We start from the raw sequence: 72,089 nt of genomic DNA on the forward strand, positions 1-72,089 counted from the left end.
CTTGTCCAAACCTCTTCACTTAACTCTCACTAGTAACATGCCAAGCTGGTCCCACCTCAGGGCATTTATATTTGCTCTTTCCTCTGCCTAGGGCACTTTTATCCATGCTCAAATGCTGTTTTCATGTCCATCATTTATAAAAAAGGATATATTTTCATCAATTTCCATCTGTTTACCTTATTTTATTTTTCATAGTACTTACACTATCTTCTGACATTGTCCTGTTTACAATCTTTTCCCTCCAAATAAGCTCCTTGAGGGCAGGGACCTTGTCCGTCTTGTTTGTTGCTATATGCCAAGAACAAGGGCTAATTGTAAGCACACAGTTGGACATTCCCTATATCTTGAGCAAATGAATGAAAGATTAGATTAATGAATGAATGCCAGAGCAAAGGAGATCACTCAGTTAAATGATATACTCTCACTCACAACTAGCTACTCAGAAAATTTGAAATTATTATTCAAAAGTGTGCAAACTTGTTGCTTTTATTTACCTTCTTTTCCTTAATTCGGTCTTCAGAGTGAAACAGTTAATAGAGATATTTTTTAACAATCTTCCAGAAGAATCTGAGGGAGTAGCCAGGATTCTAGAAGGCAGGGCAAGGAATAGGTTCAAGGTGACACAAGATTAGCATTTAATAAAGTTTTCATCACTTCTTGTATCTGCAGTATGAAATAAGTGTGTCCTGGTAGGATTTGTGGTACTGATAATTCACTTTTTTTTTTTAACAATATTACTTCCATTTAGCCATAAGTTTCCAAAGAATAATTGACTGAAGAGAGAGGGTAGGAGAGAGAGAGAGAGGAAGAAGAAGGAGGAGGAGGAGAGGAAAAATAGTAGTAGTAGAAGGACAAGGAAGAGGAAGAGAAGAAGAAGAAAGAAAAGGAAAGGAGGAAGGAAGAAGAGAGAAAGAAGAAAGAAAAGAAGTCTCCATTTCAACAGCTGGATTAAATTAGAAACCAAATGAAATCCTCTGGGTTGGGTTCTTAGACTAGAAAGCGGCAGTTGTGGTGAGACACCACATTATTGTCAGCAAGCAAAATGAGGGGAAATCACATCTGATGTCCTGGGGTCTATAAATGTTGGTGAGTTAGACAGACAGATACCTTAGGGAACAGTCCTCAGGAATTCTGATCATTACTGAAGAAATGGAAAATTAGAGTTAATGAAGTTTAAAAACAGTCACCTAAAAGATTCCATTTTGCAAACTGAGCCAGGATTTGCTTGAGGTTGGCTTGTGTTTACACGAGGCATAATGTCTGAAAAGCTTCCTTTGGTCATCAGATGGTACATCTATTTAAAACAGCATTTTTTTTGAGGTGAGGAAATGCTGAGCACCCAGAGTAGTTTCTTCAAAATAAATATGGGCATGAAAATGAGAGAAGATGTTCTTGACAAAATGTATCATAACATTTTGATTATACGGTTCATAAATGTATCATAAATGTTATGATATTTATGATATTGTGATGTGAATAAAATGTGATGTGAAGAAATTCATAGCATTAAAAAATTCAAATTATTTGTTTTATCTTTTCTCAAATTTGAAATACCAAGTATAATTTCATTTTTAAAAACTACTATGATTGTCAAAGTATGAAAAATTAAATGAAAAGTTTGAAATTTTGGGGTCCCCAAGTGGTGCTAATGGTAAAGAATCCGCCTGCCAATGCAGGAGACACAGGTTTGATCCCTGGGTCAGGAAGATCCCCTGGAGAAGGAAAAGACAACCCTCTCCAGTATTCTTGCCTGGAAAATTCCACGGGCAGAGGAGCCTGGCGGGCTGCAATCTATGGAGCTGCAAAGAGCTGGACACAACTGAGTGACTGAGAACACACACAAGGCTTTATCCAAAATGCCCACATAACTTTAACAGGCAAACTCTTCATTTTATTTCTGGTTGGAATAAAAAAACACAAATAAGATAGAGAATTAGATCATAATTACAAAAAGGACCCATAGAATAATGGATTCTGTATCTGTATTTAGGAATTTGCCATTATTAAGAATTTTCTTAGATGATTATTTTGATATTAGGTTATGTAAAATTATGTGACTAGAGATAAACAAATTTTTAGTTCAAGGAGATGATTGTGTCAGTGACTTCACTTTAACACTTCGTCATTAGGTATGTATTCTGATGCAGTTATATCACTGCAAAGAGAAATTATGAATTTGTATAGTGCACTTTTACTGATTTATTTAAATAAAAATGCTTCCTCTTTTTTCTTTTTAAAAAAATTATTTATTTTTAATTTTTTAAATTAACACTGAAAACATTTTGTATTAGGGTATGGATATAATTTTAGCAATATATTATATTTCATTATATGAGGTTACTTACCATAGTCACTTAAACATGCTTTTTTTCCTTTAAATTAGAATTTCTTCTAATTTTCTTTTATTTTTTTTATGGAACAAATTTTCAATTTTTAGTTTTGCTCACAAACATTTAAAGATATTCTTCCTTTGAATTGGCTCACACACTCTTCCTACCTACACTTTCTACTACCATAAAATAATATATAATGTTTAAAAAATTATATACTGTATAAAAATTTATTGTCCTGATTATAAAACACTTCATATTTTGATATCTAGATATGGAGAACACTGGATCAAAGGCTTTGAACATTCCACTACATTTTGCCGAAGAAAAGATTTTTCTTAATGTTATTTCATAGGTCTAAAATGGTAACTTCTTTTTCTGCTTATTTATTAAACAACATTCTTATTATTTATTAAACAACTATTATTTTTGTTGTTTTTTTCTTTTTTTTTAACCTAGTTATACTTTACTGACTTCATTATAATGATAAAGATTATAAAGTTCAAAGAAGTTTTTAAAAAAAAAAAGCTACTAGAGGAGAGGAAAAAACCAGTAAATTAATGAAGGAACTAATCCTGCCACCAGTCCTCAAGTCCTGTATTCTTTATCATTTACATGCAAATTTATGGTAATATCATGTTTTAAACTGGCAATGAGAAACTTAAATTTGTGAGATTCATAGTAAGAGTATTTTTGAAACACAAATTGGTTGAGAAGTAGAAGTTTAAAGATACTGCTGTGAGGCAAAAGAACCCAACTTAAATGCTTTCATGACAGAGCCTAAGAAGTATGGAGAAATTTGGATTATCACAGAGCCTTTTGGAAAACCTCACATAATCCCAGGACTAATTATGAAATGTTGTTGAATCACACGAATACACCAGGATTCTTGGCCCCCGGAAGAGAAGAATTCAATCTGGGCCCAGAGACAAGGCTTGATCACTCAGAGCTTTTGTGTAATAAAGTTTTATTAAAGTATAAAGGAGCTAGAGAAAGCTTCTGACATAGGCATCAGAAGGGGGCAGAAAGAGTACCCGCTTGCTAGTGTTAACAATGAGGTTATATAATCCAAAGAATGTCTGGAGGTTGTAAAGACTTCATCAGACCTACTCCCATAATTTACATTTTAAGATAACAGAATTAGCCAGAAGGTTTAATCCAAAGACTGTCCTCAGGCAGGATACATTATTGTTATATAATCCTAAGGAATGTAGAGAAAGAAAAAAAGTTTGTCCTTTCTTCCTCCTTGAGAATTCCAGACCCCTCTCTCCTTGGGGACCCCTAGACTCCCTATCAACCTGCCTAGGAAATGACTCTTTCAATTACTTCCACTATGGTTTAATTTTTAAAAGATATTCATCAGACTCAGAATCAAATTCAGAATCCTTTGGCACATATAATGTTTTAGCTGTGAGTGGGTTAAAGCATGATGTTCATGTACTTGTTCATTCATTCAACAAATATTTAAACTCCTACTCTGTGCAGAACATTGTGATAGACACTGGAGGTATTACAGTGAAAATGACAACATAAAAAGCAAGTAGGATCACACTCCAAATACACACACACACGCACACACTCACACACTAGGTAAGCGGCTGCTGCTGCTGCTAAGTCGCTTCAGTCGTGTCCGACTCTGTGTGACCCCATAGAAGGCAGTCCACCAGGCTCCTCCGTCCCTGGGACTCTCCAGGCAAGAATACTGGAGTGGCTTGCCATTTCCTTCTCCCAGAGTAAGCAGAGAAATAAATAAAAGGCAAATTGTAATAGGTGCTATTGAAACGGAGCAGCACGCTTTAGTCAGTCCCTCCATGTCCTCCGCCTGCCTTTTGTCTGTAGAAAAACTTTAATATGTTTAATCAGAGAAGTGACAAAATGCAGAGGCAAAGGAAAGCAGTCAAATAAGACCAAATAATAATAGCTTTGTCACTAAGCAGTCAAGAACCCTTAGTGCCTCCGCAAGGGCTATAGATAATATTCTGAGTTATATCCCTTGAGATGTTTTACAAATTCTGAAACCCCATCAGGTAGAAGACGTTAACTACATGATGACCAGACTGTAGCTATAACATAAGTTGCCACAATTCCAAGAGCTGGCCTCTAAGAAAGGGGAACAAATCAACCCTGGAACTAAAGATTAACTGCACTTAACAGTCAAGATGACGCTGATCTGATCACTACATGACCGATTTCAAGATGACTGTCAGAGCTGACTGTGCTGTTTCTACATGTAGACCCTCCCTCTGCCTATAAAAACTCTTGCCCACTGATTGTTAGGGGGTGGGCTTAGCGGGTTGGGGAGAGTTGGCCTTTGGATGGGAGTCTGCCCCTGCCCCATCATTGCTGGCCTCTGAAATAATCAACCTTTTCTTTCCACTAACCTTGCCTGTTCATTGGCTTTAGAGCAGCAAGCAGCCAGACCCCACTTCTGATAACATTATGACAAAAGCTAAAGAGTAACTGAGACACACAGCCTGCAGAGAGTAGAGCCCCAGGGCTTACATGTACTGTGAGGCAAAAGGACCCAACTTAAATGCTTTCCTTACACAGCCTAAGAGGTGTGGGGAACTTTGGATTAACACAGTCTTTTGGAAAACTTCACATAATCCCAGGACTAACTACCTCCATTATGGTTTAATTCTTAAAAGATATTCATCAGACTCTGATTCAAATTCAGACTTTTTCAGCATATATAATATTTTAGTTGTGAGTAGATTAAACCATTATCCTCATCTACTTGTTCACTCACTCAACAAATATTTAAATTCCTACTCTGTGCAGACCATTGTGATAGATGCTGGAGGTATTACAGTGAAAATAACAGCATAAAAAGCATGCACATTGGAAGACTTGAGTTGGGAGTGGTGGCAAGAGTTGGTGAGAGAACGAGTATCCAATGGGAAATGGAAAACATGAGACAGTATCTCCTCTCTCGGGGATGAGAAGTCAAGGAATTTGGACCCAGATATCTTGTATATGAGGTCTGATTTTCTTCATCCTTGACATAGACTTAGTAATTTGTATTTCACTGAGTTTTAATAAGGATCCGTTCAAATAACATACATGAAAGGGCTCTCTAAATTGTAAATCACTAAGACATTAGTGGTCTTGATTAGCTTTGTCAAGAACGGTAAACTGGTGAATTTCTCTAGATATCACCACCACAAAAGACTCTTAAGAAAGAAGGCATTAAAATAAACTGCTTAAGGAGCTCTGCATATGCAGTGAGACGTGTTTACAGAGACCTGTGCTTTAAGGTGCCCATCTGCAAACATGTAATAATGTCTTGAACATATTTCACCACTTCAATTGGTAAGACTCCTGTGTTAGAGGAAGAGGGAAACCTTGGAATTTCATTTAGGAAGAAAGTGACATTTGGAATTGAGGAAGGGAGACAGAGGGCTTAAATTTTACCACGGGTTTACTATATCTGAAAAATACTGTATCTTTTTTACTTTTTCTAAGGAATGCACCCCGAATGTATACTACAACAGTATTCCTTAAGTAAGAGCCATATATAAAAGCTAATAAAATTGAAGTAGTGAATCTAAAAGTAGTGATATACCCCTTCCTTTGTTTACTTTTCTGTTCTACTTAGTTTTCTTCTGTGCGGAAAATATATGTACTAAATATATATATAAAACATATATATACATAATGTATATATATATTTATATACACACTAAATGTATATATATGTGTGTATATACTAAATGTATATATATGTTTTATATACACATTTACATTATAATATATATTTACATTTTATACATATATATGTAAAATTATAAAATATGTTCAGTTCAGTTCAGTCACTCAGTCGTGTCCAACTCTTTGCGACCCCATGAATCGCAGCACGCCAGGCCTCCCTGTCCATCACCAACTCCCGGAGTTCACCCAGACCAGGTCCAATGAGTCGGTGATGCCATCCAGCCATCTCATCCTCTGTCGTCCCCTTCTCCTCCTGCCCCCAATCCCTCCCAGCATCAGAGTCTTTTCCAATGAGTCAACTCTTCACACGAGGTGGCCAAAGCACTGGAGTTTCAGCTTTAGCATCATTAAAATATGTAACTATGTATTAATATATTCACATTATGTGTATTCACATTATATATAAAATAATAATAGGTGTTGCATTTATCACAAAGTAATCATAAGAGCAGTACAGGGAAATATAATTGGAAAGCAAGAAGGAAAAGGGGGAAGAAGGGAGTCAGTGTTAAGAAGGATCTTAATAATATTTATGGACAAAATGATTAGCATTTTGAGATTTAGAAATTTGGGATTTGTATTTTCAGTGCTTGTGAGCCATGATCCCGCACAACCACCTAACCTTTTTTCTCTTAGATACCCATCCTCTTCTTTTTTCCCCAAGCAGCCAAGTGAGATATGACTCATTTAGGGATTCCACTCTGAGTCATGGCCATGGTGGTCAGAGAAATAAACGCAGACTTGGGAGCACTCGCGCCCTCCTTCCTGGGACGGGTCGTCAAGTCTAGTGTACAACATCACTTCTGGGAAGAGCAACCCACATGCCCACAAGCAAATGTCTCAGTGTACTTCCTAAGTTACTCCCAAGTCTATTCCCAGAATGGACATTAACCAGACCAGGAACAAATTTATTATGACTTTATTTTTCCTTGATCCCAAAGGAATATTAAATACACAGACCTGGCAATGTGTAACAGCTGAATAATGCTACTAAAGGTCATAGCTCAGCTCACCTTCCTAAGTGGATGGGGTGGAATGTGTGTGCTCAGTCGTGTCCGACACTTTGCAACCCCGTGGACTGTAGCCAGAACAATCCATGGGATTTTCCAGTCAAGAACACGGGAGTGGGTTGCAATTCCTCCTCCAGCAGATCTTCCTGACTTAGGAATCAAACCTGTGTCTCTTGCACCTCCTGCCCTGGCAGGCAGGTTCTTTACCACTGTGCCACCTGGGAGGCCCTAATTATCCTCACTGGATAATAAAAGCTAAAAATAGAAAGCCTAGTTCTCTAATGTTCTCTAATGTTAAAGGATAAATTAAAAGATAGTATATGATGTGGCTATAATTGATTTTTTAAAAACTCTATCAAACATATCGGAAGCCATAGATCTGCAGAGAAGAGTATCTTCTAATCAAACATCTTTGGAGATTTTATTTAAATGAACTCATGGGTTTGTAAAATGTTTTGAAACTGTTTCAAGCACAATAGTGGCTTCTTAGATGCACATCTTCATCCCCAGAAGTTGTGAACAGGTTATATTATGTGGCAGTAAGGAATTAAAATAGCTGACAGAATTAAGAACTCAGTTATCCTTACAATGGGCTTCCCAGGGGCTCAGTGATAAAGAATCTGCCTGTCAAGGCAGGAGACTCAGGTTCGATCCCTGCACTGGGAAGATCCTCTGGAGGAAGAAGTGGCAACCCACTCCAGTATTCTTGTCTTGGAAATTCCATGGACAGAGGAGCCTGGGGGGCTGCAGTCTGTGGGGTCACAGGGAGTCAGACACCCTGAGTGACTGAGCACAGGTCCTTAAAATAGATGATTACCCTGTGTTATCTGTGTGGGCCTCATGGAATCACAGGGTCATTACAAATAGAAAAAGGAGTCAGAAGAGGTAATGTCACGGTGATGTGATGTGATGTGATATGATGTAAGACTCAAGTGACCATTGTCAACTCTGAAGATGTGGACTTGAGACAAAAAACAAACAAACAAACAAAAACAAAAAACATGGATATCTCTAAAAGTTGGAAAAGGCAAGAAAATGAATTGTCTCTTGGACTTTCCCCTCAAACCCAGTGAAACTCATTTTGGATTTCTGAGTTTCAGAACTGAAACATAATAAATGTATGCTATTTTAAGCCATTAAGCTTATGATCATTTATTATAGGAGCAATGGGAAAACTAATCCTGGAGCTCATCTAAATCCATCCTTCTCCCCCCTCTGTCTACTCTGGCCTTGGTTCTGTTACTTTAGTGACTGCAGAGTCAACCACCCAAGTAGGGATTCGTTTGGGAGTCATAGCCAACCATCAGAAAGTTATTCAAAGCCAGCTGGAGATGCTGTGAGATAGTCTTCATGGAGAATTGATGGGTACAGGATCCAACCCAGAGATAAAGAGAACACAGTCTCAGGAGCACAGTCCCCAGTGCAGAGGTTCATCAATGAAGATAGGGAGGAACAGAAGAACCATTATATACTAATCCTTGTAGCTGCTCCTTCCCTACCTAAGCCTCTGGCACCAGGAACGTATATTAAGCTCCACACCCAGATTCCATTCTGGAGTTAAACTCTGCAAGGCTAAAGTGAAGTTGCTTAGTTGAGTCTGACTCTTTGTAACCCCATGGACTGTAGCCTACCAGGTTCCACCATCCATGGGATTTTCCAGGCAAGGATACTAGAATGGGTTGCCATTTCCTTCTCCAGGAGATCTTCCCCACCCAGGGATTGAACCCCAGTCTCCCACATTGTAGGCAGACGCTTTACCTACCGTCTGAGCCACCAGGGGAATCCCTCTGGAAGGCTAAAAGGACAATCAAATTGAGAGAGGCCTTTTAAATAGAGATTAACAAAATGATAATTATTAAATTCAGATTTCCTACCATCCAGTGTTGGTGGAAGAGAGATTAAACAAAACAAACAAACAAAAAACCCTTCAATTTTCTTTATTCAACTGAATACAGTGCATTAATTTTCAATCAACATAAAATGAATAAATAATCCATGATTAACTAGCTTGTAGGTTAGCCAGAGTCCATGTCTGGACCAATAGGAATATCCCGGAAGACCCTGAGTCTTTTAACATCCTCTTTCCTCAAATTTGCATTATTTAATAGACTGAATAGATAAGGAAAGCTATGATAAGACCTTCCCCTTGGGGGTCTTCCTGATTCACTAATCCTGAATTTTCTCCATTAATCACACATTTTTTACCTAAAAAAAAAAAGTCAGAGGCACTCTCTGCATAAGACAACTGAGAATGCAAAGAATTATGAAGGGACCGTTAATGCACAACAGACCAGAAGAAATAAGGCTTTTGGCTAAAGTCCTGAGGAGAAGATCATTTCAATAGTACAAAGTTAGGTGTTCTCCATGCCTGAAATTAGCCTAAGACCTCTAAACTTACAATGATGATATCTTCCACTTTACCAAGAAGCAAACATACAGAAATGAGTAGAATCCGAGTCTTGGATCATCTACTACATAGAAAAGCAAAAAAATAGAGAAATGAATAGAACATAACTTTCATCTGCTTATCGTAATCACTTTCAGTGCTTGCTAAAAATGTAGATGTCATAGTCACACACATTCAGTTAGGATCTCCAAGGGAAATCTCTTGGGAATTTGTATTTTTTAAAGTTCCTTGAATGATGTCGATCAACAAACAGCTTTGGAGATCATTAACTTATTTCGAAATATGAAATTGTGTCCAAAACTAACGACAGTAGCCAAAACCATGGTTTCTTTTTAATACAGAAATATTTAAATCAACAAATCATTGCCAAGATTACTATAATGGACCTGCCCCATTTTCTCGTTGGAAACTTTAGAAGAACTTTTATTGACATGGTAATTGTATTGTTGTGCAAAGGAAGAAATTGAGTATGGGTTAGAATATAATAGGTCTGGGTGAGTATCCAAAAATATATATTCTGCAGAGGGGAACTCTAGAACACTCGAGTCTTCAATATTGAAATAATTATCATAAAAAAAAACCTTTGTGGTTTATGAATAAGTTAACTACAACGTGTATTTTAAAACCCCAGAGCTATTTTCTAAAATTCTCTTCTGAAACTTAGGGGAAACCATATAGCCCTGGAAAATGTGTATCATTAGAAAGTGTACTAACTATTTAATCTTACAGGTCAATCATTTTCTTGCACATGTAATAGAGGGGGGATATTTGGAAGGAAGGGTAGACATTAAATTTCAGGACCAAAGTTTTAAACACTAAAATAATAAGTACTTAGACCACTTGCTGTTAGGAGTTTATTTGTTTTTAGTGGAACTTGTCTTATAATGAGTCTATATTATGTCATTTTCAAAATATTAATATGACTTTGGTACTAACTAAACACTTCAGGATTATTTCAGTTTTTATAAACTTTATTTAGTTTCATGATATGGCTGTTGGACTCCTAGTTGAAACCAAAATATTTTTAATTATTTTTTTTCTATTTGTGCATAAAGCCTTGATTAATTTAGTTCCTTTGAAAACAAAATGTCTGAACCATCATAGAGTTAATCAGAAGAAAAAGGGATTTATTTTTTAACTTTTAATGTGTATACGGACCTTCTATTCATGAACTAATTGTTCCTAAAGAAATAGATTTCTCCATCCTTGGCCTCTTTCAAAATCTTTCCCTCTGCCTCAAATGGTGTGAACTATTCTGCCCTTGTACTCAGTTGCTTCAGTTGTGTTCGAGTCTTTGCAACTCTGTAGACTGTAGCCCACCCAGACTCCTCTGCCATGGGATTCTTCAGGAAGAATTCTGCCCTTCCGTTCAGTTCAGTTGCTCAGTCATGTCCGACTCTTTGTGACCCCATGGACTGCAGCACGCCAGGCTTCCTTGTCCATCACCAACTCCTGGAGCTTGCTCAAACTCATGTCCATTGAGTCGGTGATGCCATCCAACTATCTCATCCTCTGTCGTCCCCTTTTCCTCCTGCCCTCAATCTTTCCTAGCAACAGGGTCTTTTCCAGTGAGTCAATTCTTCACATCAGGTGACCAAAGTATTGGAGCTTCAGCTTCAGCATCAGCCTTTCCAATGATTATTCAAGACTGATTTCCTTTAGGATTGACTAGTTTGATCTGGCAGTCCAAAGGACTCTCATGAGTCTTCAACGCCACAGTTTGAAAGCATCAGTTCTTTGGTGCTCAGCTTTCTGTATGGTCCAAATCTCACATCCGTACAAGACTACTGGAAAAACTATAGCTTTGACTACATAGACCTTTGTTGGCACAGTAATGTCTCTGCTTTTTAATATGCTGTCTAGGTTGGTATAGCCATTCCTCCCTGAAGAATCCCAGTTCAACCTTCACTGCAAAACTTCATTTTGATTTTCAATCCTAAGGTAAAATCTTCTTCCATCAATCAGGCCTGCTTCTGCTGCTGTCACTCTCTCTTATTCTTCTGTCTGTAGAAGAATTTGCCATATAGCATCACAACTGTGTGCTTATTTGCAAATTGTCCACCTCACTGACTGTGCTTCTTGAGGACATGGGGCTGCTCTCTAGTCCAATATGGTGCCTAAGTCTCTATAGGCATTTATGTGTGGACTGATAAATAAAAAAAATTTTGGTTTTCTTTCAAGGGGCAAATCAGAATTTAATTGTTGCACACTTATTTTATTGCTATGTATTTTATTTTAAAAAATATTTTTGGACCATTTTTAAAGTCTATTGAATTTGTTACAATATTGCTTCTGTTTTGGTTTTGATTTTTTGGCAAGGCATATGGGATCTTTCAGGTGGTGCTAGTGGTAAAGAACCCACCAGCCAATGCAGGAGACATTTGATCCTTGGGTTTGATCCCTGGGTCAGGAAGATCCCCTGGAGAAGGGCATGACAATCCACTCCAGTATTCTTGCCTGGAGAATACCAAGGATAGAGGAGCCTGGCCAGCTATAGTTCATAGGGTCGCAAAGAGTTGGACATGACTGAAGCAACTTAGCATGCACGGATGTATGTGGGATCTTAGTGCCCTGACCAGGGATTGAAACCTTACCCCCTGCACTGGAAGACAAGTCTAAACCACTGGGCAGCCAAGGAAGTTCCATGCTTTGTACTTACTTCAATTTGAATTGCGTATTTGAGAGTAGCTCCATAATATTTTTTTTCAGGGCTTATAGTCTTTAAGGTTCTTAATTAAGCTCCAGCTACAGACATCAGAAGGAAATACTTTTATGCTGTTAACTCATTCTTTGATTATACTGACATGATATGTACCATGTTCTATCCATGTCCATTGCCACCTCTCTAGTTCAAGTCACCATCTTTAATTCTTGCCTGGACTAATACTGCTGTGCTCCATTTTGCCTTTCTGCTTCCTCTTGTCATTCAGTTACCTACAGTCATTAGTATTCCAAAGCACTTGAATGAAAATTTAAAGTGTATCCCATGCACTGTGATGACCTGTGTAACCTGGTCATCCTTACATGTTCAACTGCAATTTCCATACTACTTAACCATCCAGCTTTTATCATCAACCCCTCACTCAAAAATTCTGAAACCTCTGCACTGAATACTCTTTGCTCCATCTTTACCTTTTCCTACCCTGTTTAAATATTTGTTTACTCAACAAGCAGCCTTTCTCTGCTTTCAATGCTTATATTCTCTTTCATTACATCTTACCAATTTATCTTATAATACTAAGATAAGTTGTATTTTTAATTTGTTTTTCCATGTTGTTTAATGTCAATATTAGTATATTAGTCATTTATGCCTTTTATATGTCAGCTTATAGAAATGAATCACTGTATGCTTACAGTGTTCTAAGTAATGTGCTCACTCAGTTAATCATCAAAGTTTTCCAAAGTGTTCCAACAATACTGTGTTCCTGTTATCTTTGTTTATACCTACATTTATACCTATATCTTCTCTATGTTATTTAATAAATAATTATTTTTAAATCCTAAAATTGCCTGTGCCTATAAAAGTGAACAAAAAGAAAATAATTATACTTCGTTGTAACTTTTTTTTTAAAAATGCTTCTAAATTTTAAAATTTTGTCAAAAATTATTAGAATTTTGAAATGTTTTATTCTATAATGAAATAAAAAAATCAATATATTCTTGTATTTCAGGACTTCATTGTCATTAACAAGGGAGATTAAGACTTTCTCAAACTCTAGCTGCACTGCACAAAATTAACATATCAAAGAGCTCTTTTAAATCAAAAGAATAAGGAATCCACTCTAAAGACCTCTAAAAATGGTTAGTGAAAATGGGAATGAGCATCAGAAATATGATGAAAATCATATTATCTCTTGGCCTTGTAGACATTAATAACTTATTTTGTCTTATGCTACAGAATATTTTAGATAGTTTTATGATGTCAGTTGTGTTGTGAGATCATTTTAAGACCAATCATTCAAAGTTGAAAGAAAATGAACTAAGTATTTAACTTAGACGTGAGAGACTCTAAATGTCAAAAATTGTTTGTTATGTCTTTTCAAACCAGAAATAAAAAGCCACTGAGCATTTTACTGGGAAAAATATACCGCGTAGGCTGAAAAGTATGCACAAAAGCTAAGAGACCAACATGACATTGGTGAATGCTTGCTGGATGAAATGTCAGTGAAGGAAATCACAGTAAATCACCCAGATAAAGATTTAGCCAAAACATGAAGACTGAGTCATCACATCTGTATAATCGTACTTTTGCCTTAAAAATGGACAAATCTATAAATGACTCTGGCTGAACCAGCTACCTTTTTATGGAGTACTATTCTCTTTAATTTTTTTTTTAACACCAAAACCATTTTGTATAGGGGTATAGCCAATTAACAGTGTGGTGGTAGTTTCAGGTAAACAGTGAGGGACTCAGCCATACGTACACATGTACCCATTCTCCCCCAAACCCCTCTCCCTTCCAGACTGGCACATAACATTGAGCAGAGTTTATGGAGTACTATTTTTAATTAAAAAATGTGACTGATAGATGAACTATAGCTTATCAGATTAGAGTATTTCGCAAATATATTCTCAAAAAGCAAAACACATCCTTCATGTTAAGGAAAAAAAAATAATTGAGAAAATTCAGACTGTCAAGCAAAAAAATTGAATTGTATTTATTTATTTTTAATTTATATTTTATATTGGAGTGGAGTTGACTAACAATGTGTTAGTTTCATGTGTGCAGCAAAGTGATTCAATTATACATACACGTGTACCTATTCTTTTTCAAGATTTTTTCTCACTGAGGTTATTAGAGTATCGAGCAGAATTCCCTGTGCTATACAGTTGGTCTTTTGTTGGTTATCTATTTTAAATACAGCAGTGTGTACATGTCAATCCCAAACTCCCAATCTGTCTCTTCCCCCTCCTCCCCATTCCCTGGAACCATAAATTTGTTCTCTAAATCTGTGAGTCTGTTTGTATTTTGTAAACAAGTTTGTTTGTATCATCTTTTTTAGATTTTTGAATATAAGTGATATTATATAATATTTGTCTTTCTCTGTCTGACTTACTTCACTTAGTGTGATATCTCCAGGTCCATCTATGTTGCTGGAAATGGCATTATTTTATTCTTTTTAACATGCTCAGTCGCTCAGTCATGGCCAACTCTTTGCCATTCCAAAGACTGTAGCCCACCAGGCTCCTCTATCCATGGAATTTTCCAGGGAAGAATACTGGAGTGGGTTGCCATTTCCTTCACCAATTCTTTTCAATGGCTGAGTAATATTTCATTGTAAGTATATATATACATGCTGCTGCTGCTAAATCGCTTCAGTCGTGTCCGACTCTGTGCGACCCCATAGACGGCAGCCCACCAGGCTCCCCCGTCCCTGGGATTCTCCAGGCAAGAACACTGGAGTGGGTTGCCATTTCCTTCTCCAATGCATGAAAATGAAAAGTGAAAGTGAAGTCGCTCAGTCGTGTCCGACTCTTAGTGACCCCATGGACTGAAGCCTACCAGGCTCCTCCGTCCATGGGATTTTCCAGGCAAGAGTACTGGAGTGGGGTGCCATTGCCTTCTCCAATATGTGTGTGTATATATATATATGTGTATATATATATACACACACATATCACATCTTCCTTGTCTATTCCTATGTAAATGGACATTTAAGTTGCTTCCATGTCTTGGTTACTGTAAACTGCATTGCAATGAACACTGGGGTGAATTGTCCTTTTGAACCATATTTTTCTCTGAATATATGTCCACGAATGGGATTGCTCTATTTTTAGTTTCTTAAGGAACCTCCAATGAGAAGACAATGGCACCCCACTCCAGTACTCTTGCCTGGAAAATCCCATGGACTGAGGAGCCTGGCAGGCTGCAGTCCATGGGGTCGTGAAGAGTCAGACACGACTGAGCGACTTCACTTTCACTTTTCACTTTCATGCGTTGGAGAAGGAAATGGCAACCCACTCCAGTGTTCTTGCCTGGAGAATCCCAGGGACGGGGGAGCCTGGTGGGCTGCCGTCTATGGGCTCGCACAGAGTCAGACATGACTGAAGCGACTTAGCAGTAGCAGCAGCAAGGGACCTCCATACAGTTCTCCATAGTGGCTGTATCAATTTACATTCCAACCAACAGTGTAGGAGGGTTTCCTTTTCTCTATACTCTTTCTAGCATTTATTGTTTGTAGACTTTTTGATGATGGCCATTCTCTGGTGTTAAGTATTATCTCATTGTAGTTTTAATTTGCATTTCTCTAATGATTAGTGCAGACATGCAGATGACACCACCCTTACGGCAGAAAGTGAAGAGGAACTAAAAAGCTTCTTGATGAAAGTGAAAGAGGAGAGTGAAAAAGTTGGCTTAAAGCTCAACATTCAGAAAATGAAGGTCATGGCATCTGGTCCCATCACTTCATGGGAAATAGATGGGGAAACAGTGGAAACAGTTTCAGACTTTATTTTTCTGGGCTCCAAAATCACTGCAGATGGTGACCACAGACATGAAATTAAAAGACGCTTACTCCTTGGAAGGAAAGTTATGACCAAGCTAGATAGCATATTGAAAAGCAGAGACATTACTTTGCCAACAAAGGTTCGTCTAGTCAAGGCTATGGTTTTTCCAGTGGTCGTGTATGGATGTGAGAGTTGGACTGTGAAGAAAGCTGAGCACCGAAGAATTGATGCTTTTGAACTGTGGTGTTGGAGAAGACTCTTGAGAGTCCCTTGGACTGCATGGAGATCCACCCAGTCCATTCTGAAGAAGATCGGCCCTGGGATTTCTTTGGATGGAATGATGCTAAAGCTGAAACTCCAGTACTTTGGCCACCTCATGCGAAGAATTGACTCATTGGAAAAGACTCTGATGCTGGGAGGGATTGGGGGCAGGAGAAGGGGACTACAGAGGATGAGATGGCTGGATGGCATCACTGACTCGATGGGCGTGAGTCTGAGTGAATTCTAGGAGTTGGTGATGGACAGGGAGGCCTGGCGTGCTGCGATTCATGGGGTCGCAAAGATTTGGACACAACTGAGTGACTGAACTGAACTGAATGATTAGTGATGCTGACCATCTTTCAGGTGCCTGTTGGACATCTGTGTGTCTTCTTTGAAGAAATGTCTATTTAAATCTACTGCCCATTTTTTGATTGGGTTGTTTGCTTTGATGCTGTTAAGCATCATCAGCTATTTCTAAATTTGGTGACTAAAGCCTTGAATTTTAGAAACCAATGTAAAAAAATGTTCTTTGATATGATTTTAGGTTTTACATTACAACTAACCTTTTTAAAAGGGTAAAAGTTTTAAGGCTTTAAAGGTTTTAAAAACCTTTCAAACATTTTTGAGGTTTTAAATCCTGAAAGATGATGCTGTGAAAGTGCTGCACTCAATATGCCAGCAAATTTGGAAAACTCAGCAGTGGCCACAGGACTGGAAAAGGTCAATTTTAATTCCAATCCCAAGGAAAGGCAATGCCAAAGAATGCTCAAACTACCGCACAGTTGCACTCATCTCACATGCTAGTAAAGTAATGCTCAAAATTCTCCAAGCCAGGCTTCAGCAATACGTGAACCGTGAACTTCCTGATGTTCAAGCTGGTTTTAGAAAAGGCAGAGGAACCAGAGATCAAATTGCCAACTTCCACTGGATCATGGAAAAAGCAAGAGAGTTCCAGAAAAACATCTATTTCTGCTTTATTGACTATGCCAAAGCCTTTGACTGTGTGGATCACAATAAACTGTGGAAAATTCTGAAAGAGATGGGAATACCAGACCACCTGACCTGCCTCTTGAGAAACCTATATGCAGGTCAGGAAGCAACAGTTAGAACTGGACATGGAACAACAGACTGGTTCCAAATAGGAAAAGGAGTACGTCAAGGCTGTATATTATCACCCTGCTTATTTAAATTATATGCAGAGTACATCATGAGAAACGCTGGGCTGGAAGAAACACAAGCTGGAATCAAGATTGCCGGGAGAAATATCAATAACCTCAGATATGCAGATGACACCACCCTTATGGCAGAAAGTGAAGAGGAACTCAAAAGCCTCTTGATGAAAGTGAAAGTGGAGAGTGAAAAAGTTGGCTTAAAGCTCAACATTCAGAAAACTAAGATCATGGCATCTGGTCCCATCACTTCATGGCAAATAGATGGGGAAACAGTGGAAACAGTGTCAGACTTTATTTTTGGGGGCTCCAAAATCACTGCAGATGGTGACTGCAGCCATAAAATTAAAAGACGCTTACTCCTTGGAAGGAAAGTTATGACCAACCTAGATAGCATATTGAAAAGCAGAGACATTACTTTGCCAACAAAGGTTCGTTTCGTCAAGGCTATGGTTTTTCCTGTGGTCATGTATGGATGTGAGAGTTGGACTGTGAAGAAGGCTGAGCGCTGAAGAATTGATGCTTTTGAACTGTGGTGTTGGAGAGGACTCTTGAGAGTCCCTTGGACTGCAAGGAGATCCAACCAGTCCATTCTGAAGGAGATCAGCCCTGGGATTTCTCTGGAGGGAATGATGCTGAAGCTGAAACTCCAGTACTTTGGCCACCTCATGCGAAGAGTTGACTCATTGGAAAAGACTCTGATGCTGGGAGGGACTGGGGGTGGGAGGAGAAGGGGATGACAGAGGATGAGATGGCTGGATGGCATTACTGACTCGATGGACGTGAGACTGAGTGAACCCCGGGAGTTGGTGATGGACAGGGAGGCCTGGCGTGCTGCGATACATGGGGTTGCGAAGAGTCAGACACGACTGAGCGACTGAACTGAACTGAAAGATGAATATTTGAAATTATTTTTAAAAAACTATTAAACTAGTAATATACTTATTTTCTCAGGTTAAAATCTGAGAAAAAATTTTCTTCATATGCATTAAGCATAGCAACATATCACAACAGATTGAATAAAGAAGTAGCTATAAGAGTCCAGCTCTTGCCTACCAACCCATTTATTAAACATTTCACAAAAATAAAATTCCTCTCCTTTCACTATGTATATTTTGGAAAATATGGGGTTTTAATTAAAATATTATTTATGTTACATAATGATTTCACTATTATCTTAAGGAATAAAGAGAGGAGACTATAACTACCAAATATTATTTAATAAATAATGCTTGAACAATGAGATTACAGAAATGTTACACTTGATTATATGCAAACTTCACGAATGATTGGTGAAAGTACATTCTCATATACTGTTGATGGCAGTGATAATCAGACCAATAGCCAGATGATAGCTGTAAAGTGTTAAAATGTGCACACACTTCTCATCATAGATTTCCCTTTTGGAATTTTCCTAAAGCTAAATTCACTAATGTACAAAATTTGATCCACATATTGTGTCATAATGATTAAACTGTGCAAACAACCAACAGCAAACATTGAAAGCACTGAAACACTCACCATTGAGCAAAAATACAAGTAATATTTGATACAGTCATACAATCGTGTGTTCTGTAACTATATAAAACATGATGCAGATATATATATATATATATGTTAGATAAAATAAGTAATCCAGATGAAAAGTGCAAAGCACAAGGGATAAAAGGGAGAGAGAAAGAAATAGAGAAATGAAATTCTGTTGTGTATATAGAACATGTCTGAAATACCTGAAGTAATAAAAATCGAAAACAATCATTACTTCTGGGGAGTGCAATTGGAAAGTGAGTTGGGTAAGAGGTTATTTTACATTTAACCTTATATTATATCCTGGTACGTTATTAAATGTTTCAGCATGTTATACCGTTCATGTATATTATTTTTACAATGCAAACTAATGCAAAAATACAATAACCCTTATTATTGATAATTCTAAAAATATTTTTCATGTAAGATGCAAGAGAAATGGAAGTAATTGTAGAATGAGTTTAAAAATACACATCCATGTGTAAGGACTCTGAAGATGAAGACAGTTCCATGGCTCGTGTGTGTGTTAGTTGCTCAGTCGTTTCTGACTCTTTGCGACCTCATGGACCGTAGTCCATCAGGCTTCTCTGTCCACAGGACTCTCCAGGCAAGATTCCTGAAGTGGGTTGCCATTTCCTTTTCCAACCATGGCTCATAAGAAATGCTAAAGTTAAGAACAGTAAAAAGATTGACCTGAGGGGAGAAAAAAGCTGAAATCCATTCCTTTATTTTCTGATTTGAAAACATAAACTACCTACTAAAATGTCATTTTCATTTAAAATGAAATAAGATAAGCAGAATAGACAGATTCAGTTCAGTTCAGTTCAGTCGCTCAGTAGTATCCGACTCTTTGCGACCCCATGAATCGCAGCACACCACGCCTCCCTGTCCATCACCAATTCCCGGAGTTCACTCAGACTCAAGTCCATTGAGTCAGTGATACCATCCAGCCATCTCATCCTCTGTCGTCCCGTTCTCCTCCTGGCTAGGTACAATCAATTTGGTGAAAGAAATTTCAATGCAGGAGACAGTGCTTTACAAAATATAAGAGAAAGCCAGTGTTCATTGTAATATTAAAAAATAACAACTGCATTATGATACATTTATATAATAAAATTTAATGCAGTTAATTAAATTAAAATGACATTAGATAATAATATTTAATAATATACAAAAATACCCACAACTTACTGTCATGTGGAAAACATTGCAAAACTATAAGTGTAATGTTGGAATATTTTTGTGAAAATCAATGTCTGTTGGTTTGTGTGTGTACACACTCACACCTTAAGAAAAAACACCAAAATAATATAGTAATCTCTGGGCTAGAATATATATTTTTACTTTTTCCCTTAAAACTATTCTCTAACCTAAAATTCTTATTTTCCTCTGCATTTTCTAAATATGCTAAAACAAACAACTTTTATGAGAGATAAGAGAGTTGAGTTTGAAATCTCAGTGTGTAAAATGGTAAAAATAGAACTTTCTCCTCTATTAGCAGGGAATTGTCATTATATTTCTTCCTGTTCTATGCTCTGAGATGACCTCCTATCATTGATGCACAGTCATGTCTTACTGCCTAGACAGAGCACTGGGAAACATAAGATGCCATTCATCCTGTGCTGTGCTTAGTCGCTCAGTCCTGTGCAATTCTTTGCGACCCCATGGACTGTAGTCCACCAGGTTCCTCTGTCTGTGGGATTCTTCAGGCAGGAATACTGGAGTGGGTAGCCATTCCCTTCTCCAGGAGATCTTTTCAACCCAGGGATCGAACCCAAGTCTCCCTCATTGTAGGCAGATTCTTTACCAACTGAGCTACCAAGGAAGTCAGGCCATCCATCCTGCACAAAGGGAAAACAATGTTGCAGTTCTTTGGGCGGAGTACTGGTAACATGTTAGTTTAGCTCTTCACGTGAGAAGAAAAAGATCCAGCTGCAGAATTTGGGAAACTGGTTTCATAGAACTCATCTTTTAAAGGATATCTGAGATTCATTCCAAATCTGTGGTTCTATGACTCTATGAATAGCGATGTGTTAGTCGCTCAGTAGTGTCTGACTCTTTGCAACCCCATGGAATGTAGCCTGCCAGGCTCCTCCATCCATGGAATTTTCCAGGCAAGAGTACTGGAGTGGGTCTCCATTTCCTTCTCCAGGGAATCTTCCCAGCCCAGGGATCTAACCTGGGTCTTCCGCATTGCAGGCAGACGCTTTACCATCTGGGCCACCAGGGGAGCCCATTTGGAACCAGGTGAGTGAAACAATAACGATGTTCTTCATCACCCTTGCTGGTCTCAAGTAACAGAAAGAGTCCAGCTGATAGGGTGACTGGGCAACTCAATCGTTTTAACATAGATTCTGATGAAATCTCCCACATCCATTACCACAAAGGACCTCATCTCCATTCACCTAGTTGGAAAGCTCAAACCTCACCCAGGAGGTCTAATGTGTGCATATGGGAGAGTGTGAGTATGTCAAGTACAAAGAAAAAAACTATTTCTTAGCTAACCCTGTGCCTTTTAAAAACTTTAGCCTGGCTAATATGTATGCATTTTCTCAACTGTTAATAATGTTGCCTAGAAAATATTTTAAACTGATTAAATACCTTTTCCTAGCTCCATCCTGTCCACCCTCTTTCCAGAGGGTGAAGGTGCTTATGATTTTGTTTTTTCACGTACTCCTTAGGTGACTTTCAGTGAATTATTTAGACTTTCTGAGTCTCCATTTTTACTTCTCTGAAAACTTGATAATAATATTTATATGGATTTTAAAGCATGAAATTTAAACTTTAGAAATATGTGAACATTTTGAGAATAAAGCATGGAATAAATTAGATACACCACAAATATTAATTTCATTTCTTTCTAATAAGCCCAAGAAATATGCTTTAAAATGGGCAATAGTATCCAATTATTGGCCTCACAGAACTAATTTTATAGAAAAAGGTATATGGACAATATCAGCTTCACAATAAGCTAAATTCAACTTAATGCACTTGAACTCTGTTACAGACAACACATTATTGCTCAAAAGAAAAATCCTTGGCATATATAGCTGGAATTTTTCAAGCAAAATTGCAGGTTATAGAAGTTGACACACTTAAAATTAATGCTTAGAATTGTTTTAGCTATCTTCTTACAATGAGACATTTAATGTATATGACTGATCAATTTACCCTTTTTTTTTTCTTGAGTTCTTCTAAGTTTATGCATGTCCTCTCTTGTAAAACTGTATTTGTTGTTGTTTTTTAGTGGCTCAGTCCTGTCTGACTCCATGGACAGACCCAAGCCCACCAAGAGCTCCCCAGTCCATGGAATTTCCGAGTCAAGAATACTGGAGTGGTTGCCATTTCTTTCTCCAGGGGATCTTTCTGACCCTGGGATCAACCCGCATTTCCTGCATTGCAGACAGATTCTTTACCGCTAAACTACTGGTGAAGACCAGTGTAAAACAAAGGTCTTTCTAAAATTTTCTTAAAACATTATGCTACGACTTACCTTACAATTGTATTAGTTAACTTCGAAGAAGATTGTTTTGTTTTTAAACTGTTCTCTGACAAAAATGAGGCATTTACACTAATGTTATCATGGAGATTAAATTAATTTTCAAAAGTCTCATAGCTAAAAAGTCACATATTTATCTTAAAAGGGAAAATCTTAGAATGTGGCAACTTAAAGTATCTGATTCTAAGAATTCCTATAAACATGAGAAAATGAAAAATTTGGATGGAAAAAATCATAAAAAAGCTACAAAGCTGATACAATCACAAAATGAAATAGACAAGGAATTGAGTAGATCCTCATTTTCTAGAAGCCTGCATCAGGAAATGATAAGGAAACATATGTCAAACCAGGCCTTTGGGAGAATGCAACTTAGCATAACTTTCAGTTTTGAAAAAAAAATATTGCTAGCATGCAATGACAGTGAAAAATGATTACTTTGTGATATTTTTAGTATACATTTATTTTTTTCATGTTCTTTTATGTTTTTTTGGCAATAAGCTATAGAATACTATTCCCAAGTAAGGTTTTGGATGAATTCCTAAATTAAATCCACAAAATAAGAAACAGGCAGAATATTACTGATTGGTTCCAGACCTGAAGAGCATAAAATGAGTCTGCTTAACATAAGCAAACTGGAAATGTTGATACTTATCACTTGTATCAAAGTATAAATGAAGCATTTTAATATTTTAGAAACTAATGTAAGTTTCTCTTTTGGCCAAAAATTAAGTTGGTCCAAGTAAGTATACATTTCAAGAGTAATGAGCAAAACGGATTAAATTCTCCTGAGTCTGCTCATTTACATTTTCCTGAAATGGTTTATTCAGTTGATGATTTACGTGACCTTTAGAGGAACATGATAGTTGGCTGAGAGAACTGCATTTAATTGTTGTCACAGCTATAGAAATAAAGGGCTTTGTAAGAGAAACATTCTCACTGTAGATGCCTCATTTGCAGCAGGACTCCATTTGGGGTTAAAAGCTAGGTTATTTGGGCTGGTTTAGAACGTATCTCTCTCTTACTCCATAGGGAGTGAGCTGGGCTGTCCTTGCTCACCAAGTCCACCTGCACCTCGTTAGAGAGTGTTTGCATGCCACACCACAAGATCCCCACAATGACATAACTCCATTCAGAGACTGGCGTGACTGGGCTGGGTTTCCCCCCCCACTCAGCTCTTGTATCACTAAGAATCTGGCAGCCAGTTCCGTCTGACAGAGTTTACAGCATATATTGGTGGATTCTTGTCCATAGTGCATCTGCTTTAAGAATTAACGAAAGCAGAGTCGAGACAGCAAGGTAAGTGCTGTTTTAACTATAGCACTGGGGATGCTGACGGTTTGGGACAGTGTTTATTGTAATAAGAACAGAAAAAAATTCCAGAGCAACTTTGCCAATTGCTATTCAACAGCAAATCCAGTTTTGAGCATTTACTTTCACATCTTGCATAATATATTTTCCATGATTTATGAATTTGAGATACATTTTATAAAGTCTATAATGCCTTACTTAGCAAAAGATGTTATAAAAAGTTTCAAGATTTCACTAGAAAGTAGACACAGTGAAACAGTATGGCATTTAAAATGTTTGCTATTTTATGCTAAGTAGTTCTGTATGTTAGTTTTGTTAGAACTTAATTTGGAACAAAGAAAGCCATTTCAATCAATATTCAAAATATTTTGCAACTGGTATGTCGTTATAATTTGTTATGATTTGCTGTGAACAGTTTATGCTGTCATAAAACCTGAACAAAAGGATTACTTAATTCTATTTTGTTAATTTTAAAGATTTGGGTTGTGGATGTATGTCTTAAGAAACAGGAACATGTTTTAAAGAAATTCTGGGAAACATGATTTACTCTTTGGAAAAACGCCTTTTCTTCATAGCCACAGGTATTTGAAAAAACTAGGGGAAAGTAAAGTGTGTTTTTGCTTCATAATGGAGTCATTATATGGTTACAAACTCTCTTTGAATTCAAAGCCCTTGTTTTGACTCTGCCAAAAAATATGGAAGCATTTTTCATTGCTATTCAATACTCACATTATAGTTCCCATGTCTGTTTTAGTGTATACTGAATTAAAATAAGGTGGACTTATTAATAAAGGAAGACAAACCTTTACAGCATTAATATACTGTAATTTATAAAGAATCCTACAATTACATTAGCACTATGTAATTGTTCTCATGGCCAAGTCCTGTCAACTAAATTTAATGACTCCATCACAATCTTAGGGAATAATTTACTAAGAGTCTGGCTACATGTTACATTATGTCTGTTATGAGAGTGATCCTAACAATCTTTTTGAGTGTTTCATCTGCTAAAATTAAGTATTTTATAATTCCAAGTTAAAGCAAAGATGTTTAAAATTCCTGATAGCAGAAAATCCTGCTTGTCCTAAACTGCCTAGATCCAAAAGCTTGTACCTTGTTTCTCACAGGAAGAGATTTTATTTTATGGGATCCATTGGAATGTGGATGTTGCTTCACAGTAACAGTTTCCCTCCCAGCGTGACCTATTGCTCAGCTATAACTCTTCATGCTACAAAAGCCCAACTCTTATATCCTATTTCCCTTTACCTACATTGCTGACCCTTTGCTTCCCAAGCAATTGAAATGTGCTTCACTGATCCTTAGCAACAGGTACATGTGAAGATCACTGATACAAATTGTTTTCAATGTATATTCCCAAATTGATCCTTTCCTACATGGCTCTTAATGCTCACTGTTTAATGCAGACCTTCCTCAGTTCCCACTCTTTCCCATCTTCATTCAGTGCGAGTGCTAAAACCCAGATAAACAAACCCTACCTTCTCAAATTTTAACATGAAGAAGGTAGACAAATTGTGAGTGACTGAGAGAAAGAAAAGCTTTCAATCAAAACTTTGAAAAGAATATCATTCTCTACCAGTTAGATCTCTTTCTAGGTTTAAAGCTGTTTAGAGTTCGTGACATTTTCTTGATTAACGAACAATAATTTTACTAAAACTAATGTACTAAATACTAATTTTCAAAGAGTTTTGTAATGTGCTTAAAAGTATAGAATGTTAAACAAAGGTTGACATAATATGCACACACCCCCACTTAAGAAGTCTGTTTCCTTTCTTCAGAGTCAACAATAAAGATAGTTCTAAAAGAATTTTCCACCCTCCCCAGCACTCTACCACTACCACCACCATCACCGCCCCCCAACCACCCCCAGCAGACACACATAAGAACAATGTTGTTCCAGACAAAATCACAGATTGCCCATGTTCTCAGGAAGGATCTTTTTAATGAGGTATTTTAATGATGTTGAATGGTGGGGTAGAGGGTCCAGTTTACAACTGTCTTCTTGCTTTTGTTTCTTCTGGTTTTGAAGGTATTCTGAAGCTGCGTTCTCACATGGTGGTTAACGGGCACCTCCCAGAAACCTCTTGCAGGAATCCATGTAATTCAGGAAAGGACCTGGAGAGAGGTTGACTGGAACAATTAGGCCTAGCTCGCCCAGAAGGGGGCGCCAGTGTATGCAATCTGTCCCACACATTGTAAACTTACATCTTTATCCTAATTCTTAAAAGCAAATGAAACAGACATCATTAGTGCAGTAAAAAAGCTCTCTCAAATAATAAAATTTGCATTTGCAAATGCATTTTCTTTCTTCTTAGTATACTTTTCCTGAAAGAATACTATTTTATAATACATATTTTCACTTTATTTAGGATTCAAAGCAATTGCCAAAATGAATCTAGGTGTGTTTCCTCTCCTCTTGGCATTAATTGGCGGTGCCAGCAGCACCTATCTTGATTACTATGATTATTACGATTTCCCCCAATCAATATATGGGAGGTCATCACCAAACTGTGCACCAGAATGTAACTGCCCTGAAAGCTATCCATCAGCCATGTACTGCGATGAGCTGAAACTGAAGAGTGTGCCAATGGTGCCTCCTGGAATCAAGTACCTTTACCTTAGGAATAACCAGATTGACCATATTGATGACAAGGCCTTTGAAAACGTAACTGATCTGCAGTGGCTCATTCTCGACCACAACCTTCTAGAAAATTCCAAGATAAAAGGAAAAGTGTTCTCTAAACTGAAGCAGTTGAAGAAGCTGCACATAAATTACAACAATCTGACAGAATCTGTGGGCCCACTTCCCAAATCTTTGGTGGACCTGCAGCTCACTAACAACAAGATCTCTAAGCTTGGCTCCTTTGATGGACTGGTTAACCTGACCTTCATCCACCTTCAGCACAATCAGCTGAAAGAGGATGCCGTTTCAGCTGCTTTGAAAGGTCTGAAGTCACTCGAATACCTTGACTTGAGCTTCAATCAGATGACCAAACTACCTTCTGGTCTCCCAGTAACTCTTCTAACTCTTTACTTAGACAACAACAAGATTAGCAACATCCCTGACGAGTATTTCAAGCGTTTCAGTGCATTGCAGTATCTGCGTTTGTCTCATAATGAACTGGCTGATAGTGGAGTTCCTGGAAATTCTTTTAATGTATCATCTTTGTTGGAGCTGGATCTCTCCTATAATAAGCTGAAAAGCATACCGACAGTCAATGAAAACCTTGAAAACTATTACCTGGAGGTCAATGAACTTGAAAGTAAGTAGAAAACTGTGCCTATGATTGATTGATACTTCCTCAAGGTTTTACATGCCTAAGTTGTGTGACGCAAATATTAAATTGGCTCCAGTTAAAAAAAAAAAAACAAAACTAAAAATGCCAACAGAATATTTCTCTAGAATATAGAATTCTAGCTTAGCTGTTTATCCAGTATCTGGCTTTTCTTTGGAGTGTCCAGATAAGAAATCATTAAGGTCATATAGAATTTAAACACTTGTTTCTTCAAATTTAATATTCTGGGCTAATTAATTCTGCTGTGTTAACTCTTGATTTTCATCTGTTAGTATTTGCCTCCTTCATGACTTCAATTGGTGTCTACATTTGTTTCTTGACAATATGTAGCTAAGGGGGAAACCAAGTCCAGAGGAAACGCAGTCATCAGAGACTTTAGCATCTCTCTCCTGCTTGTCCCCAGAGCAGCCTGCATACACTCATAGTCTCCTCTGACATCTTTACTTGGGACTCAACATGTTACTCTACTTTCATGACCATCATCTATCTCTGTTTTCCCTGGTATGGTTGGTGTGAGTAGTCTTCACAGTGTTCTTATGAGGACTGTGAGAAATTTTAAGGAGGACTATAATAAGCGTTTGGAATATAGTTTACTGGAATTACAGAGCCCCTTTTTCTTACAATGCTTCACCTCATTTGATTTTCCCATCATTTCTCCTTCCTTTCTCTTACTTCTGTAGTTTATTTTTCATTTATCTGCTGGGTACGAGTTTGACCTGATCCACTTGGGCTGTTTATGCAGTCTCCTGATCTCCTGGCACATTTTTCAATTTAAGCTATAAAGATTTGGATTGTAAACTGACTATTCACCAATATTCACCTTATTTTTTAATGGAAGTTGGCAGAAGAAAAAACCTGTAATTCACAGATGAAGTTTTTAAAATGAAAACTCAGGTGGGAAACACTGATTCACACAGTAAATAATTCTTTGTGCAAAATAATCTATTGAAATTGAACATGTGTATATTATAAAACTTGGTCCCCTTGTCATACTGGCTAAGGATATTGACACTCCTATCAGAAAAAATTGCATTGTGCCTTATTAATATGCTACTTTATAATTCTGCAACAGTTTCATGTAACTCCTAGTAGAGTTGGGGTGTTCTCATGAAGGAAATCATGACTGCCAGCTCTGCAATGCCACGTCTTCTTTCTTGCATCTGGAAAGCTTGCCTGTCATGCAATACAGTCAAGCTATCAGAGCTAAACCCTTAGAGTTGTTTCCAGGGGAAAATTCACTATGTAGCAATATGTGGTCCCACATTATAAACTTTTGTGGTCAGGAAAAAGGATACTCACACAGGCCAAAATGCTAATGGAATTTAAGATGGTTGAGGGCTGAAGAAACCCATTAGATTTGGTGGGTGGAGGTTAGCAGGAGAAAGACTACCTCCTACTCAGAGACAAGATAGGAGAAAGATATAAATGCAGGGGCATTTGAAGGTGGAAAAATCAGTTTTCATTGTATGAGTTAAAAAGAAAGAGCCAGTGTAGGAGATGGGACAGATGGACCAAGAGAGAAATGCCAGCAGCCTCTCAGTGCCAAGCTGAGACTGAAATTCCAGTGCCCGGCACGTTTAGTCATTTGCAAGTGAGTAGTTACCTTTTCTCCCTCCTTATCTTTGACACTTAGGTATACACATTTCAGGGATTCCTGTCATGTGACTTTGCCTGTGTGTCTTCAACTTAGTTTATCTTGCTGCATAATATTTACACATACCAGTTGCCCACATTGTAAGATAAAGAGAGTTCCTTAATGCTTTTCTTATATTAGGAAATGTACCGTCAAAAACGATTTCTTATTTCTCAAACTTGCAACTTTAAGCATTAGACTAGCCACAGATCCTCCTAGTATAAAGCAATTTAGAAAAGAGGAAAAAAAGAAAGAAAAGGACACCAATAATTATTCAGCACATAGTAATGTGCTAGCACTGTGTGAAGTGCTCTACATACCGTAGCTGATGAAAGCTTCATGCCACACAGTGTGATAGATATGTTATACTTAAAATCTGATAAATGTTTCAGAAGGTAAATGGCAGAGATAGAAAACTAATATAGGCCTAGACCCATGTTTTCTGCATTGTTCCATACTTTCTCAGAGGCAGTGCTGAAAGCAAAATCTCTGGAATTTGACAGATGAGTAATTTAAGACAACATCTTAGAGGGAAAGACTGCAGCGTGTTTGGGGTTCAACTGAAGTCATTGTTAGCTACAGTTGAAAAATGAAGGAAAAATAACAAGATGAAGGACCAGCATAAGGTTCATCTGAAATAGATTTGTGCCACCATAGGCAGTTTCAATGTACGTACACGGGTCATGCTATCTAGTAACCATCTTGGTGTCCATTAAAAACTAAATCAGATGTTCATTTGTGGCAGCTTTTTGACCCCAGAAGAAAAGGACATGGACTGAGATGGTGGATATTCCATGATTTGGTTTTTGCTTTGGAGTTTTGAATCTTTGTCATGAAGTGTGGTTGTTGGAAAACTCTCTAGAGTTCATCTATTTAACCCTTTTTATTTTAAGATGCAAAAACTCAGAATCCTTACTCTGCTGAGACTGTTCATGTAACAGCACCCCATCTTAGATTTCCTCAGGTTCGACTTAATATTTCAAAATAACACTTAGATAACATGATAGGCTCACTGCATGCCTTTCTATAATCCAGTATTTCTAAATCAAGAACTTAAATAATACTAAAAAAGATGTTTCATTAAGAACTTAAGTTCTGTTCCTTCAAAGATTAATTGAATCTTCTGACTTAACCATAGTTTTTCTTTACTAAATATTATTGGGCTTTTGGAAGTCTGAAATGTGCCTTTAATAGTTCTAAATTCAAAGATACATCAAATAAGTGGGAAGAAGTCCTATTGGATATTATTATAGACTTAAAGATTTTCTTTTTTTTTAAATGATGGTTTCAAGCTCATGTACTGAAAGAAATGATTGAAATGTTTCACTCTAATTTTCCAGAGTTTGATGTGAAGAGCTTCTGTAAGATCCTGGGACCCCTATCCTACTCCAAGATCAAACATTTGCGTTTGGATGGCAATCACATCACCCAAACTAGTCTGCCACCTGATATGTATGAATGTCTACGCGTCGCGAATGAGATCACTGTTAATTAATGTCTACTGATTCCAGTTACATTGAGGTGTAGCCTGGAACAGCAGTTTATGGTTATGTTTATTTGTGTGTCAGTTTCTTATAGTATTCATTTTTTGTTGCTGTTTATTACTTTCATAAATTTCTAATTCTAAGGGAAAATGTTTTGTAAACATTTTATTACTTTTTTAAGAGAAGATGAAAGGCAGGCCTATTTCATCAGAAGCACAGACACACACACACACACACACACCTTGACAAAAAACTTAATGCCTTATTTGTAAATTTAGTGGTTTTTTCATCTCTACTGTCAAATGATGTGAAAAGCTTTTCACTGGTTTCATGAACGTCAGTTAAGTTTTATAATTTCTAAATCTTAACAATGTGCCATAAAGCATGGATTACATGCATATGGATGTTTACAGTCCTGAAGCAAATTATCTCAATGCTCAAATGTTCACATTTCAATGTTCAAATTTGTTTAGCTGAAAAATAGATGGTATATTTTGAGACCAATGATTCTGCAAAATACTAGACAAAATTCATGAAACTACATATACTTACAGCAGTATTTTTAGTGTTAAGAATATATATATACTTACCTAATGAAACTTTTCTTTTCTAGAATTATGTTTCACCCTAAGTCATATGTATGTTTCTTTTTGATTATTTGCATGTTATGTTTAACAAGCTAATAGCAAAATAAAACATAGCAAATGGCATCACTGTGTTTGATTTCTTGTGAAATTCATATCTCTCCAGTAAAAATAGATAAAATAATAGATTAGAATTTTAAAAATCTCTAGCCTGAAATATGTTGCTTGTGTTAAATAGAATTTTTCATTAACTAGATTATCTGCTTAGAGCATCCACTTGTAAAGACTCTTTAAATACATCTTACAATATGTACTTGAAAGTGTGCAAATCCCAGGTGTGTCCTATAATCTAACTCAGTTCTGACACCATGTGCCTAAAGATGGGGTCAGATTGTCCAGGCTAAAGGTTCAGTCCTACAGGAATGCCTTCCCTCCACACTCATATGCCAATTAAAAGCCCAAGTTGTTACATGTTCTTCTGAGCAACTGGCTATAAATCAGAGGTTCCCAAGCCCCACTCCTAGACTTGAGGAATATGCTAGAGTGGCTCACAGAACAGGAAAGCTCTTTACTCACTAGATTATTCATTTACTATAAAATGGTACAATTCAGGAACAGCTAGATAGAAGAGGTGCAAGGCAAGGTATGGGGACAGGGTGCTAAGCTTTCATGCCTTCTCCAAGCACAGGCCGCTCTCCCCAAATTTCCACAGGTTCACCAATCAGAAAGCTGTCCTGATTTTTGTCCTTTTGGGTTTTTACGCAGGCTTCATTTCATAGTCATTGGGCATTGGCAGATGAACTCAGTCTCTAGCACCTCTGCCCTCCCAGGAAGTGAGGGGGAGGGACTGAAAGTTCAGACACTCTCAGGATGTTTTTGGGTCTCTTAGCAACCAGTTCCCCCTCCCCCACTCCTTAGGTTACCTAAGAGCTTTCCAAAATCACTTATTAACATAACAAAAGATAACTTTATTGCTCTTATTCAGGAAATTCCAAAGGCTTTAAGAGTTGTGAGCCAGAAACCCTGGGGTAAGAACCAAATATATACGTAAGAAATATACTTTGGTCATCTGAATGACCAAAGTATATTTCTTGTTAATCACAGTATTACAATATTTAAATCTCACAACTTCCTTGGATATTTGTCATTATTTCCATTCCTGCTGGTTTTACTGATTTATACACAGTGATACTCTATTAAATAAAAAGCAGCTATAAGATCTCAGCAATCACTCACTGGTTGTAAGCAAAAATGGCCAATCACTCCCAGGACTGAAAATGTTGAAGATATATAAATGTTTCTGAATATGAGATTTAAAAGATCAATTTATCTTGAAACCAATATATTTGTAACATAAAGTTAAGAGTTTATAATGCAGAAAAGGATATCCATGTTTCTATACAATGGGGAACCATAAGGCATATAATTTATGACTTCTATTTTACCTAGTTAACAATAAAGCATATGTTTGGAGCCAAATGTGCAGTCAAAGATCACTCATCCATGGACATATATAGTCTCAAAGGAGTCTAAAACAAAGGCAACATTTCTCTAAAGTATTAATATGTTTTAACAGAACATTTTTAGAGAACTTTATCTTGTGGTAAAATGGCTTATCATCAAAGGACCCTTATCAACTATCATTATCTGGCAGACTGATGTATGACATGAATATTGTTTTTGTTGTTTAGTAGCTAAGTCCTGGACGATTCTTTGCAGCCCCATGGACTGTAGCCCACCAGGCTCCTCTGTCCATTGAATTTTCCAAGCAAGAATACCAGAGTGGGTTGCCATTTCCTTCTCCAGGGTATCTTCCCAACCCAGAGACAGGTATGTTATGTAATTCTTAAAGTGGTTGACAAGGACTAAATTAAACATGAAGTGACATTTCTTATAGAAGCATCTGAAGACTAGTTAGATCCTGTTTGGGGACAGGCGGCTCCCCTTTCTAGAAGCCAAACCCCATCTCTCCAGGGCAGAGCTGGAGGAGGGAAGATACTGTTTCATGCATTGTGACAGCCTTAGGGAGAAAAAGATATTGGAGACTATTTGCTCTTCTCCCTTCCCTTCTTCAACTCCCACACCAGTTTCTGTAATGCTTTCCAACATCGGAAGTGTATAATCAGCATGTTCAGATGCTTTTCTAAATGCAGATTACCAGCACAATGCCCCAGATATGCATACCCGGTAAGTCAAGCAGCATAGGATTCCACATTTTTAAGGAGCATAGGGATTCTTATACTGGTGGTCAGCAATACACATCTTTAAAAACACTGAGTTAGTGTGATCCAGTCATTGAAATCCGAAACAGAAGAAACATCCTCTCTAGGGAAGCAGAATAGAAGAAAGCATGTCATTCACAGCATACATACATGAGAAAAATATTTTTTCTGTATTTTAATTTATTTAAGCCCTCATCTGTGAGCAACGAATAAAAATTGTAACTTCATGAAGATAATGTACATCACTTCTGCCTCAAAACTAACTCGAGTGGCTTCATGGATATTTCTTTCCTGCCTGTGCTCCTTTCTCTCTAAGCAAAGGTATCTATCAAGAGAGATGGCTTAGAATTTAGTTTGATTAAATGTTCAGGAAGGTGCCTAGAGGAAGAAGATACTTAGGGGAAATGGTCAAAACAGGGTGAATTTAAAACAGGAACTTCCTTTACTATCTCACTAGCAAAAGTGATTCTGATTTTGTCTTCTTCTGGATAAACAACCCTATGTGTGGATTAAAGCAATTATGCATGTGAATTATTATTTTTTACTAAGACTGATTCGCTGGAGAATTAATGATAGACTGTAAATAGGGCAGGTAGGAGGGGACTGGGGGTAAGGAAAATGAGAAAAGTCCTTCAACATCTCCATTTGAAAATCAATGCTAAGTCATGCCTTTATGGTGAAAGAGAACTATGATGTACTTGGGTTTTGAGGTTTGTGAGGAATTATCATGCCCTAATAAGTACAAAAATACAGATGGAAGATAGACCACTAAATGAGCCAGAGGAATGTTGATTTCTTAGTTAAAAGTTCTTCTACTGGTAATAGCTGTTTTCAGAAATACTGGAGAGTTTAAAAGACTGGTTTTATAAAGGACTATGAATTTTTTTCCTTGTGATCTTTTAAGGTTTGGGTTCCGGTTTTTTGTAGAGCTGTAATTTTATCATAATGATGGCCTTAGATTTTTTTCTTTGGTTGAATTTTGCAACAATCATGTAAACTTTTTTAACATTGTTCTCACAAGTAAAAGTAAATGCTCATTTGAGTTAAAGTGAACTCTAAAGGAACTTTACTACCAGGAACTAAATATGTGTATAAAATAACAATGTTATCAAATTTAAAGTAGACATGCTATGCATGCAGGCTCAGTCACTTAAGCTGCATCTGACTCTTTGAGACTCTATGAACTGTAGCCCACAAGGCTCCTCTGTCCATGCGATTCTCCAGGCAAGAATACTGGAGTGGGTTGCCATGGCTTTCTTCAGGGGAGCTTCCCAACCCAGGGATCAAACCGGCATCTCTTAAGTCTCCTGCACTGGCAGGCAGGCTCTTTACCACTAGCTCCACCTGGGAAACCCAGACATGCTATGCTGCTGCTGCTGCTAAGTCACTTCAGTCGTGTCCGACTCTGTGCGACCCCATAGACGGTAGCCCACCAGGCTCCCCCAACCCTGGGATTCTCCAGGCAAGAACACTGGAGTGGATTGCCATTTCCTTCTCCAATGCATGAAAGTGAAAAGTGAAAAGTGAAAGTGAAGTCGCTCAGTCGTGTCCGACTCTTAGCGACCCCATGGACTGCAGCCCACCGGGCTCCTCTGTCAGTGGGATTTTCCAGGCAAGAGTACCGGAGTGCGGTGCCATTGCCTTCTCTGAGACATGCTATAAGTACATGAAATAGACAGAAATGAATTTTTAAAAATATCTAGCTGGGTATATTTGTTCACTCACTCATGCATTCAGTAGATTGTGTTTCCTAAAAAGTTACAAAAAAACTGAACTGCAACACATGGAAGGAAAAGTAGAAATTTAGACAATATAAAATGAGTGAGGTCCCATGTATCTTTATTTCACTTTGTTAATCCCTGGTTTCCACTTCTACTGTGTAGGTGTAATTAAAACTACCTGGCACTAGTATAAAAACAGATGTACAGCCCAACTGAACAGAATAGACAGCCCAGAAATAAACCCTTGCACTAATGGCTAAATGGTTTTTGACAAGGGTGCAAGACTGTACAATGGGGGGAAAAAACAGCCCCTTCAAAAAAGTTTGCTGGAAAAAAAAAAACAATAACTGAATATTAACATGCTAAAGAATTAAGCTGTACTCTTATCTTATACCATACATAAGATTTTACTCAAAATGGATTAGAGATCTAAATATAAAATATAGAACTGTTAAACTCCTAGAAAAAACGGGGAAAAAGTTTCAAGGCAATTAGGTTCGGCAATGATTTTTGACTATGAAAAAAAAATGCAGACATCAAAATTAAAACATAGATCAAAAGGACTACATCTAACTTAAAAGCTTTTGAATGTTTAAAGAAACAAGCAGCAGAGTGAAAAGGCAACCTAAGGAATGGAAGAAAATAACTGCCAATCACTTATTCGATTAGAAGTTAATATCCTTCTACAACTCAACAGAAACAACAACAAATCTCCAAATAGTCTGATTAAAAAATGGTTGAAAGAATAGACCTTTTGTCAGTGAAGACATACAAATAACCTCGCACTAGTGATGCTTAACATCACTAGTCATTAGAGAAATACAAAAGAAAACCTCAATGAGATACTACTTCAGTATTAGGATGGTCATTTTCAAAACAACAGAAAAAAAATGTCATTGAGGATGCTGAGAAGTTGGAATACTTGTGCAGTGGGAATATAAATTGGTAAAGCCACTATGGAAAAAAAATATGGAAGTTCTTCATACAATAATATCTAATGGTATATATTAGACATACCATTATATATACCAAATATATCTAATATATACCATTAGATATTATTGTATGAAAGACAATTTGAAAAGACCCGATGCCGGGAAAGATTGAAGGCAGAAGGAGAAGGGGACAACAGAGGATGAGATGGTTGGAGGGCATCACCGACTCAATGGACATGAGTTTGAGTAAACTCTGGGAGATGGTGATGGACAGGGAGGCTTGGCGTGCTTTGCATTCCATGGGGTCACAAAGAGTTGGACATGACTGAGCGACTGAACTGACTGAACTGAACCTAATACATATTTTATATCTTAGATTTTATCCTCTCAACATTACTACATATTTGATACATCATAAACTTACAGTGAAGAAACTGAGGAACAAAGAGTTAAGCTAATTTTCCAGGATAATAAATGATATCCAAAGATTTCTCAAGACCGCAAACTAGAGAGCATCCTTTCTTCTTCTCTTACTCTTATACCTCACATTCAGTTCATCAGAAATTTCTAATGAATAAGCCACCAAAATGCATACCAAATCTCTCCATTTCTTCCCGCCTCCACTTCTACCTCCCTACTGCAAGCTTCTCTGGTGGCCCAGTCAATAAAAGAATCTGCCTGTAATGCCGGAGACCTGGGTTTGATCCCTGGGTCGGGAGGATCCCTTAGTGGAGGGCATGGCAACACACTCCAGTATTCTTGCTTGGAGAATCCCCATGGACAGAGGAGGCTGGTGGGCTACAGTCCATGGGTTCGCAAAGAGTCAGACATGGCTGAGTGACTAAGAACACAATGCAAGCTTCAGTTGACCTGGCCTGAACAACTGCAATGTTTGTAACTAATCTTTCAGCTCCCTCTCTTCTGCTATGGGTTGAATTCAGTTCAGTTCAGTTCAGTTCAGTCGCTCAGTCATGTCCGACTCTTTGCAACCCCATGAATCGCAGCACGCCAGGCTCCCTGTCCATCACCAACTACTGGAGTTCACTCAAACTCACATCCATCGAGTCGGTGATGCCATCCAGCCATCTCATCCTCTGTCGTCCCCTTCTCCTCCTGCCCCCAATCCCTCCCAGCATCAGGGTCTTTTCCAATGAGTCAACTCTTCGCATGAGGTGGCCAAAGTACTGGAGTTTCAGCTTCAGCATCAGTCCTTCCAATGAACACTCAGGACTGATATCCTTTAGGATGGACTGGTTGGACCTCCTTGCAGTCCAAGGGACTCTCAAGAGTCTTTTCCAACACCACAGTTCAAAAGCATCAATTCTTTGGCACTCAGCCTTCTTCACAGTTCAACTCTCACATCCATACATGATCACTGGAAAAACCATAGCCTTGACTAGATGGACCTTTGTTGACAAAGTAATGTCTCTGCTTCTGAATATGCTATCTGGGTTGGTCATAACTTTCCTTCCAAGGAGTAAGCGTCTTTTAATTTCATGGCTGCTGTCACCATCTGCAGTGATTTTAGAGCCCCAAAAAATAAAGTCTGACACTGTTTCCACTATTTCTTCATCTATTTGCCATGAAGTGATGGGATCAGATGCCATGATTTTCGTTTTCTGAATGTTGAGCTTTAAGCCAACTTTTTCACTCTCCTCTTTCACTTTCATCAAGAGGCTTTTTAGTTCCTCTTCACTTTGGGTCCCTCCAAATATTCATATGGTGAAATACTAAATCCTTAGTACCTCAGAATAACCATATTTGGAGGTCCAGAGCCTATATTTTCAACCATTTCTAGCACTGTTCCTATCAGGTTTCCAGAGTTAGTTCTAGTGTGAGTTGCTTTGCTTCAAGGGTCAAAACATTGCTGAAAGATTTGGGCTAGGTAATACCCAAAGAAACTTTCATTCTAAAGTCCCTCATAAACTAGTAGATTCCTTGGCTTGAAATAACCTATTCAGAGATTATTTGGTAATTTTTTCTCCTTTGGGTGTTATATAGATTCCCATTCTACATCAGTTCAGTTTAAAATATTGCTGTTAAAAGATGAAGGAGAGGACTGGAGAGATCATTCGTTCTGCTAATTACACTTGGCCAGTGTTAATTCTTTTAAAGTAATTCTATTCCCCAGACAAATACACAGTCTGAAAATTGGGGCCATTTTTATGGGGCCTGAGCATTTTGTTGATAGGAACATGGCTTTTCTTCTCTTTAGTTAGTAAGACTAAAGCTTTCCAAGATTTTGCAATCACTTTTTCAATTTGTCAACTCACTGGCCAAAAAAAAAAAAAAAAATTCCTTCTGACTTCTCTTTTCTAGTTTTTGGCATTTTCCCAGAAAATTCTGGGATGAAGATTCCGTTTCAAATTATTTTAATGGCCTTTAATCCTGAGTACAATCATCTTCATTCTAGGTTTATTACTAAAAATTCATTGGTCTAAGAAAATAATGACCTTTATTTGTCTAAGATGGAAATTAAAAGTACTATGACTTCATGGCTATTTGGATGTATGAATAGGTGTTCAAATGTCTTAGCCTTAAAAATGTCAAGACATTGTCCAAATTCTTAACCAAGACTTGCTTAAAAAAGAATTATTTTAAAATTAAAAGAACTGGAAATCGAATGTCACTTGCCAAACTTTTTGATCATGGCTTAGATATCACAATTTAGATCATTTCAGTGAGAAACATTGCCTGGCGAATAAACATCCAAATTTTAGCAGGAAAGATTGCCATCAATGCAAATAAATCACCACACTTAGAAGCTGATGTACCCACTTAAATTATTTTCCAGATATGTACTTTGAAAAACCCTTGGGGGAGAGTTTCTTGACTTCTATAATCTTGAGAACTACCTCTAACTCCTAGTTAGCACCATTTGCATTGCTCTTTCAGATTTTGCTAAGATTGGGGTTTCCTTGACTATTACTAGCATTGTTTTAGCTGTTCTAGGGTTGCATTTTCCCTCTATCTTATTCCACAATTTTACAATAGCTAAAAAGGTAATACTGTAAATAAACAAACAAACAAAAACAAAACCCTAAAAGTAAGCCAAACGAATGCCAGAAAGTAACTCTACAGCAATTTTAGCTGATCTTTTAGTAATAGGAATATTTTTAAATATTCTCAGTTTCAAACAGGGCAACCACCCTAAGTTCACCTTTATCTCTAGTCTTTCTTTATCCTTCCCCAGACATGAGAAACAAGTGGAATTCGATTTCACTTAGACCTTGGTAAAGCAACTGGAGACACACTTCAGTCTTATTTGTAACCATGATAGATGTCACAACACTCAGTACCAGAGAAGTCTTTCATTTTTGTACTTTTCCCCAAAGGGTTTCTAATTCTCTCTTCAGAGATGAAGTATCAGGCAGCAGTCAGCCAGGTGCCAAATAATTCTTTTACTGCAAAAGTAAAATGCTTTCTTTGTTTCTCAAGTAAACCCATCTAGCAACTGCTGAACTGAAGTATTAAATGCACAAATTCCAATAGCATGAGTCCAAGATCTCCCTCTTTGAGAGAATGAGAATGTTTAACTTCTGATAAAAGAATCCTCTCTCACTTGTACCTTTTCCACCTCAAGTTTAGAGTGAGGACAAAGCTGGAAGGTTTGATTATTCTCTTGGAATGAAAGCTGTGATGCTCTCTCCTTTCTCTCTTGCCCCTCCTCTTCTTTTTCTTTCCTTTGTTATTACTTACTTATTTCATATTTTTGGCTGTGCTATACGAAGGCTTTCTCTAGTTGCAGTGTGTGGAAGCTAGTCTACGTTAAGGTGCAGGGCTTCTCAGCAAGGTGACTTCCCCTGTTGCAGAGCACAGACTCCAGGCCCATGTGCTTCAGCAGTTTCCGTGTGTGGACTCTAGGGTGGGTGGGTTTCAGTAGTTGCAGCACAAAAGCCCAGTAGCTGCAGCTCACAGGCCCTAGAGCACAGGTTCACTATTTGTGGTACATGGGCTTAGTTGCTCCATGGCATGTGGACTCTTCCAGACCAGGGATCAAACCCATGTCTTCTGCACTGACAGGCAGATTCTCATCCACGGTGCCACCAGGAAAGTCTTCTTTTTCTTCTTCTTTCTCTCCTTCTCCTTTCTCCATCCTCGCTCCTCCTTCCTTCCTCTTCCTCCTCCCCTTCTCCTCCATCTATTTTTCTTCACCAAAGACAATATAATGTGGGAATGTAAGCTATGGCAACAAACATAAGCCACATTGATAAAATACATGATTTAATTTATTTTCAACCCAAATAGGCTATTTTAAAAAATCATCAGTAGTGTTACTTAAAACCCTCATATAATTACCTCCCTTCAATATCATAAGATTTCCATGAGGTAAATCTTGTCCTTATTTTACACACCAGGAATTGGAAGCTCAGGAAATTTATATTAACTAGCCAAGTTTCATACAGATGGTGAAATCTGCAGCTGAGGTTTAAACACAGATCAGTCTCATCCAAAAGACCATGAACTATTTGGTAGACATTCACACCCATTTTTGAAAGGAAGAAAATGAAGCAAAGTTTCCTGGCTAAGTAGGTGGTTTAATACAGCAGAAAAAACATTCAGTGGGAATGGCTTATAGTCATGGTTATGCCACTAAGTATCTGGTTGCGTGATTACCTCTTTGATCTTTGTTATCTTCATACCTAAATCAAGAAGACTGGAATAAATGACACTGCATTCTTTGGAGCTCAAAGATTTTGTTATTTTTAACTGATTCAAGGCCACAGAGCTAGACTTTGGGATTTCCAGGTAACTTGACTATCTCAGTATTCTTCCTATTTATTGTTCCCCTTGATGAGAAGGAACCAGAGACACAGGCCACCCAGGTAATTGCAGGAAGCAGGGCTAGACATGTGCCATCCTGCAAAGGAGGTAAAGGTAGACTCTGGCTCATCCTGGGTTGTTATCCCTTTTGCTGTCTCTCTACAGCTTATGGTTTCCAGACTGTCCATTCAGTCTTCAGGAGCCTTATCCTACCCGAAGGCTGCTCAGAGGAACTGAGAAGGAAAACGCAGATAGAAAGTAACCCATGGGCTTGTCTCAGTTCTTATACTCTTGAGAAGAAACGGGTTACTCGGTTTTGTAGATACAAACAAATCACTTCCTCTAGATCTCGGGTGACCCCGGCCGCAGCCTGAAGCAGGGCTTCGGTTCCTGGTACTGAAGTCAGGTTGGGATGGTGAGAACACCAAGGCCGATCCTCTAGACCAGAGCTCAGCAACCAGCCCCTGGTCCTTCGACTTTGCAGAAATGAATGCCCGCAAAGACAGAAAGCAGTGAAACAAAGTATTCACTAGGAGGAAAAGAATATAGTATGTGTGGATAGACATGGGCAGGCTCAGAGTCACTGAGTCACCCTCCTGGCAGTTTGAGTCACTTTTATGGGGCATTTCTTCCGGGTTTTCCTTTGATAAACTATTTTTATTTGCCTCGTCCTGAGTCCATATTTAGTATTTCTCAGGACCCTCCCATGTGAGTATGTTTGTCTCTTAGCCAAAACAGGTTCTAGTAAAGAGGCCTATGGGTAGTGCACGTGAGTTATCATGAGGTGACGCCGCGACTCCTCTTGACCGCCAAGGAGCACTTCTGCGCATGCGTAGTCAGGGAGGTCGCCTTAACCCTGAGAATGAGGAATGTGTGGTCTTTTATCTCTTATCTGGGCAGGGCCCAGCCTCCCCCCATCGTCGTGCTTTAATGGAGTTTCTGCTCTTAAGGAATTTCCTTCCACAGGGGAGGAACTGTTCGGCCCAGGGACCATCTATCTCCTGCCTCACTCTTTCCTTAATTCAAACGACTGGTGCATGCTCTTGTACTTACTCTTTTCCAATGACCTCACCCCTACAGAACTTTCTCACCCATGTAATAAGCATCCTCTGCCTTCTATGGTGATTCCTGATTTTACTATGCTCTGAGATGAGTCAGGAATATTCTTTCCTTTAGGAATATAAAACTTCCAAAGTTTTGTCTGTTATATATTTGCTTATTTGTTTTCTCTTCCTTTCCTATGCAAATAACCCTGGTATCCTTCTAAAGAATCACCTTCTATGTTTAAATTAGCTAGAATTGATTTTGGTAATAACTCAAAGAAGCTAAATTGATTCAGGATAGTGTACGTCTTCACATCTTTATAAAATGTATCCTTGCTCAGAGTCTCTTAACTAATTTATGAAATCTCTCCACACATCTTATCTTGTTCTTCCACACTTGTCATCAGCTAATCTGTATTGTCATTGCTGTTCAGTCACTAAGTCGTGTCTGACTCACTGGAATCCCATGGACTGCAGCACGCCAGGCTTTCCTGTCCTTCACCATCTCCTGGTTTGCTCAAACTCATGTCCTTTGAGTCAGTGTTCCATCCAACCATCTCATCCTCTGTTGCCCGTTTTCCTGCCCTTATTCTTTCCCAACATCAGGGACTTTTCCAGTGTGTCTGCTCTTCGCATCAAGTGGCCAAAGTATTGGAGCTTCAACTTTAGCATCAGACCTTCCAATGAATATTCAGGGTTGATCTCCTTTAGGATTGACTGGTTTGATCTCCTTGTTGTCCAAGGGACTCTCAAAAGTCTTCTCCAACACCACAATTCAAAAGCATCAATTCTTTGGCTCTAATATGTATTATTTAATTTATTTGCATTTTCTTCTTATTGTTTTATCCCTAACAGGATATATGTTTCACAGAGGCAGATATTTCAGTCTTTTACTTCTAGTGCTCTATCTCCAGCGCCTACAATACTCCTGGCACATATAAGCCACTTTGTAAATATTTGTTGGATGCATAGACATTTACAGCACCAAAGTATTGGGGTATCATTTATATCCCTTACTTAGGACATTGAATCTTCTAATAATAAGCTGTTCTTCTTTCTCTTCTTTTCTCTTCTTTATCTCTCTCTCTTTCTCTCTCTCTCTCTCCTTTTTTCCATAAGGCCAAACTGGTTGTTAGTTCACCTTTGCAAACTGACAGATTTTTAAGATGATACAGAAGAAAATTTTCCCTGCTATACATGTGTCTAGGGCTTACCATTCTCACCTATCTAATAATACAGAATAGGAAAATAAGATTTAGGTGTGGGCTTGGAGAAAACTCAGGCTGTCGTCAATGTTGTTAGCCTCTGTTGTCTGACTCTCATCAAGAAAAAAGGTGTCTTCCACTTGAGCCAACATTGTCAGGCAGTAACGTAATGTTGGGCTTAAAACCCATTTCAAAGAAATTTGCATGCGTAAGACCTTGACTTCTGTGCATTTATTCTCCAGATGCCTGAGGTGGAGAAGAGTAGTGGAATGCAGGACACATAGAGACAGGGTGAGCCCTTGGTCTTGGCCATCGTTTAATGTCTTTTTCTCCTTGGATACAGGAAATTGAAAAGTTAAGAGAAAAGATCAATGCTAAGAAAATATAATAAACAGAAACAACTTGATGAAGATTCCTTATTCCACCTGTAATTCATCAGATTTTCTCACAGTATTTTTAAAAATGCACCAAGACATTCCATTCAAAGAAGTAAGTTCATTGTTAGTTTAAAATAAACATGCACAAATTCTAGATGACACAAAACTTTTTTCTTTTGTTCTGGGAGATCCTTTATAGTGCTTTTTATCCTTTCTGTCAGGAACCACAATAGGATCAGTAAATTGTGACAATTAAATCAGTTTTACTGATTATAGGAGAAAAATGGAGAAAAATGGAACATCTGCAAAATCTCTTAAAAAAAACCTTTTCAGAGATTAACTGGCCTTGCTTTTTATGTTTTTCACTAGAGAGTAAATATTTTGTGATCTTGCATCCTAATGATTAGTTAAGAGAAGTATCAGAAATATATTTAGGTGTACCAAGGGCCCATAGTTTCTTATGAGTTCTTTGTGATCTAAAGGGCATTTCTTTTTATTAGTTTACTCCTTCTGGACTGAAATCTTGGATTCCTTAGCACCACCTCTCCATTCTCTACCCCAGCTCTCTCCCTAGTCTCTGAGGAATGGATCCTTATAGAATCTTCTTAGAGGGACAAAATATCATCACTTAAAGACATCTGAAAAAAATAAAAGCATATGAAATTATCAACTTAAGTTGTAAAATGTGATGTGGTCTAGACATTCTCAGATATTATAAAGATTACATGTTTTTAATAAAAACCAACATTATTGATATCTCACGAAAAAAATCCTACCCTGGCTAATAAATTTTTGTCCTTATCATCATCTACTCTAAAATGTTAAAGGAGAAAGAGAAGTTCTGAAGTGCTTAATGCAATTCATTTTCAGGCTCTGTAGCTCCCTCCAACCCATATTTCATGCCCTGGAGAAACTCCCTGGCTCAACACTGATTGACTGAATGTAGTATCCAGTGAGTGTCATCAGCAATAATTCTAATGCTTCTTTAAAGACCTAGTTTGAACCCTCAATACTCTTAATTTATAACACTTTCTCAAGCCCATGTCCAAATGCTTTGGTGGAGGTTGGGGAGGGGATTTAAATACCACTTTTTCTATAAAGTCTTTGTTGTTTCCCATCATGAAATCAAATCATATTCTCTATCCCTGAACGTCCTTCCTTCCAGCTGTCCCTCTCCCTACACTTCCATTGCTTTCTTTCTTCTTTTCTTTTCTTAATCTGAGTCCTATGACATTCCCCACAATCTCATGCCATACCCTTTAGAATCTTGCATTAAGTTTGTTTATTTATCTCTTCTCCACCTCTTTGGAAGATGAGTTCTATGGAAGAGGTCTTTATCTCCATCTATTCAGATGATTACTGAAGGTAACACTTTTACCAAAAAGTGTTCTTGGCTTGTGGACAGATACAAGGTGGCTTCCCACCTGTAACTGATATCTGCTAAATGTGCCAAAGCATCTGTTGTGCTGGACCAGTGGGAAAAGAGGAAAGTTTCCTTTCTCTACACCCAGGGAACAAGCTCATGATAACAAAGAAGCCAGCAAAATGAATTAACACTAAAGACCAATTAATATCTTTTGCAAAGATGTTTGTAAGTTTCCCAAGAGATAGATTGCAATGCCTAGAAACAGGGATCCTGTCAACGCTGAAGCTGACAGTTTGTCTACAGGACACCCCTCCCAGCCCGAGGGGCTTTTCAAATGGATTGTCATGATAGATTCCATCTGGTGAAAATGGAAAGAAAACCATGCAGATTTTTCATTACAGTCCCCACATTGGCATAGCAGCCAACTGGCAGAGGGTACATTCAAGGTTTCTCGTTTTCCTCTCCCTTCTCATAAGCTATGGAAAGTTCTAAATTTTAAAGGACAACAAGGCTGTATTTCAGAGGTGACAGAGTGAAATTCTACGCTGTTCTCTCTACCTCAAGCTTAAGTAACTCTTTAACAACTGATTATTGTATAGCTAAAGAAAAGCCCTCAGCTTTGACTACTTCTGCTACAGGCCCTGGTCTTTCTGGAAGCACAAAGGGAAAAAAAAAGTGGTTGATATCAGGAAGCACATTTTAATTAAAAAAAAAAAATAGAACAAAAATTTGCAGCGTGTTTTGCTTGAACAGTCTGAATCAGTGTCACCAAGACATCATGATAAAAGTACAGATTTCTAGGATCCATTTCAAATGTACTAAGTCACAGTCTCTGAAATGGAAGCTTTGGGATGTGAAAATTGGACAGGTTCCCTGGATGATTCTAAATTTTAAGAATCTCTTAGGTAAGGGTATGGAAAGAATATTGAAAATTTCTAGAAGAAATCTTCATTTAAAGATATGCTTCCTTTTAACTTTTTAGATGCTTTATAGAGGATATTATTATTAAAAATTGAATTTAAATCACAGTTCTGAGAATTTAAAGAAGGGTAAAGTGTGAATTTAAAATTACTTTGAGATACAGTCCCTAATAGTCATAGAGTAAGTTAAAAGCATTGCAATTAGGTGGTCTTTCAAGGACTTAAAAAGCCAAAAAAATCAAACATACTTGCATAAAGTTTATGGATTTGAGTTAAAGTCCTAGAAATGATTGTAGGGAGTAGGTTGTCAACTTATGAAACCAACAGCTTGGAGGCTTTTTGAGTAGTTGAAAATGAATTTAACAGTGAAAATATTTATTGTCCTTTGGCTGAAAATATTATCTGAAATTAATTTGTTTGGCTTGGGAGAAATTTATGAAATGTATAGTGCATTATGTAGCCAGTTCTTTTTAGATTTATAATATTTCAAATAAAATCTGCAATACCCTACCTGAGGGGAAAAATGCTTAGTGGCAAGTACTCCTAGCCAAGTCATATTAGATTCCAATAACTTTGCTTTACTTTACAATAATTCTTTTTTATAAAATGTGTATGCTTGCTCAATTTTCCCTTGGATTTTTCTTTTTCTCTAACAATTCTCTTTAGTCAAATCCCAAGCAGATGTAAGAACAACTTTGACTATGATGGAAAATACATAGAGGTGAGAATAATAACAATCATGTCATTTTGGGTACAGATTAAAAAATTTTTTTTGATGTATGGTTGAGTTACAATCTGTTCATTTCTACTTTTTTAAAAATTTATTTTATTGTATACTGATCTCTCTATAAACAAAACGCTTGGGCTCACTATAAACTTTCAAGTGAATGTGAAGAAACTATTTCGTAGTTTGAGGTGGCAAGGAAAAACATATTTTGAAACTCGGTGTTGAGGGACTTCCGTGGTGGTCCAGTGGTTAAAACTTCACCTTCCAATGAAGGAGATGTGAGTTTGATCCCTCATCAGGAAGCTAATATCCCACATACCTCGTGGCCAAAAATCCAAGGCAAAAAACAGAAGTAATATTATAACAAATTCCATCAGACTTTAAAAAAATGATTCATATAAAAAAATCTTAACAAAAAGAAAACCTGAAGTCTATCAGTCCTCTTGCTGAGGTGTTAAGTCCAATTTCAGTATGGAAAGACCGCACACAGACATTTCTGAAGGTTTCAGACTGTCATCAGAACCTGCGCTATCTCAGGTGGCCCAGGTGACTATGTTTTCCCAGGTATAATTAGAAAGATAAGTTTTTACAAGATTTTAATTGGATAATGGTCTTTCCTTACTGGTTTAGTAAGATAAACCCATCTTCGTTAACAGCAATCTCACACCCAAACTCTTTCTCACATGCACAAAAAGACCTTATGCAAGAAATAAGGTCTTCAGAATCAAGTGTGCATGTGTGCTCAGCCACTCAGTCGTATCTGACTCTCTGAGATCCCATGGATGATAGCTTAGGCTCCTCTGTCCATGGGATTTCCCAGGCAAGAATACGGGAGTGGGTTGCCATTTTCCTTCTCTAGGGGATCTTCCTGACCCAGGGATCTAACTTGGGTCTCTGGTGTTTCCTTCATTGGCAGAAAAATTCTTTACCATTGAACCACCTGGGAAGCTGTCAAATTCAATAGACACAATTAAAATGATATGGTATGTATCATCACCTAGAATCTTCATAAAGCCAAATTGAGGAAAGATAGCTATTTGAATTAGATTTGAGGAAAAGTTTGGATGGTGTGACATTTCCATTATAAAAGGTAAGAACTATCTCAGAGAGGATTTATTCCAAACTTCTCTAATACCCTGGTGGGTATTAGACTTCCCTGGTGGCTCAGATGGTAAAGCATCTGCCTACAATGCAGGAGACCCAGGTTCAATCCCTGGGTGGGGAAGATCCCCTGGAGAAGGAAATGGCAACCCACTCCAGTATTCTTGCCTGGAAAATCCCATGGACAGAAGGGCCTGGTAGGCTACAGTCCATGGGGTTGCAAAGAGTTGGACACGACTGAGCAACTTTCTTTTCTTTTTCTCTAATATCCTAGCAAACAGTTTGTACGTACTGCATATAATTATCTCATAAGAGCCTTAAACACAAATTAGGGCACAGAGATTTTCAGTGGGATTATAACAAATTAGTCTTTGGGAGACTGAATAAATAGCCAATAAATGGATGGGGTAGTAGTTTGACATCTCAGTTCTTATGAAATATGGAGTACACTATCTCTTCTCTATCATTTGTATCCTTTATAGCATTTAGCAACGTAAATGTTAACCTGAGTTGATACTGATCTAAATCTGAAGTACTGTGAAATTTTTGGCTTAAAAACATGATTTAGTAGCCACAGAGTCAAAAAATGTCCCAACTATTACTTTCTATTCATATTTTTACACTTTTTTTAATACACAAAACACAGCTTACGTTAAGGTTGTTAGATACTGCCATCAAATTCTAAATTAATTACAAGAAAAGTGGCCAAAGATGATGATCATTAAAAAATTTTTACCTCCTTGAACTTTCTGTGGCATTGAACACTGATGGGTAATTTGTAATAAAATTTAAATACATGAAAAATCTTTCTTTTTATTCTTGTTTCTGACACACACAAGTTATTTTTCCTGCTTTCTCTTTAGTTCATTTAAATGCTACTTCATTTGTATTCTCACCATGAAAAGAAACAAAATTACACTACATAAAAATTGTAAAAAACTATCTTTTAATGCAAAAAGATAGTTAATAACTTTTCATTTAGATAATTAGCAAGTACCTTTTAAAAAATTGGAGGAAGAACGAAAGGTATCTGTTTCAACCTTTCACAGCACAATGGCCATCACTTTATTTCTGCTTCCCTAATTTAGCAGATAGAGGATGAAGAAAAGTTGGGTATATTACCATCAACACAGTTTATTTCTTCAGATTCAATAAATGAAATTCACAGTGGTTTCTGGAATCTCCATTACTATACACTGGCACTAAACATAGAATAACAAACACATATTTTATTTGGTTTTATTCAAGAAAAGTAGGTTTGTGTTACACTTCTTCAGTACTCCAACTATGGCAGTCATACAATAGTACCAAACGTTTTTTTTTCCTTTTGAAAATCTTAGATAATTTCTTTTTTTGATGCCGTAATTAGGAGTGGCATCCTTTTAGTAGAAAAAGCATTTTATCCAAAATTATGAATATGGAAAATGTGGATGTGGTTTCTAGCCAGGAACATGAATGATTATTCCAACAAGAACACGAAAAGAACATTGTTATACAACGTCCTAGCTGCTTTGAAAAGAAGATCTGCCAAAGAAAAAGTCAGGCTTTCAATTGTTGGTTGTGGATAAAATGTACACACACTTCAAGGCTGAATCATTAAAAGAAATTGCTGGTTTAAAAAGTAAGTGTCTCATTGCCTCTATTTTACTAATGGAAAGGGCCAAGTGAATGACCCAAAGTCAGAACCAGTTAGGCATCTGACTCTAGAGCCTGGCTTAGTCATTATACTCCAGTTCTCACTGAAATCTTGTGTAAGGTTGAACTCAGTGTTTAGCATCTAATAATTATATACTATCTTTAGCTATCCTTACAAATGTACTTTGGCCTTCCCTGGTGGGGCTAGTGGTAAAGAATCTGCCTGCCAATGCAGGAAACAATGAAAGACTTGAGTCCAATCCCTGGATTGGGAAGATCCCCTGGAGGAGGGCAAGACAGCCCACTCCAGTATTCTTGCCTGGAGAATCCCATGGACAGAGGAGCCTGGCGGGCTACAGTCCATGGGGTCGCAAAAGAGTTGGAGATGACTGAAGCCACTTGGCAGGCACGCACAAATATAATTTACCTCCCAGTGAAGAAACCACTACAGCAATATTTTTATTTGAAACTATTTAACTTTAATATATTTTAAAATTTGAGGAAAATACAAAAAGTTCATTTTCATAGGTAATTTTTGTCCTAAAATTTTTACTATATGCTGAAAGCATTTAGTAAAAAAAGAAAAAAAAGGAAAAGTGTATACATAGGGGAGAAATTAATTGGAACATTCAATCCCAGAGAGTAGTTATACTCGGTAGAACTGAAAATTCCTATTGAGATAAATGATAAATATGCTAATTATTTATACTATTAAATATTTTTAACCAAGTCTCTTAATGGAGAGAAAAGTTAAGAATTAAATGCTTAAAATTCAAGGGGACTGGTAGCTGAAAATTATTTTATTAGGGAGTGAAAATTGGACTAAAAAGGCTATAAGAAGTATTGGCCAAATTTAATTTCTCTTCCTCATCACATAAGCATCCATGGAACACCTATGATATACCAGCACAATGAACTTAGTCAATGGGGGAAAAAGGTAGAAAAGGAATTGCCTGTCATCAAGAAACGTGGAGGCTAAAAAACAGGGAGAGAAACAACCACAAATTGTTTTGACTGGGATTGAGTCTACAGTGGGTAATTAGTTTCTCGCAGGAGCATGTACTTATTTTTAAAGGTGTGGCATAGGAAATACTGAATGCCTTCATAGAGGAAGTGATGCTGTATTTGAATGTTCTACATATAGATGGGTGGTTTGGGGATTTCTGGTTCAGGAAGTGTCATGAGCAAAGCTTGGAGAGAAGACGTAATAGTAAATTCAGAAAACTGCAAAAATCTGGATAAGACTATAGTAGAGAGCTTGTGGATGCAGGTTTGGGGAACGCATTAAGATAGAGTCCTAGAGTAAGCAAGGGACAATCATGGAGAAGGTTCCTGTGCAGAAAAATGTCTAGTATTGTGCACATTTTTAAGCATGCAATTATATTCCCGGGTAAAAGATTGTTACTTTTTTATCTGGAAGACAGTGACCTGCAAAAATGGGAGATGTCCCCTGTATAGTTACTGAAAATGACACATCACCTGAGGGTGCTGCTGCTGCTGCTGCTAAGCCGCTTCAGTCGTGTCCAACTCCGTGCGACCCCATAGACGGCAGCCCACCAGGCTCCCCCGTCCCTGGGATTCTCCAGGCGAGAACACTGGAGTGGGTTGCCATTTCCTTCTCCAATGCATGAAAGTGAAAACTGAAAGTGAAGTTGCTTAGTCGTGGCCGACTCTTAGCGACCCCACAGACTGCAGCTCACCAGGTTCCTCCGTCCATGGGGTTTTCTAGGCAAGAGTACTGGAGTGGGGTGCCATTGCCTTCTCCACACCTGAGGGTAAGGATTTGAAAAAACACATAGCTTTGGAGAAATGTCTGTTTAGGTCTTCTGTCCATTTTTTTATGGGGCTTTGGTTTTTTGATATTGAGCTGCATGAACTGCTTTTATATTTTGGAGATTAATCCATTGTCAGTTGCTTTATTTGTAAATATTTGCTCCCATCCTGAAGGCTGTCTGTTCATCCCATTTATGGTTTTTTTGCTATGCAAAAACGGACGTAGAGAACAGATGTGGACATGGCAGGGTGGGGGAGGGAAGGCGGTGGGGTGAACTGGGAGACTGACGTTGACATATATACATTACCATCTGCAAACAGATAGCCAGTGGGAATCTGCTGTAAAGTGCCAGGAGCTCAGCTTGGTGTTCTGTGATGCCCTAGATGGATGGGATGGTGGCAAGGAAGGTCCAAGAGAGAGGGGATATATGTATACATACAGCCGATTCATTTCCTTGTACAGCAGAAACTAACACAATTGTAAAGCAATTATACTTCAATTAAAAAAAACACACATATAGTTATCGTCATAGGAAAGTATGAAGGACATGAAACAGAAAGGGCAAAATGGCTGCTTCTAAAGACCCATGAAATCACTGGACAAGAGACAAGTTGCAAGCTCAACTCCCAAAATTTTCAGTTGAAATACAGGGGCTTTATAAAATTACTTTTTAATGATTTCTTTCCATTGGAGGATGAGAGGACTAATATATTTTAAAAAAAGGAAAAACCAACAAATGCATTCTGAATTGGAATTAACGCACTGTTCATCTTGCCTCTTTATAAAGAGTTAGAACACTGATCTGGAAACAAGGCTGCCCAAGAATTGGCACAGGGATTAGACAATGAGATACAGATGAAAATGACTGCTTGGGATTCCCAGCCCCACTGAACTTCCTTTGTTTGCTGAAAGAACCCCACACTCCTTGACCTGTAAAGCAATTCCTTCCTTTTAGAAGATGCTGCTACTTCTTCAACTCAAAGGAATAACTTTTAAGAGGGATTTCATTCTTTTCATGCCTCATTCCCCTTGGCCTATATATGATTCCCACCTCTAATAAGGGAGAACAACAGGGTATCAATTAGAAAGTGTAATCTTGGGATGGAAATACTATTCTAAATGAACCACAGGAATTGCCTAATATTGACTAAATATTCGAAAAGATGAATAGATTCTGAGGGTACTCAACCAAGGAGAAATGATAATATTAGATCAAGCTGAATTTAGCAATATGAGTGTACTTTCAGAGCCTGGATTCATTAACATAGTTTAAGCACCTGGGGGTCTGTTAGTGGGCTGAAACATTTACCACAAAATGGAACTCAGTGGAAGCATATATTGGATGAAACTGATTCCCTGGTATAGTGTAGAAGCACACAATCAAAATTTTCACAAAGTGGAATTCTTACATGTTAAAATGGATTTTCATCATGAATAATCCACACATTCATTTTCATCAAGACATATATTAGAGATGGAAATACCAGGGTCTTTAGAAGATTTTAGTGATGCCCATGGGTTGATGGTGGAAAGCATAGCAATGAAAATTGATTGCATGATGTTAGTGAGGAAGGGTAAATTTGGTGTGGAAGAGAGAATGTAGTGTCATTTAACTACCAATGAGTAAAATAAACACATTTTTCATTAATAAATGTCAGGATCAGAAATACAAAGTACAAAGTCAGAACGTCTGATCCAAAAAGAACTTAATAGTCAGTTGAAATTTAGATTTTCAGAAATGAAAGAGACATGAAGTCCTCTGTGGAGCTATTTGATTTGTGAAATGTAATATATGGCTGAGTCCCTTCACTGTTCACCTGAAATTATAAAAATGTTTTTAACTGGCTATACACCAATACAATGGAGAAGGAAATGGCAAGCCACTCCAGTACTCTTGCCTGGGAAATCCCACGGATAAAGGAGCCTGGCGGGCTATAATCCATGGGGTCACAAAGAGTTGGGCATGACTGAGCGACTATCACACAACACCTCAATGCAAAATATTTTTGATGTTAACAAATAAAAAGAAAAAAGAAAAACCCACAGTACCATTATTCAGAGGCTTGGGTAGGCCATTGTGACATATAATATGGAATTTCTGCCCCCCATTGAATTTTTAAAGCTTAGTTAAATCATGGATCTAGAGCTACCAGAATCCATTCCTTTCTACAGGGGATTTCTCCACCAAGGGCTCACACTGGTGTCTTCTGCATTACAGAGGGGTTCTTTATCATCTGAGCTACCAGGGAAGTCTCATGAGAAGATGTCTTATCTTAAATAAGTACTATAAGTACTTTGCACCAATATCTCAAGTGTGTGCTCCTGTTTTTTTTAATATTTATTTTTATTTATTGATTTGTCTGCACCAGGTCTTAGTTGTGGCACACAAGATCTTTAGTTCCAGAATGTGAATTCTTAGATGTGGCACTTAGCATCTAGTACCCCAACTAGGGAGTGAACCCAGGCCCCCTGCACTGGGAGTGCAGGGTCTTAACCACTGGAACACCAGGGAAGAATCCAACTATTTTTTTTTTTAACCTAGTATTCCCCTTAAAGAACCAGAGGTCATTACAATGTAACTGTGCCCCATGGAGGGCGTCTCAGGTAGCTCAGTGTAAAGAATCCGCCTGCCAATGCAGGATATGCAGGATACTCACGTTTAAACCCTGGGTCAGGAAGATCCCCTGGAGGAGGAAATGGAAACCCACTCCAGTATTCTCGCCTGGAGAATCTTCTGGTCAGAGGGGCCTTGCAGGCTATAGTCCCTGGGGTCTCAAAGAGTCGAACATGACTTAACAACTGAGTATGCACACACACACATGCCCTGTGGAAGACACCATGGTTTTGAAACACAACTAATCCCCAGGGACACAGGACACTTTTGCAATCCACTAGGGAGGGTTTTTTGATGTTAAAATGACAAGTGGAAAATCTACCTTTATCCAGCCCATATGCTCCCCATATTTTTTCCCCAGTTCTTATAGAGCTGAAATAGATGAACTCAAAAAGTGAAGGATTTCTCACATTCATCTGTAACCCATAAAAAAGGAGCATTCTGATTGGAAATACCAAGTTGAAAACTGCAGAGTCTTCTACTTCTACAAAAACATTAAGTTAATAACTGTGATGCTTCAATGAAAATCAGAAATATCAGAGCCATCTTTAATGACTTAAAAGTGCAGGGTTAATGATTCTCAGCAGATTTTCATTTGTGTTTAGTAGTGGAAGGATAGTTTGAGAAGATAAAAATGTATTTTCCAAAGTTTAATTAGATGGCAACTTCTGTTGCAACTGCTGTTCCATATGGGGTCCAAATCATTATAGTTCTTAGTACTTTGTATAAAGCAGCTGATCTGAATAATGTCTTTCTCCTCTTTTCCAATAAACAAAATTACTAGAAGCAGTCTGTTTTTTTCACCAGGCAGGAACAGTAATATAATTTTGCCATACTGTTTCTGGATTATGTTAACTCCTTGGCTTAGTACTGCATTATAGTCTGCAGAAATACCATCTCACAGAACATTATATGATACAACCTAGAGGGTAAACTTTATTAGTTAGATACATTAATTAAACATGTGAATGCCGGAGCATTGGAGACAAATATAATGGAAGAGGATAGGGTTGTCAAGTCACTGATTTATTATAAAGGTGAAGAGGTCTAAGGAATGCTGAGCTATCTCTCTAGAGGGAGGACAGTTTGCACTATGTCCTCGTGAGCACTAGGAATACGAACAGTCTCTTTAAATTTTGGAGGCCACATGTTACTGCATGTGAGTCTGGTGCCGAAAACCTGTAAGATTTGCGTTTGTCCCATGACAAGAGAAGGCTCTCCAGACAATTGAGGTCACAGTGATCCTGCTTACTATCACTCATCAAATCAAATGATGTTTAAATGGTGTATAGCAGGTCAGGCTGCTATATATAGTGTGTGGTAAGGCTTAATAAGAAAATTAACCTCTTAGATTTCCAAAGCAAGGATATGCTTATATTTAGCAAGTAATTATTAATCTTTTAAGAGCAATAGTCTCTTCTGAAGGGAAGGGAAAACAATAATTTGATGTTAACTGCTCATAAATCTAGTATTATCAGATCTCTCTAGCTTAAGCTGAATTGTTCTGTAGTGCTGATTCAGCAAATACATGATATAAATGAAAATGGGGCCAAACAGGTCCTAATCTTGTGGCGGGACCTTGCCATCTCTTTCCGTCAGTCCCACTTATGACCTCACAGGGGCTTTCTCTATGACCAGCTGATTGAGAAGGATATAAATATAATTGTAATTGACATCATATGACATGCAGGAACCAATTAAGAGTATGATGCTGCAACAGTATAAGTCTGATTGGGATGCCCTAAAAGGGCAGTTTGATAAGAAGCTAAAGAGAACAAGAATACATATGACTCAATTGATCTCTTCAACATGCTGGCGGAGAAGGCAATGGCACCCCACTCCAGTACTCTTGCCTGGAAAATCCCATGGATGGAGGAGCCTGGTAGGCTGCAGTCCATGGGGTCGTGAAGAGTCGGACACGACTGAGCAACTTCACTTTCACTTTTCACTTTCCTGCATTGGAGAAGGAAATGGCAACCCACTCCAGTGTTCTTGCCTGGAGAATCCCAGGGACGGGGGAGCCTGGTGGGCTGCCGTCTATGGGGTTGCACAGAGTCGGACACGGCTGAAGCGACTTAGCAGCAGCAGCAGCAACATGCTGGAGACATTAATGAGTATAGCTCTCACTATTCTGATGAAATGTTTTCTTGTAAGAAATCTCTTCCAAAATGCTTTGGAGGTGAGCTTTAAATGAATTGTCTTTCAAGTTGCTCACTTCCTGTTATCTTAATATTCTCTGAAGGCCGATAGTGCTAAGGTGGAACATTGTAGGACAGAGCAGCTGGAGGCAGACAATTCTAGAACTGAGTGGTTCTGGATAGTTGGTAACAGAGCTCACCCAAGAATCACAGAGATACTTTTATTTTTATTTTTTAAATTAGGTTTTTAAAGTCTTCTTGTAGAGTCTTGGAAGAACCAGCACCAGAGAGAGTCATAAATCTCAAAGTTGAATCACAACATAAATAGCTTATAAGTGACAGAGTTTGCTACTAGTTTCAGATACATTTTGGATAGCATAGCCTCAGGATGCTTCATATACAAAGGCTAAACTATACATGGAAGGTTATTTGATATCTATTCACAACTGAAAAAATGCATATTAGCAGTATTAATAAAAATCAAAGTTATGAAAAGCACACTAAAAATAAGCATTGACTTTTTCAATTTATTCCCAACGTGTGTGTGTGGTATATATAAAAGTGAGAGAGAGACAGAATACCTGAGCATTAGCTGAAAATGTTATTGATTTTCATAGATATTCTAATAAGATTATTAGTGCCTCTTCTTAAGTATCAGTTCAGCAAAGCACCATCAAATATGTCGGGGACGTTTCCAATATGAAATAATGCTTTAGGTCAAGATAAGAAAGAAAAAGATATCAAGGGAAATAAAATTCTTGGAGAGAGCAAAAAAAAATTCACAATGCTATCAAAACCTTGTAGTTTTAAATTTTGTTTTGAACAAGATAAGAGAAGACAGTTAAGCACAGAAGAGAAAAGAATGCTTTAGGAAGGGAACAACCAGATAAAAAATTTCCAAAGTAAATACATGGCATATGATATAGAAATTTTAAAGAAGCCAAAACTCTGTTAGAAAGCATAAAAACTTTTAGAAAATGGAAATATTAATAGACGAGATCAAAGATGGTAAAAGAGAGACATAGACAAAATACCTGAGCATTAGCTGACAAATGCTATTGATTTTCATCCATCTTCTACTAAGATTATTACATCTGAAGCTCCAGTACTTTGGCCAGCTGATACAAAGAGCCAATCCATTAGGAAAAGACCCTGATGCGGGGAAAGACTGAAGGCAAAAGGAGAAGAGGGCAACAGAGGATGAGATGGTTGGATGGCATTAGCAACTCAATGGACATGAACTTGAAAAAATTCTCAGAGATAGTGGAGGACAGGGAAGTCTGGAGTGCTGCAGTCCATGGGGTCACAAAGAGTCAGACATGATTTAGCAACTGAACAACAACAACAAAAATCAAAGATTTAGACACTGTAACCAGGAAGTGCACTAAGACTCACAAAAAGAGAAAATAGGAAAAAAATTGATGGACCATATGAATGTGAATTTCCAGATTGAACGGGCTCCCTGAGTAACAGTGAATGAGCTGTAAAGTTGTAAAAGTTCAGAAACGGAAGATGAAAGGAAAATCTCAAAAGTTGAAAGAAAAAAAAAAGAGTCACATTCTGAAGACTGAAAATTACAATTTTATCAACCTCTTCCATTTCAACTCCAGAAGCAACAAAAAAATTGTTTCCTTGAGTATCCTCAAAATTTGTAAGGAATGTTATTTCAAATTAAAATTGCATCTAGTCAAAATACCAGTTAAGTGGGGGTGTGGGATGGGGATGGGGTGGGGAGGTGGGGATGGGGAGGTGGGGATGGGGTGGAAGGTGGGGGGGGGTGGGGAACTGAGTAAATACATTTATAAATGTGAGTTCACACACACACACACACACACACACACAAAGAGAGCGAGAGAGAAATAACTCAGGTGCACAAAAAAGCGATCAGAGACTGTGTTCCCTCAATGTTCTGAAGTTAACCATGAAAAGAACAGAACACACGATTCAGAAAGTAACAAGGGATCTAACCCAGGAGATGGGTGAAGGAATTCCAGGACCGTGACAGTCTCACTAGCTCAGAGAACAAGAGTTCTATTATCCAAAAGGGCTTCCCAGGTGACGCTAGTGGTAAGGAATCCGCCTGCTAACTCAGGAGATGTGAGACGTGGGTTCCATCTATTTCTTATTCATAAATGTACTTTAAAAGACTGCACTTTGGCAGAGACAGCTGATTTTGGTGTTAGTTTTCTTTCTTTCTTTTTTTTCCCAATATTTTTGATTTACAGTGTTGTATTACTTTCAGAAGCACAGCAAAGTGATTCAATTATACATATATACATGTATCTGTTCTTTTTCAGATTCTTTTCCATTATAGGTTATCACTATAGGTTATTACAAGATATTGAATTTGCATTAATTTGGCACAGGTTAGCTTGGACTTCCCTGGTGGCTAAGATAGTAAAAAGAATCTGCCTGCAATGCAGGAGACCCGGATTTGGTCCCTGGGTTGGTCAGATCTCCTGGAGAAGGGAATGGCTACCTACTCCAGTATTCTTGTCTGGAGAATTCCATGAATTGAGGAGCCTGATGGGCATTAGTTTTGACACAGGTTAACTTAGTCAACATTTGAACATATCTTATAATGGAGATATAAATTTAAAATGAAATTTTAAAATTTCATGAATTTTAAAAATGTTTGGTGCAAAATAAAAGCCTTTATGTAAGACACAATTGAACTGAACTTATTTTCATTAAACTGAACACCTCTTTGTAGGTTGTAGTGGAAGATTCCTATAGCCCTCATTAACCATGAGACCACTGAACTGTGCCATAAATAACCTAAAAAATAGTATTTGCCAAATTTGCTCAGGCTGGTTTACAACAGAAAGCAAACTAAATTAAATTAGGAAGATATGGTATTCCAGGAGAAATATCTCCCAGCAGAAAAAAAGTGAATTAGTATTTCTGATTTTATTTATTAATACATTTACCATGTTCTAAATGTTTTAAAAACAGTAGCTCTTTCGATTTTCGTAACAACCCTATAAGGGGGTATTTTTACTATGATTATTTACATTATTATTATTATCCAAAATTTACAGATGAGAAGACTAAGGCAAGGACAAATAGTTGTTCAATTTTTCATAACTAGTAAACAAGAGAGATTTATTTAAATCCAAGCAGATCTGATTTAACCAGCACACTGTTACCCCCCACCCTTTGGGTGCAAAAAACTTCCAAAGTGGTTTTATAATTTGGTTTTGTAAAGTATTATTGAAATAGTTTTATATGTATTGTTGTTTAGTCTCTAAGTCGTGTATGACTCTTTTGCAACCCCGTGGACTGTAGCCCTCCAGCTTCTCTGTTATGGGATTTTCCTGGCAAAAATACTGGAGTGGATTACCATTTCCGTCTCCAAGACACCTCCCTGACCTAAGGCTTGAACCCATGTTTCCTGCATTGGCAGGTGGGTTCTTTACCACTGAGCCACCAGGAAAGCCCTTTGAACGTATAGAGAACATTATAAATATACATACATATATGGCAAATAAAAAATAAGGACTTCCCAGGTGGTGCTAGTGGTAAAGAACCTGCCTGCCAATGTAGGAGACTTAAGAGAGGATCCCTGCATGGGGAAGATCCTCTGGAGAAGGAAATGGCAACCCATTCCTATTGCCTGGAGAATCCCATGGACAGAGGAGCCTGGTGGGCTACAGTCCATGCCTTCGCAGAGGTGGGTATAACTGAACTGACTTAGTATGCATGCATGGATGCATGGCAAATAAGTGCAGAGCAATAAAGAAATTAAAATAATTTTGCGTTATTTTTTCAGCAATAACAATATTTATATTGTGTAATAACATATGCAGCAAATATTTAATCTAAGTTTGTGCTTTGCATACATTAGGAATTATTGAAAGGAATCATGATGGCAGGTGGGGTAAGCATAGGACTAAGCAAATGTACTAAATGTTTATCTAATAAGAAAACAATCGATGTTTAAAATGGATAAGTTAAACAAAAAGTACAAGCAAGAATATTAAAGTAAGTATTAAAAGAAACCCATAATAAAGTTGAAAATAATGGCCTCTTGGGAGAGGGACTTAGACTGAAGTGCGGATTAGAGAACTGCTTGGATCATGATCAGCTTTGTAGTAATTTTGACTGTTTAAATGTGTTGTTTATATTTTAAATGTATTATTTGAAAAAATTATACATGTATATATGTGTGTGTCAGCTATATATGTAAGCAGATCCCTTTTATATTTTAAAATTATTTTACAGAATTTAGTTTAATAGCCTAAAAATTGATCAATGAAGAAAAAATTATGTCTCTTACCAAACATACCATCAACTGGACTTAAATAGGTCCTGCTGCTGCTACTGCTGCTAAGTCGCTTCAGTTGCGTTCGACTCTGTGTGACCCCATAGACAGCAGCCCACCAGGCTCCCCCGTCCCTGGGATTCTCCAGGCAAGAACACTGGAGTGGGTTGCCATTTCCTTCTCAAATGCATGAAAGTGAAAAGTGAAAGTGAAGTCGCTCAGTCGTGTCTGACTCTTCGCGACCCCATGGACTGCAGCCCACCAGGCTCCTCCATCCATGGGATTTTCCAGGCAAGAGTACTGGAGTGGGGTGCCATTGCCTTCTCTGAAATAGGTCCTAAGAGTACCTAATAGTTCAACTTTTGCTAAAATAGACACATCAGATACATATACCAACAAATTTGAATTCTACTAGAGTTTTGTGTCTTTTATATCCTCATGTATTGCCTTTGCTTTTATCATTTTTTTTTCTCATGTGGACCAAATCTTTATTGAATTTGATACAACGTTGTTTTTGTTTCATGCTTTGGTTGTTTTTTTTGGCCCTGAGGTATGTGGGATTTTAGCTTCCTGACTAGGGATCAAACCCATATCCCCTGCACTGAAGGGTGAAGTCTTAACCACTGGATCACCAGGGAAGTCCCCGCTTTCTTTATTTAAATGTCAATGATCTTTAGGAATGCAACAAGATTAATTCCCTGGTCTAAGACAGTTTAGCAAAGCATCTTTTTTATCATTATTGTTATTGTTATTTATTAATGAGAAGGAGAAGCAAGAGAAGCAATTAGAAAACATTGAAATGTGCTAACAAAAGGAAAAGCAGTTAAATCAACAAGACTTTAATGTCATCTCAAGTTTCTAGGATTTCTCTCAGGTAGGTCAAGTCCTAGACAACAGTGTATGCCAACCTAGGTACTCAAGAGTGTATGCCAACCTAGGTAGTCAAGAGTATATGCCAACCATCATACACTCTGCTGAAAGAAATTTCTAGGCCAACTGATATGTTCACCTTCATTATCTTCTTTGATTTTCAAATGACCCTCCATAGTAGTCAGAGCAGGTGCTTTAAGAGTAGACTTAGGCTTGTGATGGTTAAATAGCCTGTGCCAGCTCAAACAACTAGTAAGATGCAACAGGAAAACTCTAAGTCACTTTTTTTTTTTTTTTTACCATATTTCAAAGGCTCATCAATATGTTTCAATATACATAGTTATATTGATAAAAAAAAATCAGTCATCAAAATGACACAGGTGCCTTATGCATTTGTTTGTTCATTTACTAATTTGGTAAATAGTTATTGGAATCCTACCATGTCCCAAGTCCCATGGACTTTGGACAATAATAGTCTGATGATGTAATCACTAACCTAGAGCCAGACATCCTGGAATGCAAAGTCAGGTGGGCCTTTGGAAGCATCACTATGAACAAAGCTAGTGGAGGTGATGGAATTTCAGTTGAGCTATTTCAAATCCTAAAAGATGATGCTGTGAAAGTGCTGCACTCAATATGCCAGCAAATTTGGAAAACTCAGCAGTTACTACAGGACTGGAAAAGGTCAGTTTTCATTCCAATTCAAAAGAAAGGCAATGCCAAAAATGTTCAAACTACCACACAATTGCACTCATCTCATGCTCTAGCAAAGTAATGCTCAAAATTCTCAAAGCCAGGCTTCAGTGGTACATGAACCATGAACCTGCGGATGTTCAAGCTGGATTTAGAAAAGGCAGAGGAACCAGAGATCAAATTACCAACATCTGTTGGATCATTGAAAAAGCAAGAGTTCCAGAAAAACATCTACTTCTGCTTTATTGACTATGCCAAAGCCTTTTACTGTGTGGTTCACAACAAACTGTGGAAAATACTTAAAGAGATGGGAATACCAGACCACCTGACCTGCCTCCTGAGAAAACTGTATGCAGGTCAAGAAGCAACTGTTAGAACTGGACATGGAGCAACAGAGTGGTTCCAAATAAGAAAAAGAGTACATCAAGGCTGTATATTGTCACCCTGCTTATTTAACTTATATGCAGAGTTCAGTTCACTTCAGTCCCTCAGTCATGTCCTACTCTTTGCAACCCCATGAACCGCAGCACGCCAGGCCTCCCTGTCCATCACCAACTCCCAGAGTCTACCCAAACACATGTCCATTGAGTCGGTGATGACATCCAATCCAACCATCTCATCCTCTGGCACCCCCTTCTCCTCTTGCCCTCAATCGTTCCCAGAATCAGAATCTTTTCCAATGAGTCAGCTCTTCACATCAGGTGGCCAAAGTATTGGAGTTTCAGCTTCAACATCAGTCCTTCCAATGAACACCCAGGACTGATCTCCTGTAGAATGGACTGGTTGGATCTCCTTGCAGTCCAAGGGACTCTCAAGAGTCTTCTCCAACACCACAGTTCCAAAGCATCAATTCTTCAGTGCTCAGCTTTCTTCACAGTCCAACTCTCAAATCCATACATGACCACTGGAAAAATCATAGCCTTGACTAGACTGACCTTTGTTACAGAGTACATCGTGAGAAATGCTGGACTGAATGAAGCACAAGCTGGAATCAAGATTGCTGGGAGAAATCAATCACCTCAGATATGCAGATGACACCACACTTATGGCAGAAAACGAAGAACTAAAGAACCTCTTGATGAAAGTGAAAGAGGAGAGTGAAAAAGTTGGCTCAAAACTCAACATTCAGAAAACGAAGATCACGGCATTGGGTCCCATCAGTTCATGGCAAATAGATGGGGAAACAGTGGAAACAGTGACAGGCTTTATTTTCTTGGACTCCAAAATCACTGCAGATGATGACTGCAGCCATGAAATTAAAAGATGCTGGCTTCTTGGAAGAAAAGTTATGACCAGCCTAGACAGAATATTAAAAAGCAGAGACATTACTTTGCCAACAAAGGTCCGTCTAGTCAAGGCTATGGTTTTTCCAGTGGTCATGTATGGATGTGAGAGTTGGACTGTAAAGAAAGCTGAGCGCCGAAGAATTGATGCTTTTGAAATGTGGTGTTGGAGAAGACTCTTGAGAGTCCCTTGGACTGCAAGGAGATCCAACCAGACTATTCTGAAGGAGATCAGCCCTGGGATTTCTTTGGAAGGAATGATGCTAAAGCTGAAACTCCAGTACTTTGGCCACCTTATGCGAAGATTTGACTCATTGGAAAAGACTCTGATGCTGGGGGGGATTGGGGGCAGGAGGAGAAGGGGACAACAGAGGATGAGATGGTTGGATGGCATCACCGACTCGGTGGACATGCGTAAACCGAGAGTTGGTGTTGGACAGGGAAGCCTTGTGTGCTGCAGTGCATGGGGTCGCAAAGAGTTGGAGATGACTGAGCGACTACTGAACTGAACTGAGTCTCTCATTAGAAAGACAATACCAAAGCCTCATCATTAAACACTAGACTTATTTTCTCCTCTTACTAGAATGAGGTATGAGTCAGCAGAGTCTTTCATTAATTCTTGTATCAAGTAGCTTGATTCAGATATTCTTACCATTATTTTCATTTAATTTACTGAACTTCCACATAAGTAGTTCTAATGAAGAGTTAAAATCATCCTCCAAGAATCAGCAATCCAAGAAAGGTAGATTGAATTGTTATGGGAAAAACCAAGACATAGGCAGACAGAGATCACACTAATGGGGGCAAACACCCTATGTTTTGGTCTGGAAACAATGATACCAAGCATCGGTAAGCATTGCTGATGATCCTTTTTATTTATATCACGTCTCCCAGGGTCCTTAACATGTTATCACATGCTCACAAAATAAGAAGGAAGAGTTGAGAATGATTTCCAGATTTCTAGTTTAGGAGACTGAATAACCTGATAGTGTCACTCATAAGTATAAAGTGACAAGAGCAGTAAAAGATACAGGGCTGTGGGACCTGCAACAGATGTCTATATAGTGCATGGATACACACATTGGAGTTCAGGTTTTCTTCCAGAGGCTGGAGTGAAGAAAGAGCCTCAGGAGTCATCATAATGGAGGGAATGGTTAAAACTTTGGAATTGTTTAAAATTTTTGAGATCTTAGACTCTAAAAAGCTTTAAATGCTAGAAATATCTTTTTTTAAAAAAATGATACAGGAAACACAGAGCTTCAGAATACAGATAAAGAGAAGTCCCAATGAAAGAGGAGGAGTAATTTGGAGAGAAACATTTCATTAAAGGGGTGGGTCAGCATTGCTAGAAGTCACAAGTCAAGTAGGCTAAAACTAAAAGATGTCAGTAGATTAGTAAATATGAAGATCATTGCTGTTTTTTTTTTTTTTTTTTGTCAGAGCAATGTGAGGGAAAAGGAGGGGTTAGAAACTCTGTTTTGGTGGCTGAATTGTGGATGGGATGGTGACTAGAAATGGAGATTAGAGGCAGCCAATGTACGACTCTAATTTTCCTACGATGGACATGTAGCAACATTTTTGTAATAGAATTAAGAAGTGACTGAAATAAGGTTGGCTAAAAAAGAAAATTAAATAAGAGAGTAGCTGAAGGGGGTCATGCAGTTTAGAGATTATCTGTTGTTTATGTCATGAGGGTTTAGAAAAAGAAGAAAGAAAAAGGAAAAACGCAGTAAAGAGAGGAGATCACTGGTGTGAGAAAAAGTTGTGTCGGACTCTTTGTGAACCCATGGACTATACAGTCCATGGAATTCTCCAGGCCAGAATACAGGAGTGGGTAGCCTTTCCCCTCTCCAGGCGATCTTCCCAACCCAGGGATAGCATCCAGGTATCCCGCACTGCAGGTGGATTCTTTATCAGCTGAGCCACAAGGGAAGCCCTGTGAGAAAAGCAAATAACCCTTAATTTTTTCCCTTAAGATATAAATGTGCCTGTTGGGCTACCAAGAGATCATGTCTGATTTAGCTCTTGGGCTATAAAAGCCCTTAAATTGAAGGGTATTTTCCATTTGAGAGTGTAGAGTTTATGCTACTAAAAGGCTAACTTTTCCTATCCTTTACAACAAACTTGTGAGGGGGTCCAGCCCTGTGTTGTAGCTGACAAGACTGTGTTTAGGAGAAAGGAAGTAAGTGGTTCAGAAAAAGTTTTGTGAGTCCAGTGCTCTCTGCTCTTCACTGTGTTCCCTCTCTGATAATACTTGCGTGAGTAGTGTCAAATGAGTCATATCCGCACACATTTCTTTTCCCAGAATGAGATAGATTTAGAAAACACAATGATTATAATCAATCAATAGGATAACATCTGAAAATGAGATTTTCAAAAAATTTTGTCTTTCCTTAAGAGGCATGTTTTTTTTTTTTTCCTCAAATGCAAAAACTAGAAGAAACATTATCCTAAATTTATGTGCTAAAGAAACAAAAGAGTGCAACATAAAGTCCTATAATGCCCTAGATGCAAAACATCTGTTATAAAGAGAAAAAAAATCTCATTTTAATAGTTATTTGGAATAAAGCTCCCAATATGAAATAGAGACAGAAGAATTATTTCTATAAAACAAAGCATAACAGTATATTTAGTGCCAACATCAGGGAGAGCTTTCCAGATTTCATTTTTAAATTTCTCAAATATATTTTCTATGTCTTTTTCCCTTATCAAAATCAATATATCTAAATAGAATTTAGCAACTGTTTTATACAAGAAAAAATGAGTAAAAGATTTCCATATAAAGAGGACATTGGCCCTTATTTCTTTGTATCCAATTAAAAAAAGAAAAATGCTTTTAAATCTCTTTTTTGTTGTACTTGAAATTAAAACTGCTTTTAGTTTCTTGCTGTTACTCCAGATCACTGCATAACGATATCTTTGGGACTGTGAACTCAGAGTTTGAAACTGGCACTGAATTTTTGTTATGGGTTCTTGAGATTAAAGTCAGAATTTTCTGTGCTGGGCTGCCTAGGTACTGAAGTGCTGTGGTTGTTGGAGGGGTTAAAGCTGGAGCCATGGATGCATATATATTAGGGAGGATTTATAAAAACACAACCGTGGAGCCTGGGTCAATCCATTACTATGAATGAGCAGTGACCAATAGAAAGGGAAGAAGAAGATCCAAGAACTGAGGTAAGCAGTGTTCTGAGGCTCTGTCAAAGTGGAAACAATAGATCAAAGGTGTTCATGGTGACTGGTCAGAGGAGATTGTATTTTTTCCTCATAGAAGGCTTGACAGCATAAAATAAAAACAAATTCCCTTAGTCAAAGTTTTCTTTTATTTTTTTTTCCTTAACTGATTTTAGCAAACTTCAGCTCCAGACACAGGACTCAGCGATACATTCCTGGACAGCAAGGTAAATTATTTTTTACAATTTTCGTAACTCTTAAAGTTAAGAATTCAAAGTTATGATTCGTCTGAGGCAGGGTTAAAGCGTCAATAACTAAAGCAGATCCCTATTATGAAAAAAATAATGTTTTAATGTGTCTGGAGGATAACCAGAGGAGCATTCCGCAATCACAAGAAATTTGACAGCTCAAGGAAGCAGCTTTGCTCTTGCCTCGATTTAGTGTCAAAAGCAAAAGATCAGCATTTCTAAATGATGCTTATTTTATCTTTTCCTAAGGAATCAATAAAATTTATTTGGTCTTTATTACTAAGCATTTGAACTAAATGTACCTTGGTCAGAATGAATGTTACTGTTATATAGATACACACACACACACACACACACACACACACATATATTTTTCACATTAGGATAGTTCTTTGTTCCCATAGCCTTGCTGATACTCAGCTGGGAGGATTTCTGTCTTTTAAATGTCTCACATATCAGTAAGTGTTAACCTATGCTTGTTAGCAGCCATACTGAAACTATGGAGATCACCTGTACCCTAAGCATGTTCTTTTGTTTTCTTTCTTACCGACCATGGTAATGCCACTTATGTAAGTGTGATTATATCTGTGTCTATGTCTATATCTATATCTGTCTAGAGAGAGTTTCATAATCCAAATTTCTTGGCTAAACAGCTTGATCTTGTATTAAAATATTAGAAATATTTTCCTAAACCCCCAAAATAAAACTTACCTGAGAAGCTGGGCAACAGAGCAAGCGATTAATCACATACTTTTCTTCAAATCCTAAAACCTTCCTTCACAAAAAAACCTGCTAAAATGTTCTTTGATCTCGCTATTTCTTTGGTTCAAGGGCCAAAGAGCCTGGGAAATCTCATCCAGATGTTCTGCTCATTTAGGAGCAAAAGTAAAAGCATATGCCTACTTCTTAGGAACAATGTAGACTCTAAATTTGAGTTATTAAAAGGTCACTTTTTTGTACTTGTGTGTTCAACTCTGGGTTTCAGTTAACTTCCTTGTATTAAATAGCTTGAAATGGAAAAGCACTTAGAGTTCCTAAAATTTGCTTTTTCTTACTCGGTTTTCATCGTGATTGTGTTAAAACTGGAAAGTTACAAGTTGGTGAGTCAGTTTCACTTTTTGAAAATGCTTTGCAGATAGTGCTCACTAAATAGATGGGTAATGATTGATAACTATGCATCAAAAGCTGTGAAGTCTTTACATCCCTCCCTCCCCACTCACCAAAGAAGCTATGTTTACCTGTCATTTTGGTGCATGCAGTTATCGAAAGGTCAAACTTTTTAAACCTCTAATTATTGTATCCCTTATTCTAGATACTATAATGGCAACCACAATCTGCTTCATCCTCTGGGTGTTGTTCGTAACAGATACAGTGTGGACTCGAAGTGTGAGACAGGTTTATGAGGCAAGTGATCCAGAGGACTGGACAATGCATGATTTCGATTGTCCCAGGGAATGTTTCTGTCCTCCCAGTTTCCCTACTGCTTTGTACTGTGAAAACCGAGGTCTCAAAGAAATCCCTGCTATACCATCAAGGATCTGGTACCTTTATCTTGAAAACAACCTGATAGAAACCATTCCTGAGAAGCCATTCGAGAATGCCACCCAGCTGAGATGGATAAACCTAAACAAGAACAAAATAACCAACTATGGAATTGAAAAGGGAGCCCTGAGCCAACTGAAGAAGCTGCTTTTCTTGTTTCTGGAAGATAATGAGCTAGAGGAGGTACCTTCTCCATTGCCAAGAAGCTTAGAACAATTACAATTAGCTAGAAACAAGGTGTCCAGAATTCCTCAAGGGACTTTCAGCAATCTGGAGAACCTGACCCTTCTTGACCTGCAGCACAATAAGCTATTAGACAATGCCTTTCAGAGAGACACCTTTAAGGGACTCAAGAACCTCATGCAGCTAAACATGGCTAAGAATGCCCTGAGGAATATGCCGCCAAGATTACCAGCCAATACAATGCAGCTGTTCTTAGACAATAATTCCATTGAAGGAATACCAGAAAATTATTTTAATGTGATTCCTAAAGTGGCCTTCCTGAGACTCAACCACAACAAATTATCTGATGCTGGCCTTCCTTCTAGTGGTTTTAATGTATCATCAATTCTAGATCTTCAACTGTCTCACAATCAACTCACAAAGGTCCCCAAAATCAGTGCTCATCTGCAGCACCTTCATCTCGATCACAACAAAATTAGAAGTAAGTAACCATCAGGGTGTGTCGTTGACTAAGATACTCATTAAGTTTACTCTATATCTTCTTTTGTGGTTGTTGTTGTTGTTTCAATAACGTTGGTGTTTTATTCCAACTCTTGTACTTTTAGATTTTTTTAAAGCGTTATTTTCAAGTTTTGTTTAGTCACAGTGTCAATGATCCAAGAGGTTAAAATCTTAGATTGAAAAGTTGATTTTAGTAATCTACAGAGGTATATTACCTGTTGGATAAACTAAATGTCTCTATCTTCTTTTACTCCGACTAGATTCTGATATTCCTGCCTCAGTGGACAGACTTACTGAAGAAAATGTACCAGGCACAAACAATCTCATGGATAGTAAGAGAAGGAATATGATTTAGGAGGTATCAAGAAGGGACCCCAGCCTTAAAGACTACAGAGAGCTGATGCCTACAATCACCCTAATTAAAGTTTCTGCTTTAGATCAGTGGGTTTCTCAAACTTTGGAGTATGTAGATGGGTGGCCTCATTCCAGAGTTTCTGATTTAGTAGGTCTGGTGGGACCTGAGACTTTTCATAGCTAGCAAGTATCCTAGAGATGCTGAGATTACTGTTTCAGGGACCATGCATTGGGAACCAATATTGTACCTTAAGGTTTTGCTCAAATGAAAACAAAACAAATGTCCCTGGAAGGTGGCAATTCCTTAGGTCTAATGGCAATCAACGAGGTAGAATACCCACTCCTTTCCTGAAAATAGCTTTTATACGAGAGAGATGAGTGTAGTGTGCCTCGGAGGTAGAGATGCCGTGAAGGGAAGAAGCTAGAGACATTAAAGGCAAACTTGGCATCTTCACAATTATGCCTGAGACCAGGCTGACTCTGGTGTAGAAGTGGACAATGTCTTGGTCCAGCTACAGGCTATGCTATCAGCCTGTCAAGTATCCAGGAATGCTCTATCCTCGAACAGGCCCTTATGGAAGATAATCTTGAGGGGGGGCCTTCTGAACAACTTTATAAAATACATTCTTAAAGTGAGAATCAGTTGGATGGTTTGTAGGAAAGTAACACAGATAATTGTCAGAAGGTTGTGCTGCCTGCTTATCACTCACTAAACTTTTATTTAAGCAAATAATTACATAAATATCCCACTTGTAAGAACAGACCATTTTTGCACTGTGTATTCTTCAGTTATTTGATATATATATATATATATATATATTTTTTTTTTTTTTTTTTTTTTTTTTTTCCTAACAGCACACTTGAGCATAAAATCCAGGAACTTATGAGCAGGCTGCTGCCACAGCAGTGATTTTTTTGCCATGGTAATGAGACACATTGTTTAATCTTATAGTTAAAGCAAAAGATGCAACAGGAAAATATCTTAATAGTTGAATCTGTTGTACTGAACCAAATAGTACAGCAGCCAATATTAACCTGTGTGTGTGTGTGTGTGTGTGTGTGTTAGTTGCTCATTCATGTCGACTCTTTGTGACCCCATGGACTGTAGCCCACCAGGCTCCTCTGTCTATGGAACTCTCCAGGAAAGAATACTGGAGTGGGTTGCCATGCCCTTCCCTAGGGTATCTTCCTGACCCAGGGATTGAACCCTGGTCTCCCGCACTGCAGGTGGATTCTTTACCAAGTGACCCACCTGGAAAGCCCAATATCAACCTAAATAAATGTAATTTTTCCTGACAAAAGTTCTATGCTTCTACAGGTGCATTCCTTACCTGACAACAAAAGTCCCATAGACATTTGAGGTAGGAAGTCAATTTATAAAGGGATTCCACATAGATCCCTGTTTGTGAATTGGGGATTCCCCTGAACTGGGCCTATGCGCATGAGAGTGTTCAGGAGTGAGGTAGTAAAATCCAACACATGGTTGGGCCCCCATGCAAGGTAATTACATAGCTGTACAAGGTTACCCGAAGAAGAGAAGGACTCTGTTCTTCTACTCTGAGTGCTTTTTTTCATCGAAGTTTTCTCATGTCTTTCTGTTTTCCCACCTTTCACCTTAATGTGCTTCAGAATCACCTGGAAGGCTTATAAAAGACTTCTGGGCTCCAGCCTCTGTGTTTCTGACCCAGTAAGTCTGGAGTGGGGTCTAAGCATTTAGTTCTCAGGTAGTACGGATACTGCTGGTCCACACTTTGAGAAGCACAAATGAACCCTCAAAGGAATCTGTGTGCTATTATGAATTTCTGAAGATAGAAAAACTGAGGCTCAACTAGTTGAGGGTATTTTGCCAAGGACAAAGGGTAAGTATAATAGACAGGGCCTGAATCCAAGGTTTCCCTTAGGTGATCTTTCTCAGTCCAACAGTATAATCATAGGACATTTTCTTCAATCTCTAGAGTACAAGACTTAAGACAAATTTCTAGCAACGGAGGTAAAAATCATTTTCACAGCTGCAAAGTCAACATAGAGAAATTGATTTACTTATTTCTTAATGTAGATATCCAGCACAGTTATTTTTATATTCCAAGAAAATAAATGGAAAAGAAGAATTTCCCTGGCAAGAGTTCTTGGCTCATGATTATATCACACTGCGTTATAGTGACTGCTAAAGTACTTAGTTCTCTTACCACATAATCTACTCTAGTTGTTAATAAATTGGTTTCCCAGAGACATAACTTTTATATGAAGAGTTTATAGGACAGCAAACTTTTATCCAAAATGATAGAAATGTTTATTTCTTCTGAATGCCGTAGGGACTTTACATGTGGCAATGATGTTACCTATTCAAACAAGTTGCTTCTTGGTACTCTCTCAGAAACATTACAATTATTTCATGAAAATATAATTACATTTAGAACACTTGTTTTTTACATTCTAGTTATTCAGACATGCATGGGTTATGGGTAATAAGGGTAATAAAGATAAGAGATAACATATCAGAAAGGATATAATCTCCCCAGTGGGCAAAGTGACCCTGTGCAGTTGGAAAAGGGTGGGACTCAGCTACGTACTTAATGAAATACCTGATGCACACGACCTTACCCGCCTGAGTCACTATTTTAGCAATACCCGGGTAGGGAATGTTGTTCAATAAAAGTTGCATCACGATAAGGTGATAATGTATGTGAAGAAAAATCTTCTATATCTGCTATACACAAATCTGCTATACAATGCAAGTCATTACTTTTAGCAAGTTAAATTTACAAAATGGTATACAATCAGAGCAAAGCACCTCTGCAGTAAGCATAAAACCCTTCAATATGAGTCAGTGTGCGCCCACAGGACACAAAAGGAAGGTCATTGCCAAAGTGAGGTGGGTCTTATCTTCTAAGGGAAGATCTCTTGCTCAACACAATTGCAAAATGGGATAAAGGGAGTATAAGGATTCATTTGAGATCAGTTATTAAGCACACCCATCAGTATTTTGCTGGTTTAACACACCTTTTTCTGCTAAATGCTCCTAAATCTCAGTATAGACGCTGCTGCCAAGGGCTCTGATCCAAGGCAGGTGCACGATTTCTCACATCCTAACAATGTGAAGAGGCTGACAGGATATTTCCTGGCTTGAATTTTTGTAATTCAATTCTTGGCAAATGTTTTTTCCCAGTTAAATACACTTAAGTATGGAGATTCAAGGCTGTTTTCGGCAAGTATCATGTATACAAAGTTATTTTTAATTGTACTTTAAAAGAAAAAACGTCATCATGTATGATTAGTTTGTGTTTGCATTTTAAAGGTAGCTTTCAAGCACTTTCTCTAATAATAGACTGACTCTCTGCCTTAACATCCATCTATTCATCCATCTGCCCACACACCTACCCATTAATTTAGTACCAGCTCTGAACCACTGTTTCTACCTCTGATGCCCAAATACTACCTTTCTCACTCTACAGTAATCTAATCACACCTTTTCTGGCCTGTCAAAGGAAGAAGACAAGTGATACATCATATATACCTTTGTTTCCATCACAGTTCTTAACTATATGTCTTTTCTAGTGTTGTGTATTAAGTATAGCAAAATATGGACTGACATTAGTATATGTACATTGCACATTTTTTTCTGTCCATAACTTTCAACTTAGACAAAAAGAATGTTTCCCTGCCACCTTCATAGACCAAGCCACTATGCCCTCCATAGGACTGTTTAATAGCATGTTGGTCTTCCCATCCTTAGTCTCTTGCATTCTGGTTCATT

The 72,089-nt window shown here is 37.9% G+C and overlaps 2 protein-coding genes and 1 non-coding gene across 3 annotated transcripts in view; all 3 read left to right on the top strand.

The window, feature by feature from the left end:
* The first annotated feature begins 23,438 nt into the window (after positions 1-23,438).
* On the top strand, positions 23,439-30,804 carry LUM (lumican). Its single transcript, XM_055566390.1, has 3 exons — positions 23,439-23,657; positions 26,057-26,950; positions 29,957-30,804. Exons 2-3 carry the CDS (start codon positions 26,077-26,079, stop codon positions 30,109-30,111), a joined length of 1,029 nt encoding a protein of 342 aa, XP_055422365.1. The 5' UTR covers positions 23,439-23,657; positions 26,057-26,076; the 3' UTR covers positions 30,112-30,804.
* Positions 30,805-47,117: 16,313 nt separating this feature from the next.
* TRNAC-ACA (transfer RNA cysteine (anticodon ACA)) lies at positions 47,118-47,189 on the top strand. Its single transcript has one exon. It is a non-coding gene; the product is annotated as a tRNA-Cys (tRNA).
* An 18,222-nt stretch (positions 47,190-65,411) lies between these two features.
* The window catches only part of KERA (keratocan), a 7,658-nt gene continuing 980 nt past the window's right edge, over positions 65,412-72,089 (top strand). Inside the window, exons 1-3 of the mRNA XM_055566391.1 lie at positions 65,412-65,510; positions 65,684-65,734; positions 67,068-67,961. Coding sequence (XP_055422366.1) covers positions 67,076-67,961 — 886 coding nt within the window. The 5' untranslated portion in view covers positions 65,412-65,510; positions 65,684-65,734; positions 67,068-67,075. The remainder of the gene's footprint in view (positions 65,511-65,683; positions 65,735-67,067; positions 67,962-72,089) is intronic.

The sequence above is a fragment of the Bubalus kerabau genome, chromosome 1 (assembly GCF_029407905.1).
Source record: "Bubalus kerabau isolate K-KA32 ecotype Philippines breed swamp buffalo chromosome 1, PCC_UOA_SB_1v2, whole genome shotgun sequence".
Lineage (NCBI taxonomy): Eukaryota > Metazoa > Chordata > Mammalia > Artiodactyla > Bovidae > Bubalus > Bubalus kerabau.

What these genes read in the sequence shown, in the direction of transcription:
- LUM (XM_055566390.1), top strand. Translation starts at nt 26,077, where the DNA reads ATGAATCTAGGTGTGTTTCCTCTCCTCTTGGCATTAATTGGCGGTGCC. An exon ending in GGAGGTCAATGAACTTGAAA is followed by an intron (nt 26,951 to 29,956) that starts GTAAGTAGAAAA and finishes CTAATTTTCCAG; the next exon opens with AGTTTGATGTGAAGAGCTTC.